This window comes from Macrotis lagotis, chromosome 1 (genome assembly GCF_037893015.1).
Source record: "Macrotis lagotis isolate mMagLag1 chromosome 1, bilby.v1.9.chrom.fasta, whole genome shotgun sequence".
NCBI lineage: Eukaryota > Metazoa > Chordata > Mammalia > Peramelemorphia > Peramelidae > Macrotis > Macrotis lagotis.
The window spans coordinates 191,202,274-191,274,362 of record NC_133658.1 but is presented as its reverse complement, the minus strand read 5'-3'; the positions used below and the strand labels follow the sequence as shown (position 1 = coordinate 191,274,362).

Here is a 72,089-nt window from a genome sequence, read left to right as displayed (position 1 = left end):
TTAAACCAAGTCTGATGAGAAGAAGATTCAGGTGTTTCTCATCTGCTACCTTCTTCCCCTCTATTACCAAAGGGTTTTTTGTACCTCTTAGTGTATGAGATTTACCCCATTCTCTCCCCTCCCTCCTCCAGTCTCTTTCCTGTCCCCCTTTTTAAGGAAGTAGTGTTTTTTAGACCATTCTAAGTCATAGAAAATTTTGAGTATCTGTCCCTTCTAATTCAGTGTATTCTATCGAATAGAGTCAAAATTCCTGACAGTTATTAGGGTCTTTCTCCCTAAATCCAGTTACATCTCTTTAGATAGCAGTCTCATAGAAAGGTCATGAATGTCCATCCTTTCTGGCTAGGTATAATCTCTCTGTTAGAGTTACAATGCTCAAGATTTATGAAAATCTTTATTCCCCCCATGCTGGGATATAGCCAATTTCAACTTACTGGATTGCATTTTTTTTTTTCCTTTTACCGCCACCATTTTTTTTACCTTTTCATGTGTCTCTTGAACCTCCTGTTTGATGTCCAAATTTTCTGTTTACCTTTGGTATTTTCATCAAAATTTTTTGGAATTCTTCCATTTTGTTAAATATCCATCCTTTTCCCTGGAAGAGAAGGCTCAGCTTTGCAGGAAAGTAGATTCTTGGCTGCATTCCAAGCTCCCTTGCTCCTCAAAATATCTCATTCCAGGCCCTTCAATCCCTTAATGTTGATGCAGGCAGGTCCTGAGTGATCCTTACTGTGTCTCCTTGATATTTGAATTGTTTCTTTCTGGCTGCTTGCAGAATTTTCTCTTTTATCTGATAGTTCTGGAGTTTGGCCACAACGTTCCTTGAAGTTTTCATTTTAGGAACTTTTTCTGGTGGGGATTGATGTACTCTTTCAATAACTACTTGACCCTCCAATTCCATGATATCAGGGTAGTTTTCCATTACTAGATCCTGTAATATTAAGTCCAGGTTTTTTTTTCTCTTCAATGTTTTCAGGAAGGCCTATAATTTTCAGGTTGCCCCTCCTCGATCTACTCTCGAGGTCAGTGGTTTTGTTGATGAGGTATTTTAAATGTGCTTCTATTTTTTTCTATTTTTTGATTTTGTTTAACTTACTCTTGCTGTCTCATGGAGTCATTCAGATTCATGGAAGCAGCTATGTGGCATAGAAAATAGAGCACCAGTTCTGGAATCAGGAATAACTGAATTCAAATCCAGCCTCAGTCACCTTACTAGATATCAGACCTTGAACAAGTCACTTAACTATGATTGACTTGCATCCAGGGCCTTCTCCAGTCTTTCTGATTCATATCTGGTCAATAGACTCAGATGACTCTAGAGAAAGTAAGGCTGCTTACCCAAATCCAATTTTTGTTCATATCATGGCATTGCTTCCCTGATGTCATGGTCTTCTTCAAGAACAGAGCATAAACACCATCATCATCACATTCATTCTGATGTAAGTACAATAGAAATTGCCCTTCTTACCTTCTTCACAAAATAGAGGACTACTCCCTAAATAATCTTTCATAAATGTGTTTCACAAAATGAATATAATACAATTGCCATTTGAAAGACTCTATTTCATCATTACCTTACTCATTTAAGACACATGCTATTGATACCAAAAATAGTAGTTATGACTTAGTTATACAGATCTAATTTTTGAATAGATTTATTTCCCCTTTTTTGCCAAGATGAATTTCATGGATTAGAACTATCTAAATATGAAATTATCTTAGTCACATTAGGATGAATTCTTGGTCATAAAAGTTGTTAAAGAGTGGGATCAGGGGTGGCTAGGTAGCACAGTGAATAGAGCACTGGCCTTGGAGTCAGGAGTACTTGGTTCAAATCCAACCTAAGACATTTAATAATTACCTAGCCGTGTGGCCTTGGGCAAGCCACTTAACGCCATTGCCTTGAAAAATCTAAAAAAAAAAAAAAGAGTGGGATCACAGATTGAATTCTGAAAGATGGCATAGAGATGGCATATTCTATTCCTCTCACTTTAAAAGATGAAAAAATTAAATCCAAATTAAGTGAAGTAGCTTGCCACCAAGATTGTAAGAATCAGAGTTTGGATTTGATCTCAGGTCTTCTTTCTCCAGTGCTTTCCACTCTACCAAGAAAATTATTATTGTCTCAGTGATCTTGTCTTAGGTAGGATGATAATCTCTATCATTCCTATGTTGCCTTCATGTTTGAAGGTTTTATGATATGAACAAATGATTAATCTAGTGTAAAAAACCCTAAATTTCCAGTTTCCTTTAGGCAAACGTAAATGAATAAGTAGGAGATATAAATGAGAGAGGATCAGACCTAGAATCAGAAAGACCAAAGTTCAAATATGGCCTCAAACACATATTAACTGTGTGAACCTGGGCAAAATTCATAACCTCTGTTTGCTTGCTTCAGTTTCTTTATCTAGAAAAAGAAAATAATACCACCTAACTCAGAGGATTATTGTGAAAATCAAATGAGATAAAAATTAAAAAACACTTATATCAGTGCCTAACACATAGCAGACACTATAGAAAGATTAGCTATTATTATAAAATTTTGACACCTTGAGGTGTCAGGACAAAGTTTAGAAGGGTTCCATCTTATTGGGAGGACAAGCATGGATAATTGATTACAGAGAATTTTCAAGCTGATGAAAAAAATAGATCCACTTGGGTGCATTTACATAGTGATTTCCTATAAAAAAATACTTTTTTTTCTCATTTCATTCTCACTCTTCTTGTTCATGACCTGTATGATCTTGAATAACTTACTTAACCTCTCAAAAATCATTTCACTCATGTGTAAAAATGAAGGGATGTAGACTACATCATCTCTAAAGTTCCTTCCACCTCTAACAACCTTTACCTCAATATAAATGATATGCGATGGGAACCTATTTGTTCCTTTTTTTCTCACAAGTATGGATAGAGACAACCTGCCTTGGAGTCAGGAAGACCTGGACTCATGTCCACAGTAATATCAAATGTATGTGAATTTAAATCATAAGTTCTTTAACTCTAAGTATGTAAACTCTATTTTAGGAATATTGAGATTTTAGATCATTGCAATGTTATCATGTATTGAGACCAAATTTAACTCGCTCTCCAAATATTCTTTCTCAACAACTCTTCTTTATCAGTTTTAAAGCTAGAAATATCCATTACTTTGGGTTCCATGAGAACAGGGAATGGGATGCTTATTTTTGCGTTGTTTGTGGATGGCATTGTCATTAACAGATCTCTCAGGGTTATCCTTGATCACTGAACTGCTGAGAGGAGGTTCATCCATCCAGTTGATCATCTCACAGTGTTGTCATTAATGTGATCAATGTTCTCTTGGTTAAGCTCATTTCACTCAGCATCAGTTCATGTTTCTGGTCACTTATAATTTCTTGTAGAAAAATAGTAGTCCATATCATTCATATTCCATAACCTGGTCAGTCATTCAACCCCACTTTCTTGATTGAATCAACTTTCAAGAGGACTATTATTTCAGGAAGGAATTAAGACATAAGTATGTCTTCACACATACACACACAACTATACTTATACACATATCTCTCAATTCACTCTCAAGATTTATTCACTGTCTTTCCAGATATCATGTCACTAGGCCATTCCCAACTTTTCATATCTCCTATTATGGATGACTTTCACACTTTAGAACATATGTTCCTTGAAGACTTAGTTATTTTCAATAATTTGTTTCTCTATCTCTTAATACATAGTAAAGCCATAAAGCCATAGTAAATAATCATGCATCTCTCTGTGTGTGCTTCTCTCTGTCTCTGTCTCTCTCTGTCTCTGTCTCTCTCTCTGTCTCTCTCTGTCTCTCTCTGTCTCTCTCTCTCTCTCTCTCTCTCTCTCTCTCACTATCTTTCTAAAACAATTGACAAAAAGGATTTATCAGCGTTGTGTTTTAGAACAAGCAGACAGACAAAAATGAGCAGAACTAGAGTTAGAACAATTTGTCATCAAGAAATTAGGGTTCTGTGGTACAGTTAGTAAGGACAACAAAGTTAGTTATTCTGCACACTAAAATGATTTTTATTCTTTTTGTGTTGGGATTCCTCAGTTCATCATTTAATGAAGCAATAAACATTTATTGGGTGATCATGCCAGGAACTAGATTTAGAAACTGGGAATGTTTTTAAAAAAAGTAAAAAAATTCTTGCCTGTAAGTATATAAATTGGTATAAATATGTAAGGTAACATAAAGAGTAAATGGAAGGTAATTAGCAACTGAAAGGACTAGGAAAGACCTCCTACTGAATTTAGCATTTAGGCTGAATTTTAAAGAAAGTCTGGTAGAAGACTAAAAAGTGGAAGAAGATAATGAAAGCATTTCTGGAGAGCAACCAGTGGAAAGGCACAGACTTAGGGTGGGGTGGATGGTGGGAAGCATTATGGGAAAAGAACAAGTAGTTGTTCCCTAGGGTGAAGTTAGGATTAGGATTAAAAAGACAGGAAGGGGTGGATTGTAATGATATTTAGATGCCAGAGGAAATAATATTTAACTTTATAGGTTATAAGGTATTATACTAAAGACAGGATGATATGGATAGGTTTCTGCTTTAGGAAAACAACTTTGGTAACCATATGGAAGATGGATTGGAGCAAAGAGAGATGGAGGAAAAAAGATATAATCTTGAGCTAAGCAAGGCTACTGTTCTAGAGCTGACAAAGTAGATGCAACAGAGGCAAAGCCAGTCACGTGAAATCTGTCCTTTAAGGATGTGCTAGAGAAGTGGGAGCAGTCCCATCCAGAAAGATTAGAGGAGGCCTTTGGAAATTGCTCAAAGCTACTTATTAAAGGACGCAGCAGAGATAATTAAAAGTAATTCTGCCAAACTCCAAAAGGCCATTGAACAAAACAGGAAGATAGAGCAGCAAATATGGTTCAGCTGTTCCAGAAACCCAGCCACGCACACATCTGTTTCAAACTAGCAAGGAAGTTATTTGCCTGAATGAGAGAGAAGTAGAAAATGAAAGAGAACTAACGTACTTAAATGGATAGTTAGACTCAAGGGTTTTAAAAATAAGACCCAAAATCCAGCCTTTGAGAATACGGTTTGCCAAATAGGAGGAAAGCATGTGTAATGAATGAGAATAAGCTCTGGAGAAAACTCTCTGGGCAGCTAGGAAGTGCAGTGGATAGAGCAGTGGGACAGAAATCAGTAAGACTCATCCTCCTGAGTTTAATTGTAGCCTCCGACACTTGTTAACTGTGTGATACTGGGCAGGTCATTTAACTCTATTTGCCTCAGTTTCTGGATATGTAAAATGAGCTGTAGAAGGAAATGTCAAAACACTCCAGTATCTTTGCTAAGAAAATCCCAAAGTGTCTCAAAGAGTCAGACAGGTTTTGAAAATGACTAAACAAGTTTGGATGGCACAAAGTTAATAAGAGTTTTAAAAGTAAATGGAGTTAGAATTGGAAGATATCTCAAAGACCATGTAGTTTGAATTCTTGATTTCTGGATATGAGGACCCTAAGGTCCAGGGAGATCAAGAAACATGTTCAAGTTCACATTTTAGATTTGAAAGATCCCTTTAGAAATCATCTATTCCAATTCCCTGATGTTAGAGAAAAGAAAAACTAAGATTCATAGAAGATAAATATCATTGCTAAATACACAAATACTAAATGTAGGAAGCAGTTGAGTCAGAATTTAGATGGGGCCCTCTAATGACAAAATATAATACTTATTCCATTATACTACAGTGTCTCCATTCTCCATGATTTTGTCAAGCATTCTTTGGAAAGAAAGTCTAGAAAATAAATGATGTATTAAGGTATTTGTTGGAAAAAAAGTGATAGAAATGATTTGAACTTTCTCATTACTGACTTAGTAAGTTCATGTAAACCCAGTTCCTCAGAAAAATTATGAAGTCAGAAAAATATGCCTTTCGGATTTCTGATTTCAGACTGGTAATTTCAGCTTCACTGCCTCATACCCTTTCTCCACACCCTCCATCTCTGTTAAGTCCCACTCTTTCTCCAGCCTTGTAAATAAATCTTTATGAGATATGTTAGAAAGACATCAGGTTTTGTTCTCTCAGATTTCTGCATCTTTTTCAAAACATTTCAAAGAAGCACAATATAACAATGTTTGTGAGCTTCTCTGTAATCAAAAAACAGAGTTCAAATTCCATTTCTAGTAAATTGACTGTGTGTCCCTGGTCAAGGGACTTAACTGCCCTGTACATATGGATGTTCTCTAAGAATATGTTTCAGAACAAATGCTGATATACATTGGTAGATGGAGCATCCTCATTGAAAGTTCTTTATACAACCCAAATCACACATCTGTACCAAAATTCACTTCAGTTCAAAAGTGTGGTCTTCAAAGTCCAAAGTAATAGATCTCTAGTGGTGAGCTTTTATGAATCTCAGTAGGCTATAGTCGGAAAAATGTTGTTTACTGGACATATATCAGAACTCTTTGAATCATCCAATTAAAATTACTATCCACTCCTATGAGTAGAAACAATAGTTTCATTAATTTCAGCAGGGGTAGATTACTATATGATCCTCATGCTGATCATACTCCTCTTTCTCATCATTCAATAGAGATTACGTAGAAAGGCTGTTTACTTCTACAAAGAAAAGTCCAATAATCAACAAATTCCTGACTTCAAGTTTCAAGATATTTAATTTGCTGCTATAAATTGGCCAGAAGTTCTTTTTAAAGAGCAAGCCTGACCATGTTACTCTATAATCAAAGATCTTCAACAGCTTATCTGTTGCCCCTGGGATACAATAAAAATTCCTCAGCTCATCATAGAAAGTTTTTTTTTTTTATAAAGTAACTCCAAACTGACCTTTCACAACTGAATTTTCATTACTTTCTTTCTTGCATTTTATGCTTTAATTAAATTTAGTTTCTCACTATTTTCCGAAGATCCACATTCCAACCATTTTCTACTTATATGCCTTTACACGAGTTATTATTCTTGGCTGAAATGCACCTTCTCTTTACCTCTAACTTGTAGAATCTTTAGCTTTCTTCAAGGTTCAATTTATTTGCTTCCTCCCTCTTAGAAGCAACCATTCCCAATACTCCTATCTGTTAGCACTCTCTTATTTTTTTATTATCTTTTATTTACTTCCTTTTTACGTTGCTCCCTTATATAAGTTCCTCTAGGGGAGATATATATTTTTTTTTATTTTTGTATTTCTAACCTAATACAAAATCAATGCCTTTAGCACCACAAAATCTCATTGCATGCTTATTGAATAGAAATATTTGTGTACATAAAATTTAACTGTTGTGAGGTGGGGACACATAGCAGGTAGTGTTCTAGAGTTCCTTTGTGCTGGAGTACAGGGATGCCAGGGATATGTATGACTCTGTATTGAAAGACTCATACTTTTAAATGAGAAAATAATTCCCTCAAAGTACAGTTACTTGCTTTTAATGTCTCAGATAGCATCATGTAAATCTGTGAGGGATGAGGGAGAGGTGTCCCACATTCCATTACATTTTCCTATGTGATAGCTACAATTTAGTCTCAATAAGTCAATCTTAGTATTTGGGTATTCTTCTTCATTGTGTCTTCAATTTAGATGTTAGGTGACCAACATTCAAACTCAAGATGTATATGTATGAAGAATTTCTTGAAAAATTCTGAAGTGCTCATGTCCTATACCCTCAATCAGTTTGGTTTATACATTGTAATACTCTTAATGAAATGACAACTAACCAGAATTTGATTCCAAGCAGTGACCTGAATTAACAATGACATAGATGTGAACTCCTTTGTACAGTACAATGTCAAGAAAAAACACAAAATAGATATTTAATATCATACTCTGATATCTAATTCTCAACATAGAGGCAGAGCATAACAATACCTTGATCACTAACTTATGTTTATCGTTTTCATTCTAATTGATTTTATGTATCAATAATGTGTTTTCTGTATCAGAAACAAATACTTGATTCATTTATCATTTACACTGTATAGTGTTGCTTTAATCTCATTTTGAGGGAGACCTTAGTCATGAATCATGTCTAAGTTTTAAATATCCTTCCCCTGTTATACTGAAATAATGTGTAGAAAACCCCCCCTTCCAAAAAATGTATCTTATTAGGACAAACTCCAAAACAAATTAATCCAGTAGGTAATTCTTGAGCTGAAAGACCCTTTAGTGGAGAGAGGAAATTTAAAGTGGGGCAGCCCTATTAACCTACTATTCATTCCATACGTTAGATTCATTTGACCTTTTGTTAGATTTATTAATCTTTCTAATCCTCAATTCTCTCATCTGTAAAATAGGAGTTATTAAACTCATACTATCACCCCATAGTGTTGTTTTGAGAATTCAAAAAAATAACAAAATGTAAATAGCTCCAATATAATTGCTTTTTTTCCTATGATGGTCCCCAATTGGAAGCAATTTCTCATTTACTGAATCTTATAGTCCTTCATACTCCTTTAAAACATTTGGATTCTAATTTGTGTTATACTTATTTTCCCTGTTGTTATTCAATTTTCTACTTTATTCAATGATGGGGATCTGACAAGATCATTTGTAATGTATAGATTCTGATTATATCTCCATTATCTAGATATCAATCTCCTTGAAGGCAAGGCTATCTTTCCTTTATCTGTGTATCTCTGTAGCAAACAGAGAGTTATCTCACAGATATAGATACTTAGCAAAAGTCTCCCCAGCTAATGAATGTCCTCAAGATTGTTTTGTAATCATAAAATGTCATGCTATTGAAAATTATGGCTATCACCTTAATGAATACTGGACTGTTCCCCATATGTCTTCCCCATCTTGATTTCCATATAGACTATCATCACTAAGATGATCAAAAACTACTTTCCTGCCAAATCCAAAGGATACTTGCATTCTTTTCCAACCTGAATTTTTCTTCTGCATTTGATACTTGAGCCCCCTACTGCATGCCCAGTGAACAATTTTCTATTATTTTAGTTTTTCTAAAGCACTGTAGCCTTTTTACATTTGTTTGACTGAAATGAAGAGCAAGTCTGGCAAAGACTGCACTCCTTAATATTCACTATAACTAGTATAGGTCATATAGAGTTGCTGTTTTTATATATGACCTTCCTATAATTTCATAGATGACTCCATATTAAAAATGTCTATTTAAAGTAGAGGGTTTTCTTGAGATTTTTTTGGTCTCTAAAATCCTCTATAGAGCAGAGAAAAGAGCTATGTTAAGGAAATAAAGTAAAAAGTCAGTAAGAATAAAAAGAGAAATGAGGTGTTAGAGGAAGAGGAAGAAGATAATTTCTCTGGCAGTTTGCACAGCACACAAGTTCAAGGTATTTGGTCTCATTGAGAATTCTGTACACTTAAAGTTTTCATTTACACATTTTTCTCTAGGAGGGTCAAAAATGTAAGCCTTCTAAAACCTTCATATGCCTCTCAGAATCATAGACTCAAGAAATCATTGAGTTGAAAAAAAAAGTTTAAAGATCATTTAACTTCTTATATAGTTACTGGAGGTCATTACAGTGAAAAAATCCTATTCTATTTTTACAACACTATGACAGAACTCAGAGAGAAATCTTAATGAACAATATCATCAAGTTACTTAGGGGGAAATAAAAACTAGATCATAGTTATCTTGATTCACAATAATGTTCTTTCCTCACCTTAGTCAAGAAACAGTCCAGACATCATTATATACTCCAGTCACTCCACAAGGAGAAGTTGACTCTCAGGGCTGAGATAAGGGAAGATCCTTAGATTTCTAGCTAATCTCTGGTCAAAGTTTCTGACTTTATGTGAGGTGAACAGTTTTCCATTATCCTACCCATGTCCAAAACTCTGCAGATTTTTAAATTTGATTACCTGGACCAAAGGGTAAGTTGTGGCAAAGAAGTACATTCCTCAACATCAACAGGGTTATCAAACAGCAGTTCTAAACAAAATCTATAGGAGAAAATATTTTTCATGGCTATAAATATCATGGAATGGATCTTGGATTACTCATTAGTCTTTTGGGGGCATCTTTCAAAGTAAAATAATAATGTCCTGAAATATTATTAAGAATGAAGGGCTTGGCGGAGCCAAGATGGCGACATGAAGGGATCGAGTCTTAGGAGCTCTCTGATAAAAACTCATAAACTAAGGACTCTAACTAAACTTTCGAGAGACAGAACCCACAAAGGGACCCCCAGTGAGGCAGTTCTCCTACTCAAGGTAACCTGGAAAAGAGCAGAAAGGCTCTGCTCCCCGGGGCCGGGGGCGGTCCGCCAGAGGGGTGGCCCACCAGAGTGAAAGAACTTCAGCCTCCCGGAGGCAGCCCCAGGGCGCTGGGAGCCTCAGCTCACAGCAGCGGGGGGAGTCTCCTGAGCTGCACCCCGGGGAGCACCGGCACAAAGTGGGGGAACAGCAGGGGACCTCTGCCAGAGTGAGCATGTGGAGCCCAGCCCTCAGGGCACACAGCCAGCAGCCTGGTCTTTCTGCAGCCTAGACCCAGAAACAGAAGCAGGCAGAGCCCCACAAGCAGGAGGCCCCAGGGCATGAGCCCATTGAGCTGAGGGAGGGGAGTGAAGAGAGACTGCAAAGCTCTGTCCTCTGCTCCTAGAACAGGACTCTGGGGCTCTGAACACATTCAGATCCTGATCACAGTCTAGGCCCCCCCATAGAACAGCAGGCGCCCCCCCCACCTCAGCCCTGTGGCAGAGGGGGGCACCTATGGTCATTCACAGACCAGGAGGGAGGACAGAGCCTCACATACTGAGACCCTTGTGGGAGTGTCCCAAAAGCTCAGGAAGCACCCCCCAAAAAACAGGCTTAGGCTGGGAAAATGAACAAAGAAACAAGAGGAAGACTATTGAGGAATATTTTGCAAATGAGCCCAAGAAGAATCAAAATACTCAGTCTGAAGATGAGGAAGCACAAGCTCCTGCAGCTAAAGACTCCAAGAAAAACAGAAATTGGGCTCAGGCTATGACAGAGCTCAAAAAAGACTTTGAAAATCAAGTGAGGGAGTTGGAATAAAAACTGGGAAAAGAAAGGAGAGAGATGCAGGAAAACCATGAAAATGAAGTCAGCAGCTTAGTCAAGGAAATCCAAAAAAATGATGAAGAAAATAGCATGCTAAAAAACAGCTTAAGTCAAATGGATAAAACAGTTCAAAAAGTTATTGAGGATAAGAATGCTTTAAAAAGCAAAATTGGCCAGATGGAAAAAGAGATAAGAAAACTCTCTGAGGAGAATAAATCCTTCAGACAAAGAATAGAATTCAGGGAGATTGATAAATTTACCAGAAATCAGGAATCAATACTTCAAAACAAAAAAATGAAAAATTAGAAGAAAATCTGAAATATCTCATTGAAAAAACAACTGAAATGGAAAACAGACTTAGGAAAGATAATTTGAAAATTGTTGGAATACCTGAAAGTCATGATCAGGAAAAGAGCCTTGACATCATTTTCAAAGAATTACTACAGGAAAATTGCCCTGATATTCTAGAAGCAGAGGGCAAAAGAGAAATGGAGAGAATTCACTGATCCCCCCGAGAAAGAGATCCCAAAAAAACAACCCCTAGGATTATTATAGCCAAGTTCCAGAACTCCCAAGTCAAAGAGAAAATATTACAAGCAGCCAGAAGGACACAGTTCAAATATCATGGAGCTGCAGTCAGGATTACACAGGACTTAGCAGCAGCTACATTAGAAGCTCGTAGGGCCTGGAATACAATATACCAGAAGGCAAAAGAGCTTAGAATGCAGCCAAGAATGAACTACCCAGCAAGGCTGAATATCCTCTTCCAGGGAAAAAGATGGATTTTCAATGAACCAGGGGAATTTCAAAGGTTCCTTTTGGAATGGCTAGAGCTGAACAGAAGGTTTGATCTTCAGATACAGGACTCAGGTGAAGCATGGAGATTGGAGGAGAGGGGGGAAATAGGAGGGATTTAATGAGGATGAACTGCATGTATAGAAAAATGATACTGATAATATTCATATGAACCATCTCAGTTAATAGAGCAGGTAGAGGGAGCTTTTATAGTGGAAGCACAGGAGAAAGCTGAATTCGAAGATAAAATATAGTATAAAAATGGAGTCAATAAGAAAAAATGGAAATGGAATGGGAGAAAGAAAAAGTAGAGGGGGAATAGTCCAAGCTATTTCACATAATAAGAATTTTTTTTATTACAATGAGCTATTGCAATGATATGGAAGGTGGGAGGCAAGGGGGAATGAGGGAACCTTTGCTCTCATCAGAGATGTCTAGGAGAGGAAACAGCAAATATACTCAATGGGGTATAGACAACTGGAGTAAGAAGGAGGGGGGAGCAGGGGGAATGGGTGGGGATGTGAATAAAGGAGGAGAGGATGGACCATGGGGGGACAGTGGTCAGATATAACACATTTTCTTTTTTTTACTTCTTGCAAGGGGCTGGGATTGGATGGCCTGCCCAGGACCATAGGGCCAGATGGATTCTGGGCCTAAGGGGTGGTATCGGGGCTCAGGGCTCCTTGGCCCCAGGACCAGGGATCTGTCTGCTGCCACTCAACGACCCTACAGCAGAGTCCGAGTGAAAGGAGAGAGAAAAAGTATAGTACATGGTAGTGGAGAAATAAGAAAGGAGGGAGTTGCGATCAGCAACGGCAACGTTGGAAAAATATGGAAGTAACTTTTGTGATGGACTTATCATAAAGAATGTGATCCACTGACGACAGAGTTGATGGTGTTGGAACAAAGACTGAAACACATTTTTTGTTATTATTTGGGGGAGGGTGCAGGGCAAGTGGGGCCGGGTGGCCTGCCTGGGGCCAAATAGCAGGGTGATCATTGGGTGTCTGGGGCCGGATTTGGACCCAGGTGCTCCTGGCTCAAGGGCCAATGCTCTGTCTGCCACCCCTACTATTATTACTATTTTATTTTATTTTGGGTCTTTTTTTTCTTTTTTTTTTCTTCTTTTTGGTTTTTGCAGGGAAGTGGGGATTGGGTGGCTTGCATGTCACATGGTTGGGCGATTATAGAGTTTACGAGGCTGGATATGGACTCGGGTGCTCGTGGCTCCAGGGCTGGTGCTTCATCCATTGCACCACCTGGCCATACCTACAATTATTACTATTATTTTTTTAATTTCAATTTTTTTCTCCCCCCTTTACTTTTTTAGCCCAAGCAAGTTTATCTATATTCAAGGGGGGAGGGGTATTTTGTTTACTTGTAAAAAAGTATATTTTATTAATGTAAAGAAAAACATTTGTACAAAATGAGAATAAAAAATAAATTTAAAAAAAAAAGAATGAAGGGCTTTTGCCTTGCTCATTTCACTCTCAGATCACTTCTCTCTTAAGACAACTTTATCTCCTCACCAGCAGCCTTGATACTTTTTGAATGCCCTTCCTCTTATAAGCTGCCCCATATCCTTTCCAAGTTACCTTATATTTTGGTTTCATCTGATCTAATATGTTAGTTGAGAGTAAAATCCATTCTGTTTCCTTCTAATGTGCCTGGCACATTATGAATGTTTTTTCCAATGTTTTACCTTTCTATCCTTCCATTTATCTCTATATCTTTATATATATATATATATATATATATATATGTATATGTATATGTATATGTATAATACATATATAGTTATTTGTAAAGTGTTGATCCAGCTACACTGCCATTAAATAAAATTTATTTTTATATAAATTTTATTTTTTCCAATTACATGCAAACATAATTTTCAACATTCATCCATTTGCAGGTTTATGAGTCCCATATATTTCTACCAACTTCCCTTCTGAGGCCCCCCCCATGGCAGTGAACAATATGTAGAAACAATATGTGTATAATTTTGTTGAACATATTTCCATATTACTCATGTTTTAAAAGAACTTAATTAATGGGAGAAAACATGAGAAAATAAGAAAAACCTCTAAAGACATTTTGAAAAAGTAAACATGGTATGTTTTGCCCTGCATTCAGACTCCATGGTGTTTTTCTTGCTTTGTTTTGTTTTTCTCTGGATGTTGATGACATTTTCCATAATAGGTCTCCCACTGTTGTCTTTGATCAGTGAACTACTGTTAAGAGGAACTGCATCCATCATAGTTGATCCATCTCACAGTGTTGACGTTAATGTGTGCAATATTCTCCTGGTTCTGTGCACTTCACTCAGTAACAGTTCATGCAAGTCTTTCCAGACTTTCCTAAAATTCAATCCCTCATGATTCTGTGTAGAAAAATAGTACTTCATAACATTAACATATCATAACTTGTTTAGCCACTCCATCATTGATGGGCAATTTCCTATTCTTTGCCACTACAAAGAGTTGCTATTTTTGTACATGAGACTTTTCCCATTTTTGTGATCAATTTAGAATATAGACCTTGCTGAATCAAAAGCTATGCAAAGAAAAAAAACAAATAGAAAAAAACAGCATCAATATGTAAATAGATTTTTTCTTAACACTTAAATAAAATTCAATTTTTTTAACTTATCATTCACAGTTTTCTATAGTTTGACCCTAGTAACCTTTCTAGTCTTATCTCCTACTTGTCCCTTTCAGAGCAAAATAAGATCTCATTCTATGCTCCAAGAATTTCATGCTTTTCAATCTCAATCTTTATTCAGTTTGTATTCCTGAATTGTAATATATTCAACTCTTTCATTTCACCTATTTATTTCTCAGTATACTTAAAATTCAAGTCCACTATCACTTGCTACTCTGTCATCCATACTCTTTTACTCCCTTCCAGTCAGATTCCTCTCCTTTGCTGAATCCCTACATTATGACCTTTATATGTTCATTATGTCATTTGAATTCAAGTTTTACTTCCCTTGCTGATCTAATCTCTATGAAAGCAAAGGCCAATTTTTATTCATATTCATATATTCCCATTACCAAACTCCAAATACAATAGGGTCTTGATAAATGTGTTATTTGTTAAATGAATGAATGTTTTTAAATTAAAACAGAAGCATTTATATCTATCAATGATGGGTTTTCTTGGTAAAAATACTAGAATGGTGTGCCATTTCCTGTTCCAACTCACTTTACAGATGTGGAAACTGAAATAAACAGGGTCAACTAACTTGCCCAGGGACACAAAAGAAGTGTCTAAAGTCAGATTTGAAATTAGGTCTTCCTGATTCCAGGTCCAGCACTCTACACACTACAACAGATTACTTTGGATCAAGGCTTTGTCCCTTGGTAAAGACCAGATACCACTGAGAAGGGTAATAGATTAAATGTTATCAATCATTGATACTTTAACATGAATTGCTCTATCAGTTCCTTTAAGATGGTTCTGTAGTGAAGAAGTGAGGACAAAGCATGAAAACAGATTAGCTGGTAAAGTGAAGGAAGGAAAGATACCTGAGGTAACCATGAACAGAAAAACAGAATATATCTGTTTCACATTTTCCCTATGATTGGTCCTATTCAAGACTACAGGCAGGGTTGGACAGTAGCCACAAAGAAATCAGAATTTCATTAAAAATTATTCATGTATTCATTAAAGCATTCAAATAATGTGCCTCTAGCACTATTTTTTAACTTCTTGTGTTTCTCTCAGGAATGAATAAAAGAACATTTATTAAAGGCTACCATTCGCAAACAACTAGAGATTCACATAGATAAACAAGCTATTCCCTGTGATCAAGTAGCTCATCTTCTTAATATGTGGAGTCAATACAAAGAAAAAACTTCAATAGTGAGTCAGCAAGATAGGTTCAGGGTTCAGTGGAAAGGTAGATGATAATGTATTTTCATTTCAATTGACTTCAGTAATATAATAGTTATTTCTGTGATGATATCAATTAACAATGTTGAGGACTTGTAATGAGAACTTTCTTTTTTTTTTCTTTTTTCTTTCTTTCTTCTTAAAATAGTATTTTATTTTTTCCCAAAAACATATCAAGACAAAACTTTTTGCATTCGGTTTGACAAGATTTTGAGTTTCAAATTTTTCTCCGTCCTTCCCTCTATGCTGCCTCTTTCAAAAACAAAGGGTAATTTAATGTTAGACACATGCTAGCATATAAAACATATTTCCATATTAGTCACAGTTGTGAAAGCAGAAATAGAACAAAAAGGAAAAAAATAACACGAAAGTGAAGGAAGTGGAAAAAATGTGGATGTGTATTCAAAGACCATCAGTTTTTTCTCTGAATTTGAACAGTGTATTCCTTTGAAACATCTTTTTTACTTGTCTTGGATACTCGTGTTGCTGAGGAGAGCTGAGTCACTCTTAGTTGATCATCACACAATGTTTCTAATCGTGTATACAATATTTGATTGGTTCTGCTCATTTCATTATGCAACAATTCATAGTCTTTCTGATATCATACAGGATTTTATGAAATCTTGCTTGTTTGTCATTTCTTATTTTACTATATTATTCCATTAGATTTATATACCACAGTTTGTTCAGTTGGTCCCTAATTTAAGGGTATATTTTCAATTATGAAAAGGACTGCTCAGAATATGTTTTATGTAAGTTTTATTTTCCCTTTTTATGAACTCTTTGGGAAAGAAATGTAGTAGAGGTACTGCTATATCAAAAGGTATGCAAAGTTTTTTTGTCCTTTAGGCTTCATTCCAAATTGCTCTCCAGATTGGTAGGATCAATTCACAACTCTACCAGCAGTATTACCGACCCAATTTTCCACCCTCTCCAAAATTTATCATTTTGATGTTTTGTCTTTTAGCTAATCTAATAGGTGAAAGGTACTTCAGGCTTATTAATTTGCATTTCTCTAATCAAAAGTAATTAATAGTACTTTATCATATGCCTACTTCTTCATCTGAAAACGGCTTATGCTTTGACCATTTATCATTTGGAAATTGACTTGTATTCTGATAAATATGCCACAATTTTCTATCTAGTTGAGAAATGAGAGACCTTTATCAGACACATTTGATTTAAGATTGTTTCCCACTTTTCTGTTTCCTTTCTAAAGTTTGTTACATTTTTTATGTTTGTACAAAAACATTTTAATATATTCAGAATTACCTATTTAATATTTCATATGCCCTCTATCTTTTATTTGGGTATTAATTCTTTCTTTTTTTTGTAGTTTTTGCAAGGCAAATGGGGTTAAGTGGCTTGCCCAAGGCCACACAGCTAGGTAATTATTAAGTGTCTGACACAGGATTTGAACCCAGGTACTCCTGACTCCAGGGCCGGTGCTTTATCCACTGCCCCACCTAGCCGCCCCTGAATTCTTTCTTTATTCTAGATCTAACACATAGACTGTTTCTTGCTCTTCTGCTTAGCTTAAGGTGTCACCCTTTTGTCTAAATCATATACCCATTTTGATCTTATCTTGCTATATATCCTGTGAGATGTTGGGCCTTATGGAAATGATCTCCTTAGCCTCAAGGATGGCCATGCCCCAAACCAAGTTTATATCTTGTTTTCTGGTTTTTCAGCAGGTTTTGTTAAATAGTGAGTTCTTATCCCAGAAGCTAGGTTCTTTGAGTTTATCAAACATTTAGTTACAATGATGTTTGACTTCTCTTGTTTACTAATCTATTCCACAAATCCACTTCTCTTTTATTAGTCAATATCAAATACTTTTGAGGATTACTGCTTTATAATATAGTTTAAGATCTGGTGTTACCAGGCCATCTTTTCTTTGTATTTTTTTCATTAATTCCCTTGATATTCTTGACCTTTTGTTCATCAACATTAATCTTGTTATTTTTCTAGCTCTGGCTAAGTTTGGATAAGCAGACAATTTTTAGGACACCATTTCTAGCCCCTTCCTCATACTCAGAAGTGAGGAGTAAAATATTTAAAAAGGCTGCTCAGTCTCCTGGGGGCTGCTAAATCCCTCTGCTGCTGTCAGTGTGGAAACGATACTCTGAGCTGAGCTACCTGTGTGCAGGTTTGCTCCTACAGCTCCCAGTTTATCTGTACCTACTGCTCTGTCATTGGCCATCCTGCCACAGGACTTTGATATAGAAAAGGTAAAAAGGTATGATGATGTCTTTTGATTCATGTGTAAATTGGATTTTAGTGAGACAGAGATGCATGGAGTCATCAGACGCATTCTCTCTCTTCTATAGTCATCATAATCCAGAAGCAAGGTAGTCAAGACAACTGGTGATGGCTTTAGATACAGGTGATGGCTTTTGTGTGTCTAACCAAGCTCTAAGTGCTCCACAGCACCTGCTTCAGCTGCCTTAAGGCTGTTGGAATGAAATTTTCACATCCTCCCATTCTACCAGTGGAAGACTACATGTGCTTGGGGTAGACAAACCCCCTTACCCAAACTCCCTGTCAAGTCACCAATGCGTTTAAAACTCCTTGGGTTATCCTCAACCAGGTTTAGCTTGCCTGCTGAAATAGTTTACCAGGGTATAGTTGCTGTGTATGCTTCAGTTTCTTTGAGCCATAGTTGAGAATGAGGTTGCTCAGGGGAACATCAAAGGTGGAAAGTATTGCCGAAAAGGGCTCAGCAACTCTCATTGCAGAGGTATTTCTCTTCCTTGAATACCCCTTATACCCCTTTGACTTTGTTCAGATAATAAATAACAAGTTGACATACTACTGAAGGAACTAAAGTGCATTGACATTCTCTAATTAAGTGAAATGAAACTGCAGAGAAGGGACACCTTAATGGAACATCTTTGATACTTCTTGGAGAGGCGATATAAAGCATGCATTGAGCTGGTTTATTAAAATTAAAGCATTTATGGGGTTGGATATTATTGTTATCTAAAACTTCATTCTTTGTGATACATAGAATACATCCTCTTTTCTGTGCTCATTATGAACATAAACCAAAAAGGTCACCATAAAATACAGATTCCTAATCTGTACACTAATTAACAAGAAGATAATAATGCAAATGTGACTGGGTTTGAGGATTTGGAATTCTCACAAATATCCCCTCAGCATTCAAGGAATAGCTGTGCCTGGAGGAAATAACTATATTGGAAACTGGAAATAAACTTGGCATATTTAAAAAAAAAACAAATTAAGGATCCTTCAAGAAGTCCATCAGAAAGTTGTGAGTTTCTTCCTGCTTTCTCCATGCTTGAATTCATATCTCCTTGAACAATCTCACCTACTCACCCTCTCTCTTTGCCTCTCTGTATATATATGCACACACAGATTATACATATATATATATATATAGTCTGTATCTCTATATATATTGTATTATATATATGTATATGCACATATAGGCACAAGTATACATGTGAAGGTCTGCTTACATAAACATATGTATATACATAAATGTGTTTATGTATGTATATCTGGATATACATATACAGATATACATCTATACTCATATATATCTGTGTATATACATATATGTAAATATATATATATATATATATACATATATATATATATATACATAGTCTAAAACTTTGATAAAATGAGTAAAGCAGTAGTCTTCTGGAGATCAAACTTGATATTGAGAGTTATTTGAGAGAGCAATTTGAGAACCTGTGCTATATTATTCAACAGAAAATTACCAGTTATTTACATGATTAACATCTTTGAATTCATTGTGATTACATAGTCAGATGATTTACTAGATAGAATAACATCTAAAATCGATACCCAATTCAAATAAGTATGAAGATGAAAATACACCAGTAATGAGCAATCCATATGCTTTATTTCTATATTTTACATTTTATGATAATTCTTATACCTATAAAGATTATTCTTTATTAATATAAAATAAATAGATAATAAGCTGTTTTAGATGTCTTTCTCAGTTTTAAAAAAAATTTATTTATTTAAGGAGTTTGAGTAACTTGCCCATGGTCACACAGCTAGGCAATTATTAATTATCTGAGGTCAAATTTTAACTCAAGACCTCTTAACTCCAGGGCTGGTTCTCTATCCACTCTGCCACCTAGCTGCCATTTTAGATGCCATTTTGGCGAGGACTTCATAACCTCCTTACTGTCATATGACTGAACCATATAGAGGACACATGATCCTACTGTGTTCATTACTTTTTGGTTAAAAAAAAACTATATAAATTAATTTACCAAAATTTGGTTATAAAAACTTTTCTTCAATAACATATCTTGTATGCATCTGTGAAAATCAAACAATATTTATTAAATCTTGATGGAAAGAGTTTTTGTGATAAAGTCACAAACAAAAAATTTGTTATTTGAAAAGCCTTTCAAGATCATCAAGCACTATTTATACATAAAACAAAATTCTGTATTTCAGCATACCAATAAATTTTCACCCTTTCTCTGCCTTAAGCTTTCTAAAGAAGGCTATATCATATCCTGGAAAAGTCTATTACTATTTTTAAAATGTCTCATTTACAAGAAGCAATGTTCATCCAATTAAACTTTCTAAAATATTTATTAAATAATAAAACAGATTCATATTAACCAAAAGAGAACTCCCAAGGAAAATATTCTGTCCAAGCACAAATAGAAAAGAATAATTATCATTTAGGGTGTCATGGGATCATAATTCTAGAACTAGAAGAATTACTCCTTGAATATTCCAAGCTTCTTTATTTTTAGATCAAGGAAACTGAGGTTCAGAGACACAAAGTTACTTGCTAACAAAAAAAAAAAAATAGTGAGTGTAAGAGTTAATTTCAATCCATATTTTCTGAGTTCAAAGCTAGTGTTCCTTCCACTCTACCAGCTTTCTCCACCATCCAACTTGATCCAATTCAACTAGCATTTATTAATCAATTTAATGATGTGCCCTCTGGACTACAGGGGACCACACTGGGCACAGTATCTACCACTGGTTTGAGGTGGGGCTTACTGCTGACATAACACTATGCTTCCTGTCCTGAACTATGATTCCTTTTACCTGAGTTTCTTGAGCTTAAAGATTGTTTCATGCCTCCTTTCTGTTGGTCCTACTCTTCCAGGATTTGTTTAAGGGTGCTTTGTTATGGTTGTTTGGAGATGAATATGAAAGGGTTATGGCAGTTTATTGTTTATCTGACATCTTGGCCCTAAGAACTTTCTTTTTGGACCTCCAGTAGCTGGGACTGTTGAGAAAACACAGCTTCAATCCCTGCCAAAGCTGTTGTTATGACAATGGCTTATGGAGCAAGACTGGAAACATGACCAGACAGTGGAGGAGGGAGCTTTGCTATACAGATGCTATGCTCTGGGGTTTGCCTGCCAATAAAATAGTGCTGCAGGAATGTCTCAAGGACAACTATGAATGAAGTCAAATGACAAGAAGCCTAGATTAGGAGTCAGGAAGTATGGTCCCAGTCCTGCCTTTGTTACTAACTAGATAGCAGGCCCTGGAAAACATTACTTCCTGAATAATTGAATGAGATGAAATGACCTCTAATGTGCCTCCCTTCTAATCCAAGAATTTTATGGATCTTTGTATAACTACTGCAGCTAAAGCAGCATCCCAGTGCTAATCATGTAAAGTAAAGAAAGTAAACATTTAAAACTTAAGAGATGGTTCAAACTCCCTCCACACAAATGAGATTTCCAACCTGACTATATTCCTACCCATATGTGAATAGCACCTGTTCTTGCTGGTTATATTCCATCTGTTGCAGTGAAGAACAATTCTCATAATAGGTAACTAACCAAACAAGAGCTCATAATAAAAAGGGAGTTTTCTTACTGCATCAAAAGTTGTGTTATGTGTGTGTGTGTGTGTGTGTGTGTGTGTGTGTGTGTGTGTGTTTAGAGCTAAAGAGATTTTAAATTAAAAAAAATAGGGGAAAAACTCTCAAGAAAAAACTAATGCAGTTCAAACAACTTTATCTCTCATTACTGCTCTCAAAATTCATTTCCATTTAACATATTCTTACTAAGAAGCTACATTGTGTTAATGCAACATCCCTTGACCTCAAGGAGTTTACAATCTCTATATAAACTTGTAACTAGAAATCAGTTTATCTGAACTCAGAATGTACTTAACAAATGTATATTAAATAAATAAAACAAGTAAACATTTATAATACACATATCATGTGAAAGATCATTTGAACTAAATTGAAAGCAGTCCTTCCTTTCAAAATAATAATTCACACATTCATATAGAACATCCTTCAAATATTAGTAGAAAAATATTTTCACCTATAAATAAGAGAATTTTGTAGGAAACCAAAAGTATATTCCATGGGCATGAAACATAATTACCAAAGGTTAAGTAACCATGTCATTATAGATGTTTTCCCTTTCTTTCCTAATTCATGAAGACCCAAAAAGTTTTAAGACTGTAAATAACCATTTCAACTAATTCTCCAGATGCCAGACTTGAGTGAGGGGGAAAAGGGGGGAAGGGAATGTTTCTTTTAATGTAATTTGGCTTTCCTAGCTGCTAGCATAGCCAACCAGCCTTGTCGGTGTCAGCTGCTGCCAACCCGTAATCACCAGAGACTTTTCCCCCACAGCCAAAGTTATAGACCAAGGCTCTTGTTTAAAAGTTAGTATAGATTCTGAAATAGAATGCCAAGGCAGGGGATGAATGTAATACTTAAAACAAATTACATAATATTAGTGTCTTATATACTAAAAATTCTTGAAAATAATTAATTTGTTCAAACATAAGTATACACACACACAAACACACACACACACACACACACACACACACACACATATATATATATATATATATATATACATATATATATATATATATATATGTATACACATATATATACATTTCCACCTAAAATTTTCCCTTTACAGGAAAATGTAATTTAAATTCCTTCAAATAATGGTTTAGCTTGTTAATTTAAGAAGTGACTCCATAATATATTTGGGTACATGCATTTATACATATACATACACACATAAATGCACTTATACACACATACTTAAACACACATAATTGAACACATATATACACACATACACACATAAATGCATTTATACAAACACACATACATAAAATTATGTATCTTTCCTAAATTAATCTATTGAAATTTGTTTTGTTAATAAAGTCTGAAGGACTTTTGTGAAGGACTTTAAGCACAAGAGTGAAAAGCTTGCATTTTATCCTTGAAGCATTAAGAAGACAAAAATGAGACAACTAATAAATGGAGACAGAAATGGAGAAATAGAGAGGAGATACAAGAGTCAGTTGCATAGTGGATTATGAATTTTAGAGAATCATATACTCTAAAATATCCTAGATCTGAATATTTACAAATTAGAGGGATATTTCTCTCTCCCTCCTTCTTCTCTCTATCATTTTTCTTCTTTTTCTCTGTCTCTCTATCTCTCTCCTATTATCTCCCCCTTACACAAACACACACACACACACACACACACACACACACACACACGTGAGCTTTGATTTTATTAACTTAGGAAGCACCCAATAGTAAAATTATCAGTGACTAATCTATAAATTACTGTTTATTATATAAGCATATACATGTGAGCATATTTGTTTGCATTAGTATAGGGTTACTCCCAGTAAGGACTCAACTTCTACTCTTGAAAAAACAGAATCCTATCTAAAACATAGTCATACATAGATTCCAGAGTGGAGGGGGAGAAGCACTGAGAGCTTAAGTGACCTGGCAGAATCATAGTCACTATGCATCATGGGGATGACTAGAGAAGAGATCTTCCTTATTTCAAAACCAGCTCTTTATTCAATATAGTATATTTTCAGGTATACCTTTATTCAAGTGACATGTTAGTGTATTCATACTCTAAGCTGCCAAGTGATAAATAACCTACATTGGCAGGGGGAGTTTTCTCAAGAGCAATTTGGTATAACAATAAAATTACAATTAAGATTGTATATGTATGTTTAATTGTATGTATAGAAATACCTCTAATATTATATGAAGACATTTATAGCTCTCTCTACATAAATATGTGTGTTTACATGTATATGTTTAGATATGGATGATCTGGTTCAGTGTAGGGAATTTCCATTTGCAAAAGTTTGGATGACATAAATTGATAAAAGTATGTATGCAAATATGTCTATCACATAACTTGTATTGGTAGAGGGAATTTCCTTAAGTTTCCTATATAATTGTGAATAGATATAGATTTAGATATAGATCTGTATGTAGATATATGTGTAACCATAAGGTAGAGATGATCTGCCAAGGTGCATTCATTGTGAAAGTTTTCATATTGGGAGATTTTTACACAGAATAAAATCATTTCTATAGGTGTGTTTATGTGTCTATATGTGTGATTGTGAGCGTATTCTCTAGAACTTTGCCAGTTTAGTATTTTTAAGGTCCCTCATAATTTGATTCCAAACTAATTTTCCAGCCTGTTTCATATTATATCTGTTTATCTACTTTTGTCTTCCAACAAAACAACCAATTATTCCTTATTTCATCATTCTATATTCTAACTTGGTGTATTTGAATTGACTCTAGCTACACCTCCAATGCACACCCCTGTCATATCCCTTTATTAAAAAAAAAAACCTTGACTTCCAATTGAGTCAAACTTCTAATTCTCAGAAAATTATTTTCTGATCTGCCATAACCATCAAACATTGAAAATGCTATCTTCATGTTGCTTTTGTTTCCGAGCAGAATGAGAATATTTTGAGAAAGAAAACTTTCTTTTTTCCTCCTTTACATGAAGCTTTGTTTTGCATGGAAGTTGGCATGTTGTACACTACTCGCTTAAGAAATGCTTAAATGAATATATTTCCTCAACAAACTGTTCCTAAAGGTATATTAATTTTTCAACATTGATGGGCTGCTTAAAATTGGTAAGCACAGAGTTGAAGTTGAGGGTAGAGATTTAGGATGTGAAGTCATCTGATTAGCTGCAAAATGTCAGAACTTTTTAGGCCCTTACTCAACAGCCTTATTTTTAACATGAAGATCATGAGGTCCAGAGAAGGGAAGGAACTTTTGCTATATCAGAATAGCTAAGCTCTGAGCTCTGCCTTCAAAGGATAACCTCTCTAGGGTCTTAAATAATAGTTTAGGTAAAATATTCCAACAATTGTCTTTTGTTAAATGATGAATAAATGAATGAGTACTGTCAGTTAAATCTACTTCCAGATTAAATGAATGATCACTTGCATAACATGAAAACCCTATATACCACAAACTCCTGCCTACTAGATTGCCTTGAATACCTTAAATAATCCTTTATGCCAAAACAGTCTTCCTGCATGGAAGTCCATTAAAAAAAAAACAAATATAGTACTCAACACTTAGCAACAACCTTGGAAAGAGACCTTGCACCTCGTGGCCTGTAGATTCATAAAGAATCATAAAAATTTAGTAGAAGAATCAACTGGTCATTTCTTTTTGTAGAATTTTTTAACAACTGGAATGACCATCAGTGGCTATCTAGTCCAAATAATAACTGAAAAATAATCCCCTTCATTTAAATTATCCAAATGGCCATAAAACCTGAGTTTTAATACTTACAATAAAGATGAGTCCATTAGCCCCTTGAGACCACCTATTCTACTCTTGTGACAGTTCTGAATATTGGGAGAGTTTTTCCCTAATGTCAGGTTTCATTTTTTTTCTTTTTTTTTCTTATTCCTCTTAGCATAAACCTTAATTTTGTAGATGAAGAAACTGAAACCTATAGAAATGAAATAACTTGCCCAAGATCATATACTTGGTTAGTGAAGGAGTCAATCCTCAAAGCTAAATGCAATGCTGTTTCACTTCAGAAAGGTTAGTAATCTTACCAATCTCAAGGAGAAAAACTGAAGACAAATGAAACTAGTACTTTCACTGCCTACCACTAAAATCACCTCTGTATCCCAGGGAAAACCATGGATAGGATTTGTGGCTATTCCAAATTTGACAATTGATGCTATATGATTCTCACCAAAACAAGGCAGAAATTTGTGGAGTTGGCTTTAAGGACTAGCATGAAAAACAGTCATATTTTTGTCAAGATATTTTTATGCATGCACTATAATCTATAGAGAAAACTTCCAAGTTGTTATCCTTGTTATTTAGAAACTACCCACAAATGATCACACACACACACACACACACACACACACACACACACACAAACAATTGACTTAGGCATAACAATATCATGAATAAATATCTTAAATCAGTAATGAGGTAGCTGCATCAATCAGTATCTAATGGGCTTTTCAACAGAGGAGAGAAAAATATTCCGATAAAAATTTACTTAAACTGGAAAATCAGCTATGTTTATTTTTAAAATTTAGCTATGGTGTAGTTTAGTTATTTACACAGACCTTGGGATCATAATATGGATGAATGACACTTTGCAAACAAAATTGGAGTTGGATAAGTATTTGCTTTGTTAAATTTAAATGAAACTAAAAATAAAAAGGAATTGAAGATGAAAAAATATCATGAGATATTAAGAATTGTGTGACCTAGTGAAGGAAAGTAAGAGGTCTCTGAAGCCTTCTCCATGGCTGCCACTTGGCAGAACTATTGAATTCAATCTTCCAAAGTGAATACTCTTGTTATCTCTTCATTGTATTCTTCTTTCCCTATTAAATATCTAGTTCAGTGCAGAAGGCAACTGAAATTTAGAATTATTTCTATTGTTTTTAATAGTATTACAAAAGATCAGTGTCCTTAGACTCTGGGTTAAGCAGAGAAACAGTGGTCTATACACCTGAAATTTCAACTTGCTATTTCTTTTGTTTGCAGTTGGCATAATAGATGTCAGAAAGAGGTATTCAAATCCAGATTTTAACATACACTTGTCATGTGACTCTGAGTTCCCCCAGGTATTATAAGTTACAGAATAATCACTGATATATACAACAAATGGAACTTGTAAAAAAGGAGATTACTGACCCAAATGATCTGAGGTTGAGATAGAAAAATAAAGTTCAATATAAACATTTTAATTTTTATAATGTCTATTGTATATTTGTATGATGTATATTTATAATACTAAAGGAATGCATGATCTTATTTTGTTGTGGGAATTTCTTACTTGGGTAGAGATCACAATTTATTTGACCCTCTCATCCTGTCATATGTCTAAACATATTATATATATATGTATAAATAAAAGGTTTCATTATTTGCAAAAATATATGTGAGATATGTATTATATTTCAGTTATATTTCAGAAAGATTCTTGATGGAAGAGACTATTTTAATAACAACACTAATAAAATGCATTATAAAGCACTTTAAGATCTGCAAATTTTATATGCTATTTGCTCCTCAAAATGATCTAGGAAGATTGATAGTATCATTATCTCCATGAAGTGCCTTTAAAGAAGTTAGTCAGTAAGGTTCTGAGGTAGGATTTGAACTCAGCTCTTCCTAACCCCAAGTCCTGTGTACCACCTAACTATATCATTTTGGTTTTGTATATTCATATTCTAGAATAATATTTTAATTATATATTTAATACATAATAAATTCCTGTTCATTTAATATGCAATTATGTAAAAGATACATACAATAAAAATGGTCAGAACATTCAGGGGGGAAGAGGAGGAAGAGGATGAACAGGAGAAAGAAAAAAGAAGACAACAAAGATGAAGGGGAAAAAGAAGACAAAGACAAGAGAGGAATACAGAAGAAGAAAAAAGAGAAGAGGAGGAGGAAGAGAAGAAGAAGGAGGAGGAGTAGAGATTAAAAGATAAACAACCTGGGGAGCTCCCTAGAGGCTTGCCATTATGTTATTATGGCAGTTCCATTGAATTCCACCTTTCAAAATAAATAATCATGTTATAACTATGGAGGAATAATGGAAGGATATATACATGAAACACAAAAGATTAGAAGGCAGAGATTAATTTTGTGCTGTGTTAGTAAACAAAATGCTCATACCAAGTGCACCATGGATTCATCAAAGCAAACAGTCCCAAAAATGGGTTATAAAATACACAGCACTTTATACATATGTTAAAATAAGCACATTATATTTTATTCTAACAGCAAACAATTATCAGGGAGTTTTACAACAGAAATTTACAGCCCCCTAGAGTATTCACTGTTGAAAGTAATTCACTCTGCACTAATAATTTTTATGTTGTTATTGTTATGTATCATTGACACAAACTGTGACTAAATCGATTTATTCCATTAACTTGAATTGAGAACCATGGTATTTTGTCTGCTGTTTTGTTGTTTCCTCTCTCAAGAAATATGTGTGTGCATATTTTAAAACTATTAAATACCAAATAGCAAAGGAGCATGAAGAACAATTTGGAACCTCTAACCAGCTGTAAACATATCAGAAAGAACATTTGAAGGCCTAGCTTTGTATATACTACATCACTTGGTGAAGAAGGAAATATATAAAGACTAGCATGACTAATGCATAAAAAGAAATTCACCTTTCCAGATGATTTCAAATGTTCAATCTATACAAAATTAAATTGAGAAAATTCTTCAGGCATTAAATGTTTCACACACAAAGACATTGAAGTATGTACAAATTAGAAATTTAATCCTTAAGAGAAGGCTTTCTGTGGGCGGAAGGAACCAGACACATGGCAGAAGTGAGATTTGAACCTTTCCTTTTATTCCAGAACAAATATTTTTTGAATGGTACCAGTGTGGTCAGAAGATGCAATCCAAGCACAAAAGGATGTATCACTCAGTTCTTTGAAATTCATATTTTTATCCCTTCATTCCTTTCCTAACTTGTTAAATTGTCCATTTTCTTAAAGGTTTAGGCTTCAATTATCATATGTTCTTTAGAATCTACTCCCTTTTGAAATCTGACTTACTCCAATATCGTTTTTAATTGAAATTTTATTTTACTTTTCCATTTACAGGTTATAAAAGTTTTTCCTCATTAGTCCACTTGCAAAGTTAATTTACACCTACCCTTTCCTTCAGAAGCAGCAGTCTAGCAAAAATTATACATGCACTTTTGTGCTTAACATATTAGGCCTAAGGGGAAAAAAAGAAAACCATGGGATAGCTAACTGAATATCTTACCAACATCTCATCCTCAATATACATCAAAGTGAACTTATAGTATGATACACTAATTCCATCTGACTTTATTATTTGCATCAGAGGCATCATCCTTCACCCTTGATGATACTTCTTATAACCAATAAATTACAAAACCTTGATTATATATATATATATATATATAGGTTTGAAAAATACTTTACAAATATTATATCATTTGTAACTCACAACAACCCTGAAAGGCAAGTTATATTATTATCACCAATTTATAGAGGGAAATGAGCCAGAGGATGAATGATTTTTTAGAGTCACATGGCCTGGAAATTAATTCATATCTTCCTTATTCCAGTCTCCTCGCTTCCTCAGTAATTAAGCTCTGTAGTATTAGGTGAATGTACTTCTTTCTAATATATTTTCTCTGTCATCATCCCAATAAAAGCCAGTACTAAAAATGCTCTTTCTATGTATACTATCTTATTCCAATCAAACCTTCACAAATATTGTTAGAATCATTTTCTTATACCTACATCAAACCACAAAATCTCAGAATTAGATGGTATAACAGAAGGCAACTATTTCATCCCATGCCTGACCAATTATCCTTTATAACATATCTGACTAATCCAGCCTTACTTTAAAGACCTCTGGTGAGTAGGATTCCATAATCTACAAAGTTAGACCATTCTGCTTTCAAATGGCTTTCCTTAGATGAAGTTGAAGTTTTCTCTTGTCTATCCCATTCATTATCCCTGATCCTGTCTTCTGAGATTAATGAGAAAGATTCTTATCCTTATACCATATACTATACCTTCAAATATTTTAAGGTTAATATCATATCCTTTCTTTTTAAGATTACACATGCCCAGTTCATACATCTAAACCTTGGATGGAATATCTTGAGGCCATTAATTACATGGATATCTTTTTCTAAACATGCTCTGAATTATCACTGTTCTAAAAATATGACTCAAAATTGAATACAATAATACAAATGATGTTTAGCCAAAGGATTATTCACTCATCAAAGACTTTATTTCTCTCTTAATACAGTCTAAAATCACATTAGGAATCTTTAATATCACCAAGTTGATTCATGATGAGTTTTCAGTCCATAAAATTTCAAACTGTTTTTCATGTGAACTGCTATGTATTTATATCTTCCACTCTTCTTGTACTTATGACGTTAAGTTTTTGAACCCACATAAGCTTTCACACTTATCCCTGTTAAATTTTATTTTATTAGATTCACCTCAATGTTCTAGCCATTAGATGCCTTTTGGAATTCTGACTTCCATCATGCATGATAGCTGACATTTCTAGTTTTTGTACATGTGAAAAAATTTAATAAAATGCCATCTATGCCTTTATTCAAGTCATTGTTATAAATGTTCAACAGTGAAAGACCAAGCTCAGATTCAGTACAATGCCAACCTGCAAACAATTAGCAGATATCTATTATGAATTATATAGTGTGGAAAATAAAGTTAGAAAATATGCTTCATCCCACTATTTCTATCATATCATTCCTTTTACTGGGGGGCGGGGATAATGGTTGTCAGAGGTGGATTGAACATGTATACAAATACATAGTCAATATAATTTAAGGGGAAAAGTATTAATAAATAGAATTAATAGTTCTTAACAATTTCTGTATTTTGGATTCCTTTGGCAGTCTGGAAAGCTTAAAGACTCTGGTAGAATAATGTTTTGGTAATATAAAATTAAATAAATAGGATTGCAATAGGAAGTCAATTTTATTAGCATGTGGCTATAAAAATATTCTAAAATTTCATGAAACCCAAGTTAAGAATCTCTGAGCTAGAAGGATAGGGAAGGTTTTAAAATGAAAGATTAGCTAAATCAAGAAGGAAGGTAAGGATTCAGAAAGACAGAGAAGAAATAAGGGTATATTTTAAGTAATAGGGGAAAAGTTAGAACAAATATATGATAGTACTAAATATGTTGTAGGATTCATGAAACAAGTGCAGTTTTGCTAGAATATATAAAAGAAAAATAAAAGTAAATTTGCCACTTGCATATTAATGACTATTCTTTTGACATAGCCATTCAATGAAATATAATACCTTTCATTATATTTTTGTCAAGTGCAACATAATGTACTATATTTTTATGACTCTTTCATATAAAGTTATTTAGTTCTGAAAGGGACAGGAAAAATATTTTACATAAATTAAAAATGTAAATTTAATATCAAAATATGAAAGATATTGATGCTTATGTTTGTTAATATTTTGCTGTGTAAAAGGATTAGTAGAATAACTTTGATATAATTAAAAACTGCTAAGACATGAATGAAGAAATAGCTTTTAGGTAGGAATTACACAATTTGGTACAGGAAATGAACTGGAAAATAAATTTTAAAAAATCTAAAATGAGACTTCCAGCCAAGGTTGCAGAGAGAAGACAGACACTGTGCTAAGGTCTCCTGGTTTGCTCTCAGAAATAATATGAAAGAAACCTCTTTAACAGAAATTAGATCAACAAAATTGAGAAGGAGAAACTAAGAGAAGAACATCTGCCAACAAGGTCTGTCTCAGGGGACAGTGAGGAACTGGGAGCAGATAGCAAAGGGCCAACCAGGGCGCAGAGGCGGGGTGAAACCAGAGGACTGGTGTTAGTCACAGTGGCTTTGGCAGTGGGAGCATTGGATGCTAAAACCAACCTTAACTGTGGAACCTTTGGTGGCAGAGCAATGGTCTGGGGAGCCCCAGTGGAGCTGGAGGGCAAGTTCCAGCACAAAAAATTTCAGAGTGTGGCAGAACATCAATCTACTCAGCTCTGGGCCATGAGCACCACACTTTTAACTGAGCCCTCTTCCCAGAAAAGAACACAGTAACAGCCCATCCATCCCCAAACAGACACACACACATACACACACAAACACACACACACACACACACACACACACACACACACACATACACACACACTGACAGCAAGCTCAGACAGGGGCAACAGAGCTCCCTCAGCTGAATACAGAAATTAAGATTCTCACCCCAGGGCCCAGGCCATATTGTTCGAGGATATATCAGACACTGTTGCTTGCCCCACCCCCTCCAGGCCTAGGGAGAGGGCCTCAAACCAAGGCCACAGAAACTCCAGAGAAAGTAAACAGCACCCCACTATTGACCAGCCCACTTGGAGTTACTAAACCAAGTGAAAAAATCCTCCTGAGTTTTCCAAACCAAACTTTTGTTATCCTATCTCTTCCCCAACACAAGATCCTAGGAAAATGAAAAAAGGCCATTGAAAGGGAACCTACTGAAAACTACTTTGAAAAAACAGATCATAACCCAGAGAGATATAGAACTTCTGAGAAAAATATGAATTGGCCACCAGCTCTGAAAAACTTCTTAGAAGAAATCAGGAAGGAATTTAAAAATAAATTGGAAAACTTGGGAAAAGAAACTCAAGAGAAAATTAACACCTTGAAAGAGAAAATTAACATCTCACAACAAGAAAACAAATCTTTCAAAAAATATAATTAGACAAATATAAAAAGAAAATAATTCTCTCAAATCCTCAACTGAGCAAAGGCAAAAGTAAAATAATTGTCTGAAAACTACAATTAGGCAAATGGAAAACTCCTTCAAAAACACAATTGACCTTAAGGAAGAAACATAAAGTATAAGAGATAATAAGAATAGGCAATAAGTAATAAGTTTTGTTTATAAATTAAAGGAAATAGTGCTTGTACTTTGTTCAAACTCCACAGTTCTATATCTGGATACAGATGGTATTCTCCAGTGCATACAGGCACAAATTGTCCCTGATTGTTACATTCATGAAATGAGCATCCATCAAGGTAGATCACCCAAATGTTGCTGTTATGGTGTACAGTGTTTTCTGATTCTGTTCATTTCACTCAGAATTAGTTCATGCAAGTCCCACCAGGCTTCTGTGAATTCTCATCCCTTCTGGTTTCTAATAGAACTATAGTGTTCTCTGACATACATATACCACAGTTTGCTAAGCTATTCCCCAATTGAAGGACATTTACTTGATTTCCAATTCTTTGCCACCACAAACAGGGCTGCTATGAATATTTTTGTACAAGTGGTGCTTTTACCCTTTTTAGTCATCTCTTCAGGGTATAGAAAGTAATGGTATTACTAGATCAAACAGGATGCACAATTTTGTTGCCCTTTGGGCATAGTTCCAAATTTCTCTCCAGAAAGGTTGGATGAGTTCACAGTTCCACCAACAATGAAATAGTGTACCAGATTTCTCACAACACTTCCAATGATGACCATTATTCTTACTGGTCATATTGACCAGTCTGAGAGGTGTGAGGTAATACCTCAGAGAAGCTTTGCATTTCTCCAATAAGTAATGATTAAGAGCAATTTTTTCATATGACTATGGATTGCTTGGATCTCCTCATTTGTAAATTGCCTTTGCAGATCCTTTGACCATTTGTTAATTGGGGAATGGCTTATTTATAAAAAAAAATATGACTCACTTCTCTGTATATTTTAGAAATGAGTCCTTTGTCAGAAATATTAGTTGTAAAGATTGTTTGCCAGTTTACTAAATTTCTTTTGATCTTGGTTACACTGCTTTTATTTGTGCAAAAGCTTTTTAATTTAATGTAATTGAAATCATCTAGTTTGTTTTTAGTGATGTTCTCCATCACTTACTTAGTCATAAACTGCTTCCCTTTCCATAGATTTGACAGGTAAACTAGTTCTTGATCTTCTAATTTGCTATTAGTATTGCTTTTTTATGTCTAAATCCTACATCCATTTGGATCTTATCTTAGCATAGGGTGTGAGGTTTTGGTCTAATCTAAGTTTCTTCCATACAAATATCCCAGTAGATTTATCAAAGAGAGAGTTTTTATCACAATAGTTGGGCTCTTTGAGTTTATCAAATAGCAGGTTACTATAGTTGTTTCCTGCTATTGCACCTAGTCTATTCCACTGGTCCACTACTCTATTTCTTAGCCAATGCCAGACAATTTTGATGACTGATGCTTTATACTATTATTTTAGAATGGGTAGGGCTAAGCCCCCTCCTTTTGCAGTTTTTTTCCATTAAATCCCTGGAAATTCTTGACTTTTTATTTCTCCTTTTGAATTTACTTACAACCTTTTCTAACTCATTAAATTATTTTTTTGGAATTTTGATTGGTAGGACACTAAACAGGTAGTTTAGTTTTGATAGAATTGTCATTTTTATTATCTTAGCTCTACCTATTCATGAGCAGTTGATATTCGCCCAGTGATTTAAATCTGATTTAATCTGTGAGAGAAATGTTGTATAATTGTTTTCAAAAAGTTTCTGACAATGCATTGGCAAATAAACTACCAGGTATTTTATATTGTATGAGGTTACATTGAATGGATTTCTCTTTCTAGCTCCTCCTCCTGTATCTTGCTAGTCATATATAGAAATTTATATCATACAACTTTGCTAAAATTGCTAATTATTTCCAGTAGTTTTTTGGATGATTTCTTGGTATTCTCTAGATACACCATCATGTCACCTGCAAAGAGTGAGAGTTTTGTCTCTTCCTTCCCAGTTTTCTCCCCTTCCCTCTCTCTGTCCTCCCCTCCCCTGATCCCCTTTTAAGACTTCAGATTTTAGATTGTTTTTTAAGTTAACCTAGTATATGTGTGTAAACTAACTTTAAGCCAAGTCTGATTAGAAGAAGATTCAGGTATGGGGGAAAAAGTGGAACACAATTGAGAAATATTTTGCATATGAGCGCAAGAAGGATCAAAATACTCAGTCTGAAGATGAGGAAGCACAAGCTCCTGCATCTAAAGACCCCAAGAAAAACAGAAATTGGTCTCAGGCTATGACAGAGCTCAAAAAAGACTTTGAAAATCAAATGAGGGAGTTAGAAGAATAACTGGGAAAAGAAAGGAGAGAGATGCAGGAAAACATGCAAATGAAGTCAGCCACATAGTCAAGGAAATCCAAAAAAATCCTGAGGAAAATAGCATGCTAAAAACCAGCTTAGGTCAAATGGATAAAACAGTTCAAAACGTTATGGAGGAGAAGAATGCTTTAAAAAAGCAAAATTGGAAAGATGGAAAAAGAGATAAGAAAACTCTGAGGAGAACAAATCCTTCAGACAAAGAATAGAATTCAGGGAGATTGATGAATTTACCAGAAATCAGGAATCAATACTTCAAAACCAAAAAGTGAAAAATTAGAAGGAAATGTGAATTATCTCATTGAAAAAACAACTGATATGGAAAACAGACTTAGGAAAGATAATTTAAAAATTATTGGAATACCTGAAAGTCATGATCAAAAAAAGAGCCTTGACATAATTTTCAAAGAATTACTCCAGGAAAATTGCCCTGATATTCTAGAAGCAGAGGGCAAAATAAAAATGGAGAGAATATACCGATCTCCCCAAGAAAGAGATCCCAAAAAAACAACCCCTAGGAATATTATAGCCAAGTTCCAGAACTCCCAAGTCAAAGAGAAAATATTACAAGCAGCCAGAAGGACACAGTTCAAATATCATGGAGCTGCAGTCAGGATCACACAGGACATAGCAGCAAATACACTGGAAGCTCTTAGGGCTTGGAATATAATATACCAGAAGGCAAAAGAGTTTAGAATGCAGCCAAGAATCATCTACCCAGCCAGGCTGAATGTCCTCTTCCAGGGAAAAAGATGGACTTTCAATGAACCAGGGGAATTTCAAATGTTCCTGTTGGAATGGCCAGAGCTGAACAGAAGGTTTGATCTTCAGATACAGGACTCAGGTAAATCATAGAGATTTGAGGAGAGGGGGAAAATATGAGGGACTTGATGCTGCATGTATTCCTGCATAGAAAAATGACACTGATAATACTCATATGAACCTTCTCAGCTAATAGAGCAGGTAGAGGGAGCTTTTATAGTTGAAACACAAGAGAAAACTGAATTTGAAGATAAAATATGGTGTAAAAATGGAGTCAATAAGAAAAAAGGGAAATGTAATGGGAGAAAGAAAAAGGAGAGGGGGAATAGGCCAAGATATTTCGTATAATAAGATTTTTCTTTATTCCAATGAGCTATTGCAATGATATGGAATGGGGGAAGGCAAGGGTGAATGAGGGAATCTTCACTCTCATCAGAGGTAGTTAGGAGAGGAAACAGCATATATATACTCAAAGGGGTATAGGCATCTGGAGTAAGAAGGAGAAGTGGGGGACAGTGGGAAGGGAGGGATGTGAGTGATGGAGGAGAGGATGGACCATGGTGGGACGAGTGGTCAGATATAACACATTTTCTTTTTTACTTCTTGCAAGGGGCTGGTATTGGATGACCTGCCTGGGACCATAGTGCCAGGCGCATGCTGGGCCTAAGGGGTGGTATGGGTGCTCTGGGCCTCTTGGCCCCAGGACCAGGGATCTGTCTGCTGCACCACTTAGCTACTGTACAGCAGAGTCAGAGTGAAAGGAGAGAGAAAATATAGTACGTGGTAGTGGATAAATATGAAAGGAGAGAGTTGTGATCAGCAATGGCAATGGTGGAAAAATATGGAAGTAACTTTTGCCATGGACTTATCATAAAGAATGTGATCTACCCACGACATAGTTGTTGGTGTTGGAACAAAGACTCAAGCACATTTTTTATTATTATTATTTTGGGGGGGTGCAGGCAAATGGGGCTGGGTGGCCTGCCTGGAGCAACATGGAAGGGTGATCTTTGGGTGTCTGAGGCTGGATTTGGGCCCGGGTGCTCCTGGCTCAACGGCCAGTGCTCTGTCTGCCACCCAGCCACCCCTACTATTATTACTATTTTATTTTATTTTGGGTCTTTTTTTTGTTTTTGTTTTTTTTAGTGTTTGCAGGGCAGTGGGGTTCAAGTGGTTTGCATGTCACACGGCTGGGTGATTGTTGGGTGTACGGGGCCAGATGTGGGCATGGGTGCTCATAGCTCCAGGGCTGGTGCTCCGTCCATTGTACCACCTGGCCATACCTACAATTATTACTATTATTTCTTTTAATTTTAATGTTTTTTCTCTCCCCTTTACTTTATTGCTCAAGCAAGTCTATATTTATGGGGGAGGGGTATTTCGATTACTCTTAAACAAGAATATTTTATTAATGTAAAAAAAATTATCTGTACAAAATGACAATAGATATTAAATAAAAAAATAAAAAGTAAAAATAAAAAGCTAAAAAATAAAACCAAAAGAGCTTTCCATTTGACAAAACGAATTTTTGAGAGAATTATTTTCTTTTTGTATTCGTCCAATTGAGGATCTGAGAGAATTATTCTCATTTTGTTTCTGTCCAATTGTATTTTCCAATGATTTTTTTCTTGTTGTAAGTTTATTGACTCTCCCAAATTTTCCAATTGATTTTAAACACCTTCCTTATTTATACAAGGAATTCTTTCTGTGCTGGAGACCACATCATATTCCTCTCAGAGGTTCTAGGTCTCTCTGAGTTAGGGTCTTTTCCTTCTAAGAATTTTTCTATGCATCCACATTTCTGCTGACCATTCTTCGGTTTGCTAAGACCTTGAGTTTAGGAGGGGCTGGTACACAAATGTGTTGGTGTTGGGAACACTAGAGGCTTTACTCACTGAGTGCAAGATCTCCAGCTGACCAGTAGGGGTTGCTACAGGATTTGCTCACTGAGTGCAATTTCTCTGGCTGGCCAGTAGGAGGTGCTGGTTGCTTTTTCTGAAGTTTCTGTGACCTTGATTGAATTGAGGCCTTCCCCCTTAGCCTGGAGGGAGTGATTGAAAGCTGTTAAATACTTTTGCCTTCAATCAATGGTGGGCTCTACCCGGGGGTGAGGCCATCTTTCTCCCTATTGTCAGTTGGGGTGGTAAACTGATGCTCACACACCTGTGCCTGGGGCAGAAGTAGTCTGTAATTTTGTTTGTTCTGGGAAGGGACTTCAGTAGCAATGGAGACATGGACTCAGAGTTCCTCAGACCCAAGGAGCCTATGGATGATGTCCGCAGCTCTCCTGCACCAGAACTCTCCCCACCGCCCTGTCAGCAAGCTGCAGAGGGTCAGCGCCAACACCAATGCATCTGCTCCCTAGTTGACCCAAGCACCTGCAGTCCACCAGGCTCTAGCCCCACTGATCAAGCAGGTCTGGCTCTCAGGCCCTCAGGCTCCTAGGGCTCCAACCCCACTGCTAATCCTGCTGATCCCGACCTGATCAGCCCTCTGTACCTGGACTCACCCAGGACCATGTAAAACAAATCCAGAGAAAGATGTTCTTTGTCCTGGATTTTCATTCTGGGTTTTGTGGATAGGACTTCTGCTAAGAGGTTTATTTCATATCATAGATGGGTAAAGATCCAGAGATTTTAGAACTCTGCCAGTCTTCTCTCTTCTCTCTGCCAGTTTGGCCAGATATGATTTCTCTATCATCACACTCAATTTGTATCAATGTACAACATGGAAACAATGTAAAGACTGACAAATTGCTCTCTGTGGGGGGGGGGAGGGAAGTAAGATTAGGGGAAGAATTGTAAAACTCAATATAAATAAAATCTTTAATAAAAGAAATTTTAAAAAGATACCCAAAGCATAGCTTCATATATCTATCTCTATCTCTATCTCTATATCTCTATATCTAATTGACCAATTAGAAAAGGAGTTGCAAAAGGTAAATGAAGAAATTTCTTCACTTAAAAAAAGAATGGAAGGGGCAGCTAGGTGGCACAATGGATAGAGCACTGGCTCTGGAGTCAGGAGTACCTGAGTTCAAATCCGGGCCTCAGATACTTAATAATTACCCAGCTGTGTGGCCTTGGGCAAGCCACTTAACTCCATTTGCCTTGCAAAAGCAAAAAAAAAAAAAAATGGAATCTGTGGAAAATAATGACTACATGAGACAACAGGAATCTGTTAAACAAAACAAAAAAATCTAAAAAAATAGATGAAAATGTTAAATATCTCATGGGCAAAACCACTGACCATGAAAATAGAACCAGAAGAGACAACATAAGAATCACTGGGTTTCTTGAAAACACTGAAGAGAAAAAATGCCTGGACTTAATGTCACAGGATTTAGTGATAGAAAACTGCCCTAACATCATGGAAACAGAAGGCAATATACTTATTGAAAGAATTGAAAGAATACAGCAAATGCCTTCTAAAATGGATCCTAAAATGAAAACACCAAGGAATATTGTGACCAAATTCCAGAGAAAATCCTGCAAGCAGCCAGAAAGTAACAATTTAGATAGAAAGGAGCCACAATAAGGATTAGACAGGACCTGCCTGCATCAAAATTAAGGAATTAAAGGGCCTGCAACACAATATTACAAAGAGCAAGGGAGCTTGGAATGCAGCCAAGAATTCACTCAAATGTTTTCACAAGAACAATTCCTTCAATGAAGCTAGCTATATCAAAAGAAGATTTTTCTCATAGAATGGATGGGAATCACAGTAGAGTTTGGTGCACCTGCTGTGACAACTGTGGTGACAACTGGGATGGTTGAGACTGAAGGTGAAAGTTTAACTGTAGAATTAATTGGAGATAGACTGGTAGTATATTCCACCAAACTATTACTTGAGTTGTTAACAGTAGTACAATTTGGAGTTGTTGTATTTTCTGAACAGTATCCACTAGCACCATTACAAATTGTCCAATAGCATGTAAATTTTTACTTTCCACACAAGGAGTGCAGTTAGTGTGTACTTCACAGCTTTCTAGTGCTGGAGTAAGAGTCGTGATGTGCTTGGTTGTGGGCTGGAGAGTGGAATTCATTGTGACTTCAGGAGTGGAATTTCTCATGGCGCTAGAGTGGACATGAGGGTCAGCTGCATTGATGATGAGTCTCTGAAGTTGGCTGTAGGTTTAGGGGGTTGGTTCATGATTAGCACGCATGGCAAGCAATAGCAGCTAAAAGGAGTGGCCAGCAGGTCCTCTGCATCCTATTCATGGTGCTGGTGCTCAGGCAGTGGACTGTCACTGAGGAAGAAGCTCAGTCCCCCTGTAGCACTGCCTCAGAAACTGTACTTTCCAACTCAACAGCAGCCCCCATCAAAAAATCTATGCTAATTTTTGCCCCTGATTGATGAAATATATCTCTTCACCATAATATTATAGGGAGTCCTTCAACTATGAAAGGAGTAACAGTCCTTACTTTATCTTCTTTTCTCCATTTCAAGGGTTAACAAGAAATTTGTTTCCTGTCAACCCCCAATGCCTACTAGATTAGTATAGGCAGCTTGTTTAGGCCAAGTTTGTGACCAGTGCTATATGGGGAAAACTGTCCAATCTGCCCCAGTGTGTCAGTCAAACCTAGGAAGCAATTCCTTCTACTTGGATAACACAAAGAGGTTTTTCTGAAGAAATTGCAGTAGGAAATATAATTTCATTGTTGTTTCCTCAGTTTTGGCTCCTTCATCAGCTCCTTTAATTTCCAATTTATACCCGATCCTGAGAAAATACATAACTGAGCTATATATTAGTTATCATTTATGTAACTATCATCATCATTAGCATTCATTATTGCAATACAGAAAATTTCCCCAGTTACTTGCTTTACTAAAGGTATGTTGTGAGTATATTCTGGATTTGGTGGAGCCAAAATGATTTCAAACTCCTTATCTATTAATTGTAAAGCATGAATAGGCACTTCAATAGAAGCATGTGGAGGTACCCTAAACTTCCCAGCAATTTTGACCATCAATAGTCTAATATGGGTTGGCTTACTGACAAAACTGCATACTGGTTTTTCCATTCCATCTCCTGCTGGTACTGAACTATCATACCCCATGATTGTTTTAGATTTCCCCTTTTAAATTTCCTTGTCTACATTTTGATGTCCAGTGTCCTACCTTTTTATACTTCAGGCACGGAGTTTTAGGAAGATGCACCCTGAGTTTAGCTCCTTGGGCACTCCAACAATCGTTTTCAAATGTCCAGGATTTGCACAAACAAAGCCAAGTCCATTTCTCTTTATTTTCCATGTGCATATTAGCAAATGCCTCTGTCATTAATTCTGTATGATATGCCTGAGAACCTTCTCTGTCACATCTTTGAATCATTTCCTCAATGGTGGCATCCTTTATTAAGCCAATCATTGCTTTCTTTCTGACAATTAGCATTTTCATTAGCCCTTGATAATTGTTTTATTAATACATCTTATTCCTGCTACATCACCTAAAGTTCTTCCCACTGTCTCCTGCAATTGGGCAAAGAAATCTACAAAAATCTCATCATTTCTGTCTGATGAATGCAAATGGTTCTTTCTTTTTATTTTGAATTGGAATGCATCCCCTAGCATTCTTTACACAGGTAGCAATTCTTCCATATGTTTCTAACCCACAATATTTTTGGAGAGCATTGTTGAGAAATTGACCTGTGCCACTTAATTGTTCATACTATTTGGTGGCATTGGGACATTGTGCATGCCTCAAAACCATCTCTCTATATCATTCTATAAACTCCATCATCCAAAAAACAGATTGTCCAGGTGACAAATATGCTCTAACTATCTTTTTTCCAGTCATTAGGTATTAAAACAGAGTATGCAAGAATATCCTATTGTAGCCAGACAAAAGGTGATCTTGCCCTGTATTCCTCCACCACCTTCTTTAAATCTCTGACTGCTTTAATATTTACTGGCTCATGTCTTTGCCTAAGGTTTCCTGGATTAAAAAGATCTGGCTCATCAATAACAGGATATGACTGAAACTCAGCTCCTAAATCCCCCCAAATTTCTCCCTTCTCTTTTACCCTTTTGATAGCCTTTTGTAATGCTGAAGTTTCTTCACTAGGAGCTGTAAGGCGAATCCTAGGCTTTTCTTGATAATACTTATTTATTTCTTCTGTCTCAGGCCATGGAGGAAAATACACTTTCTCTTTACCTTCAATTTCCTCCACACTTCCTTATTTCAAATTCCTTTCATATGTCTTTAAATATCTGACCCATGGAAAGAAATAACTTGTTACCTCTCCAAAGTCTTTTGTTCCATGCCATTGCCTGAAAGCTTTTTTTCCTTGCTTGTATGACAGCCCAAAAGTCTCAGTACCTTGATGCATGTTTCTGCTTAGTCTTTATCCCAGACTCTAATCAGATGGCTCTGAAATCAGCTTTTTCCTTGCCTTTGTGCCCGATGCTTGGGTGTCATATGTGTATGCCTATCGGCAAGGCTAGTTTTTATTCATAAGCTATGATTTGACTCAGTCCAGCTGTAGTCAAGTTCTCAGGTGAATGTTGAAGAGGAAGGAGACAAAGATAATAGGTTCTCCATTTATTAAACCAAGTACAAGTACATAAATGTCCCCCTAGTCCCTGTTTTACTCCCAATTCAAGTGGTGTTCAAGGAGAGAAGGCCAGCACTCCCACATAACAGTGTTGACCAAGCAGAATTTATAACAGGAATGCAGGATTGATTCAGTATTAGGAAAACTTGGTTTAATTAACTATATCAATAACAAACATATCAGAAATTATATGATTATATCAATAGATGCTGAAAAAGCCTTTGACAAAATACAGTACCCATTCCTACTAAAAACACTAGAGAGCATAGGAATAAATGGATTGTTCCTTAGAATGGATAAGCAGTATCCATCTGAAACCCTCAACAAGCATTAGATGTAATGTGGATAAGCTAGAGGTATTCCAGTAAGATCCTGGGTGAAACAAGGAAGCCCATTATAATCACTACTATTCAATATTGTGTTAGAAATGTTAGCTTCTGCAATAAGAAAATAAAAAGAAATTGAAGGAATTAGAATTGGGAAGGAAGAAACAAAACTCTCACTCTTTGCAGATGACATGATGGTATACCTAGAGAATCATAAAAAATCTTAAAAACTATTAGAATCAATTAGTAACTTTAGAAAAGTCACATGATATAAAATAAACCCTCATAAATCCTCAGCATTGCTATCTATCTATCTATCTATATATCTATATCTATATATCTATATATATATATAGATAGATATTATTTTAATGTGTTAGAAAAAGTGTCAGTAAATATATATGGAGAAATAAAAAGTCAAGACATTCCAGAAAATCAATGAAAAAATATGCAAAGGAAGGTGGCTTAGCCCTACCAGATCTAAAATTATATTATAAAGCATCAGTCATCAAAACTGTCGGTTATTGTCTAAGAAATAGAATGGTGAATCAGTGGAATAGACTAGGTACAAAAAAAGATAGCAGAAAATGATTATAGTAATCTGCCATTTGACAGACTCAAAGAGTCCTGCTTCTGAGACAAAAACTCTTCAATAAAAAAAATTGTTGGGAAAATTGGAAGTTAGTATGGCAGAAACTTGGATTAGAGCAACATCTTCCATCCTAAATCAGGATAAGATAAAAATGGATATAGGATTTAGACATAAAAGACAATATTATAAGCAAATTAGGAGATACAGGAAGAGTTTACCTGTCAGATCTATAGAAAGGGAAGCAGTTTATGACCAAGGAAGAGTTGGAGAACATCATTATAAACAAACTTGATAATTTTGATTATATTAAATTAAAAAACTTTTGCACAGTCAAAACCACTGTAACCAAGATGTAAAGAAGTATAGTAAATGGGGAAATAATTTTTACAACTAGTATTTCTGACAAATGACTCATTTCTAAAATATATAAAGAACTGTGTCTAGTTTATAACAAAAAAACCAAGCCATTCCTCAATTGACAAAGCCAAAGTATCTGCTGAGATAATTTACAGCTGAGAAAATCAAAGCAATCCACAGTCATATGAAAAATTGTTCTTAAATCATTACTGATTAGAGAAAAGAAAATTAAAACATCTCTGGGGTACCACTTCATACCTCTCAGACTGGCCAATAAGACGAGAAAGGACAATGATCAATGTTGGAATGGATGTGGGAAATCTGGGACACTAATGCATTGTTGGCGGAGCTGTGAACTCATCCAGTCTTTCTGGAGAGCAATTAGGAATTAGGCTCAAATGGCAATAAAAATGTGCATACCCTTTGATCCCACAATACCACTACTGGGTCCATTACCCGAAGAGATCATGAAAAAGGATAAAAACATCACGTGTACAAAAATATTCATAACAACGCTGTTGTGGTGGCAAAAAAATGGAAATTGAATGAATGTCCATCAATTGGGGAATGGCTGAACAAACTGTGGTATATGTATGTTATGGAACACTATTGTTCTATTAGAAACCAAGAGGCATGGGAATTCAGAGAAGCCTGGAAGGATTTGCATGAACTGATACTGAGTGAGATGAGCAGAACCAGAAGAACAATTCACTCCTAACAGCTACATAGACATGATCATCAACCTTAATTGACTTGCTCATTTCATCAGCACACGAGGAACAATTTCAGGGTATCTGCAATGGAGAATGCCATTTATATCAAAAGAAAGAATTGTGTAGTTTAAACAAAGACCAAATACTATTATCTTATGTAACTTTGTATATCTCATATATATACATACACACGTACACATATATGTATGTATGTATATTTCCTTCAGGAGATGATTTTTCTTTCTTAACACATTCAATTTTGAGCAATGCATATCATGGAAACATTGAAAAGACTATCAGACTGCTTTCTGTGGGGGTGGGGGAGGGAAGTGAGATGGGGAAAACTAAAAAATTCAAAAAACAGTACAAAAGTTTGAAATCAACTTATTAAAGGAGTAGGATGTGAATAGCTTTGCAGTTTTAATATTCTGAAAAAATTAATTTTATCATCAAAACTTGCAAAATGAGAAATTGAAGGAATATAATTTTAAGAAAAAAATATGAGATGTTGGACTATTTGAAGAACTAGAGGGTTTTTATTACTTTGTACATTATGTTTCTTCTTTTCTTTGGTTACATTTTGAATTCTGAATTGTCTGCTCTCTCTTGTCCAACCCTGCATTAGAGAAAGCCAACTTTTGACATATATATATATATATATATATATACATATATATATATATATATATGTATATATATACACACACACACACACACACACACGTAAACATATGTAAAAGAGAACATCATACAATGAAAGCATGTATCAATTCCTTTTCTGAAGTTAAAATTTCCTTAGATCTCCATTGTTAATTTGAAGGATTATATAATTCAGAGTAGATCCCTCATTCATAGCTACTCTTCAAACAACATTGTTGTTACTGTACACTGTATGATAATATTGTATATCATATATATGTAACATTTCATATATCATATTGTGTACAGAGTTCTCCTGGTTCTGCTTTAATTACTATATTATTTTATACAATTCTTTCTTCTCAACTAGTCTGCTCATCATTCCTTATGGCACACTAATATTCCATCACAGTTATATACCACATTTTCACCAATTTCTAATTTATGGGATATCATTTCCCTTTATATTTCTTTGCTACCACAAATATTTTAAATATTTTAGAATACTTTAAATATTTTAGAATATATAATTGTTTCCTTTATCATTGGTTACATTGGAAAACAAATCTAAAAGTTTTATTTCTAGGTTAAAGGGTATACAGTTTTGCAACTCTTCAGGTATAATTCCAAGAATTATTTCCAGAATGGTTGTTTTCAATTCAGAATCCTACCAGCAATGTATTAGAATCCCAAATTTTCCACATCCCAACCAACATTTACCATTTCCCCTCTTCTACAATTTTCACCAATCTATTTTTGTTCATTTTCTCTCAATAATGATTCAGAACATTTTATATGACTATAGATAGCTTTGATTTTTTCATTTCATAAAGTCATATTTTTCTTTTATTTTTCAAATTACCATCTTTAAGCTTGTGGACAATATCCTTTAATTTCAGAGACTGGTACCTTTCAGGAAATGTATTGATCTTAAAGCACAACTTCTGTCATAATTTCCTGCTGTGGTTTTATGAAAGAAAAAGTAAAACTCCCTCTGTAAAAATATTAACATGGTTTTTAAGAGAAAGTCATCTTCTTAGCACTTAAAAGCCTACTTTTACTTTTGTTCTTTCCAATATGCTCAGCACATTACAATACAGTCTAGAGAGAATTTTATTAATGTAACAATTACTAGGTATATACTTTTTTCAGTTTCTAAAACTACTTTATTTTATCCTAATAACAACTTGGAGAAACAGCAGTAAAAGAAGGAGGAGGTGGAGGAATAGTAGCAGTAGTAGTAGTAGTAGCAGCAGCAGCAGCAGCAGCAGCAGCACTAGTAATAGTTTGGTACTTAAGTGATGCAATGGATAGAGCTCTGTCCTTCAAGTCCAGAGGAGCTGAGTTCAAATATGACCTCAGACACTTAATAGTTGTGCTATTCTAGTCAAGTCACTTAACCCCAATTGCTTCCAAAAAAAAAAAAAAAAGAATTAGCAGCAATAGTAGCAACAGTAGTAGAAGCATCATCAGGAGGAGGATTAGTAGCAGCAGTAGAAGTAGGAAGTAAATGTAGCAGCAGCATCAACAGAAGCAACACTAATAGTAACAAAACAACAATTATTATTACTACTACAGCTTTGAGCCAGGTATCATTGCCCAACGAAGAGTTGTTCGATGACCACAATCTATGCCAGAATTCTTACCAGCTATCTGCCTTAACATGTGGATTTTTTGCCCAAACTTAATCCCAATAATCAGAAAAATGTCTCAATGGACTTGTCCTGTTTTCTATGGACCAATAGGGTGATCAGGGACATGATGAGTTATAATGGTTAAAGCAACCTAAGAGTCCCTCCCCTGATGCTCAGTAGTTGTATGACCACTGATAAATAAGACATTGATAAGTATTCTGAGTCTTAAGTTCCATATCTGCAAAATGAGTATAATATTCATTGTATTTTGCAGGGTTATTGAGAAGATATTTGTATAATTGGTGCAATAAATTGGTTTATCTGCAAAGACTTCTTAAATATATCTCCAGGAAATGCAACATTCTCTGTATTACTTTATTTGACTCAGTATCCACTCTTTTGGGATCCCCAAAAGGCTGCTATTTTTCCTTTCTCCTGCTTTCATTGTCATTGGCATAATAAGAGCTTGTATTAATAAAGTTTTAAGGTTAAAAAATTAATAGTTGACATTTACATGACCCCCCCAGAAATACCAAATGCTTTACTATTTTGCTGATTCATTTCATCTTCTCAATAACCCTATAGTTGATCAGATATGGCACAGTAGATTCAGCATGTTTGTATTTCTCTTCCTGGGCCTGAGAGGGAGACCCCTTCCCCTGTTTGTAAGAGGAAGTGTTTTGATTTCTCATTTCCCTGGTTCAGGTTGGTTTTCATCTTACATCATACTAAATTTATAAGTATACAGAATCATAATTTGGAGTTATAAGGTATACAGAAGTCATCTGGACCAATTTTCACATTTTTTTTTCATTTGAGGAAGCTAAGATTCACAGAGTCTGTAACTTAAGCAATGCAATACAGGCTGATAATTAGCTGTAAGACAGAACTCAAATCTAGGTAATGAGCTTAATGAATGCAGATTTCTCGTTGCCTTACTGTTGCCTTATTCTCTCACCTTAACATTAGACCTCTAGAACATATCTAAGCCAAAACCTTTTGGACCTTTTCCTGAGCATCACCACCCCATCATTACTGCTTCTATTATTTATATGGTATAAAATGTCGATCAGAACTGAGATAAGAGAAATTTACAGAAAATATGGAAAAGAGGTAGAAAAGTGGTTAAAATGTCAAAGAATATGAATTTTTCAAAAGAATAAAGGCAAATTATTAACAATAATATAAAAATTGTTCCAAATCTCTAAAAAATTAGAAAAAACGCAGATTGAACTCATTTGTGTTTTACCTCACACTTAGCAAAGATGACAAAAACAGAAATAATTCATGTCCTAAGGGATATGATTTCTTACTTTTAAAATTGCCTATTCGTGTACTTTTCCCATTTAGCAACTGGGGAATGAATTGTACTTCTTATAATTTTGACTTGGCTCTCTCTGTATATGAGGCTTTTATCTAAAAAACTGATAGAAAGATTTTTTTCCTCAGTTTTCTATTTTCCTTTAAAGATTTTTTTCCTCAGTTTTCTATTTTCCTTTAATCTTGGCCACACTGATTTTATTTATATAAAACCTTATCATTTGAATGTAATAAAATTATTCATTTTTCATCCCACAGTGCTAATTCTTCTTTATTCATAAATTCTTATCTATAAATCTGATAATTTATTGCATGCTCTTCTAATTTATTTATATCTTCTTTTATGTCTTTATTATGCATATAGTGACCTTGCTATTATAAACTGTAAGATATTGGTCTGTATAGTCTGCTTTTCATTTTTCTCAGAAATTTTTGCCATATACTGAGTTCTTATCCCCAAATTTAAGATCTTTGCATTCATCAAACATAAGGTCACTATAATCATATATGACTATAGTATACCTATTCTATTCTACTGATCTAAATTTCTATATCTTAACCAGTATCAGATAGCCCGTATCAAATAGTTAGTTCCTGACAATTGCCACCTTATAATAAAATTTAAAATCTGGCATTGCTAGAACTCCTTCCTTGATAATTTTTCATCAATTTCTTTTCTATTCATGGCCTTTTCTTCTTACCAAATGCATTTTGTAATTTTTTCTAGCTCAAAATACATTTGGTAATTTAATTGGGATGGCACTGAATTAGTAGATTAAGTAGAATTGTCATTTTTATTATATTGACTTGACCAATCCATGAAAAATTAATATTTCTATAATTATTTAAAAATTATATTCATATATTATGAATTTAATTATGTTCATCTAGTTCTTCAGTTTGTTTTGGCAGGTATACTACAGGTATTTTATACTGTCTAGAATTATTTAAAATGAAATATCTCTTTCTAATTTTTCCTCCAGGATTTTAATTGTGAAATATAGAAATGCTGTTAGTTTATATGGGTTTGTTTTGAATCCTGTTTCTTTTCTAAAATTACTAATTGTTTCAACTAAATTTTCAATCAAAGAAGATAAAACTAACAATAAAAATTCAAGTAGAAATATAAAGATGAAGATGTTATTTTATTTTGTTTTTGGTTTTTGAAAGGCAATGGAGTTAAGTGACTTGCCTAAGGGGCCACACAGCTAGGTATTTATTAAGTGTCTGAGGTCAGATGAAGATGTTATTTTAAATGAACATTCAATATATTAAGATTATAACTGGTAAATTCTTACCTTTTAATCCACAGAAGAGTCACGTGATGGCCAGACGCATGTGACTTAACCCATTTTACACACACACACACACACACACACACACACACACACACACACTAACTACATAGTGCAAAGCAGACCAGGGTTAAGATTGACATAATGAAGATAAGGAAGAACCTAACAAAAGAAGAAATAAACAAATGGGCAACTAAAGAAGCTTTTTCACAGCTCTCTGAAGAGGGAAATAGAAAGACAGCAGAAAGATTTGGCTGATAGTTACAAATTAAGTGAATAAAAAGTATAGCTCCAATTTACCTAATTTGAGTGCAGTTTCTCAGAAATTCAAGTTGATTTTTTTTCTAATCCTTTTTGGTTCAAGAGGGAAAGCACAAAGCAGGAAATATATTTTCTGCATTAAGACTAACTAGGCAAATTATCCATTCTCAAAGAGTCAACCAGAACTGTTGACTGTTGGTTCCAGGTTTTCATTGAATGATGCATCATTGTGGTGAGGATATAAATAACTGGTTTGCATTGTTTAGGGATTATGAGTGTTGTTAACTTTACCATTCTCTCATAACTAACTGTTCACAGTATATAAATTACTTTCCCTCTTAAACTGTAAAATGAGGATAATGTCAATACCTACTTGTGTTATTGTGAGGATAAAATGAAATGATATTCATGAAATATTTAGAAAAGTATCTGAAAAGTAATAGATGGCTATTTTTCTTTAAAGATGAATATATATGGGAAGAGATTTTAAATATGATAAAAAACTACTTGTCAAAATAGGTGAGTATTTGCCTACCTGGAGAAAACAAACAAATATACATTTAGCAAAGAAGCAGTTTTATGGATGTAGCAATGACATTAAAACCCACAGTCCAGCATTGTGAATTACCCAAACGCATAAATTTTCTTCTATTATATGTTTCCCTATCATATTTCTGTAAGTGAATGCCTTCTCTTCCCAAAATGTACTAACTGTATTGGAAGAACACTATGACTGAGGTTTATGTGAGGATTGTGTCAACATTTTCTCTTCTTCCTGTACATTTTTATGTGAATATCTATTATATCATCATTACTTTTACTTTATTTCTAAATTAGTGGTTATGTGTAAATGTATATATTCTGTTACTGTAAGTGAATGACTTATATGAATAGGAATTAATCAATGAGGGCTCAAAAATGGTAAGTGTTTTTAATTTGCCCTCAATAGAATTAGTTCCAGAGTCCTAAAACAATTAGATTGTAGCTGCATGGGGGAGGTCTATCTCTTGGGAAGATAATACTACAAAAAGGATGGATTAAACAATCAACATGAATAAAGTGTGTTTCTACACATTGTAAGCAATCATAACATTCCTTAATCTTTCCCAAGAAGGTAATATGAGACTTTGCAAAATTCTCCATGTGTAAAACTTCTTTCTTGTTCAGATCTCCCTGACCACTTCGCTTTCTAGTCAGTTTTATAGTTTATAAGTAGACAGGACAAAATAGGAAATAAGATTGTAAAAGGAAAATGTAAAATCATGTACAAACTGACCGAAAGATTGGAGGACCATTATTTACCAATTGTATTTTATTTTAACTAAAATCCACATCCTTGAAATAGATACTGAAGCAAGGGGAACCATCTGGGTGCTTTTTGTCCCTTATGCCTTCCTTTCTTCACTATTACATTCCTTATCTTCCTTCCATCTGCCTTTGTCACACTTTTTGCTGATTTCCTCTGCCTAATTAAAGTGTGACTCACTTTATTTGCCACTACCAGCTCTGCTTTTTCTGTGACTTCCCAAAGAACCAGACATGCCTTTTCCGATTTCATAATTTTACAAATTAATTAACTTTTCAGTATATTAATTATCTATTATCAATTAAGTATATTTACCTGTACTAAAATTTAGGCAAATTAAAAATACATCAATAGCATTTTCAGGATTTGACAGCTTTATAATCCTGTTCAAACAAAAGGAAAGGAGGTTAATCTGGAATGATTTGTGACTCCAATTCCAGTTCTAGATGTCATCATTGACCATCTCTTCATCTGACAATACAGATATTTTTTTACAACATTGAAAATCTAATTTACTGGCCTACAGGTTTAAGGTTTTTTTCTATTTATCTTTCTTATATTTTCCCAGGCCTGTGCATTTTTGCTTGATCTTTATGAGATCTTTGACATTGTGTCACCATCTTAGTAGCCATGTTCAATAATTCATTAAGAAGTCATCCATTATTGTAGTTCATTTGGGCTTATTGATTTGAACTCATCCAAAGTAGCAGTGTCCTCTTTATTGTCTTTTTCATCTTGGTTTCCAACTCCTTGTTAGCCATTTTTGCCTTTTGCTTTACACTTCAATAAGATCACATTCTTTTGCAGAAAAATAAAAGCCAAATGAAGTTGACTCTACTCCAGTTTGATTATTCCATCCAACTCAGGTAGTGGTCCCATACCATCTTTGATCCTACTCTTTCCTTCAATATAACTTCATCTACTTTTATGCTTTTTTTTTTTGCAATCTCCCACTTATTCTGAGTTGTAGCAAAGCTGACAAAATTATTACAGGGCTGTTCCATCTTTCTTACATATTCTTCTGATATACTTCCATCTGTTTCCATACTTTGACAGTGGACAGGTAGAGAGATATTCTTGGTGGAGTCAAGATGGCAGTGTGAAGTTAATATGCTCAAGGAGCTTTTATTTACCAAAGATAAATGAAACCTCTAATTTGACATTCAAGCTAAAGATCCCACCAAGAAAGAGAGAAGATTCAAATGACAGACATCATGGAAGATTTTTGCTGAATGTCTGCTTCTTTGGGGGGGAAGGAGAAGAAAAACTTAGGAAACAGGAGAGTGGGGAAAGCCAGCAGGAGGCCCTTAACCTGCAGCAATGCAGGTCCTGACAACTTGGCAATGCTAGAAATCCAGGCTGCAAGACAGCAAGTCATCAAAGAGGATTCCAACCCCAAACAAAATCTGAATCCTGGGAACAACAGTGTAAAAGAGAGGAATGGGTCAGGAACAAACCACTGACCTAAAGAAGGAAACAAACCTCTGCAAAGGCATGGCCTGTACTGCATAGGCAACATCTTGGACAAAAACAAACCAGGGATCAGATCCCTGCCCCAGATTTGGACAATTTTGCCTTATAATTTCCTGCATGTTGTTTTTCAGGTTCTTTTTTTGATCTAGCCTTTCGGATAGTCCAATGATTCATAGATTGTCTTTCCTGGATCTATTTTCCAGGATATTTGCTTTCCTTAAAAGGTACTTTAGATTTTCTTTAATTCTTTCAGACTTTTACCTTTTGTTTGATGGAAACTTGTAAATTCCTTTGTTCAATTCTAATTTTTAGGGTTTTATTTTGTTCAATTACCTTTTGTGTTTCCTTTTTTAAAGTGTTAAATTCTCTGGAAATTAAGTTAATGTCCTTCAATTGGGGAATGACTTAACAAACTGTGGTGTATATATGTCATGGAACATTATTGTTCTGTTAGACACCAAGAGGGATGGGAATTCAGGGAATAATGGAAGTATTGCATGAACTGATGCTAAGCGAGATAAGCATAACCAGAAAAACATTGTACACCCTAACAGCAATGTGGGGGTGATGATCAACGTTGATGGACTTGCTCATTCCATTAGGGAAAATTTTGGACTATCTGTGATGGCAAATACCATCCATATCCAGAGAAAGAATTGTGGAGTTTAAACACAGACCAAAGGTTATTACCTTCAATTTAGGGGAGTGGGGAATGTTATCTTATTATGTAATTTTGCTCTCTTATAATTTTTTTTTTCTACAATGATATGATTTCTTTCTCATCACATTCAACTTATATCAAGGTATACCATGGAAACAATGTAAAGAATAACAGACTGCCTTCTGTAGCAGGGTGTGGGGAAGGAAACAAGAATGGGGGAGGGGGGAATTGTAAAACTCAAAATAAAATAAAATCTTTCTTCTAAAGTGCTAAATTCTCTGGTCAATTTTTCATAATTTTCCTAGATGATTCTCATTTCTTAATTCCATTTTTCTTTTTCCTCTCATCTATGGTTTTTAAATTATTTTTAAGCTCTTCAATGAACTTTTGTATTTGAGTCCAGGTTACAGACTGTTTTGATACTTTCCCTGTGAGTGATTTTTCCACTGATTTCTTCTTCAAACATGGCATTGTTATTATCTTTGTCTGTAAAGTAATTTTCTATATTGGGCATGCTTTTAGCTTTTCTACTCATCTTTGTGGTTTTAGTTCTGCTCCTGGGAGCAAATCCAATATACTTGGAAAGCCTAGATCTGAAAAAGAACCTGGAAAGCATCATGAAGGAAAATATAAGGTAAAATCGACCAAATTTACCAGAATAAGAAAACAATATAACCACTGAAAAACTCCACAGAACACTTCCAAAAAGGGAACCCACAATAAAATCTCCAAGGCCTGGTATAGCCAAATTCTGCAACTGTCAAATAAAGGAGAGAATATTGCAAGCAGCAAAAAGTAAACAATTCAAATACAAAGGAAACAAAATTAGACTTACACAGGACCTATAAGCCTCAATATTGAAGGATCAGAAGTCCTAGAATACCATATATTGGAGAGCAAAGTACCTGAGATTACAACCCAAAATGTACTACCCTACATATGCTGTCAGGGAAAAAGATGAATGTTCAAGAAAACAGAGGACTTCCAGAATTTCCTAACACAAAGTCCAGACCAGAACAGAGAATTCAATCCCCAAATACAGGATTCAAGAATTGCAGAAAAAGATAAACAAAAAGAGGAAGATAAAAACAAAACCATCAAATTATATATAACCTTAAAAATGAAGACATAATACTTCTAATTCTTTTTTCAATATTTAATGATCAATCTTGATGGACTGGCTCATTCCATCAGCACAACAATCAGGGACAATTTTGGACTATCTACAATGGGTAGACTATAGACTATAGACCATCCATCTCTATATCCAGAGAAAGAATTGTCGAGTTTGAACCAAGACCTAAGACTATTACCTTCAATTTAGGAGAAAAAAAATCCTTATATTATTATTTAATTTTGATATCTTTTAGACTTTATTTTTCTTCCTTAAGGATATGATTTCTCTCTCATTACATTCAACTAGATCAATGTACACCATGGAAACAATGTAAAGACTAACAGACTGCCTTCTGTGGGGGATGGGGGAGGGAAACAAGAATAGGGGAAAAAATTGTAAAACTCAGAATACTTCTAATTCTTTAGAACTTTACTTCTCTTAGGACAATAAAAAGTTCAAATATAATTGAAGAGATTGGTCTTAAAGGATATGGGTATAGTTGAGTCTTGCACTACATTGAAGAAATCCTAGATGACACCTCTATGTTTGAGACAAAAAGTCATGATGAAAAGCAGGGGTGATAACTTTAAACTGAAGTATCTCATTATCCTTTGATCCACTTTAATTCTGCTGTGCTGACAAAAGCTTAGCAGCTTGTCTAGTGAAGGAATCATAAACTGGAGTCTTAAATCAGTGTCTGCCTAACTCACAATCATTGTAAAGTTCTCAGGTGAGATCTCCAGAGCCTCCCAGTACTTCCTAGCTCTTAAAGGTTCTTGTAATTAATTACAACAGGATTTGACTTAATCCATACACCACTTAACAAGTGGTTAAAGTTACCCTGGGTGGGAAGGGGAGGGTAAAGTATGAAAGAAAATAGGCACTGCTTCACTTAACAAGGGATTAAGCAGGGATGGTGTAAAGGGTGAGAGAAAATAGGCCTGTGGGGAAGGGCACAAATAGTTCAAGAAAGGATTAGGCTTTGGATGATACCTTGACTCATAAGCAGGATTGTGTGACCTTGGAGGACATTTGAAAAGGGGGTAAGGTAAAAATATTTATAAGTATAATTTGAGGCAATTTGAGTCAATGCTGTTTATCATGCAATCGAGCAATCAATCTATGATGATATTTTGATATTTTGATAACACTGAGTTTATTAAGCAATCAAATAATCAAACTGTGATTGATAATACCTGATTATAGAGTAATAGAGCCATAAATAACACCAGGTAAAGAGCCACAAAGATTTATAACTTTAAAGGGAAGGAAGGGTATGAAGTCTGTGTAAATTCTATTCAATACATTTGGCCCTGAAAAAAGATACATTCCTACTTGCTTTTAAAAATTTATCCTGGGGCAGCTAGGTGGCATAGTGGATAAAGCACCTGCTTTGGAGTCAGGAGTACCTGGGTTCAAATCAGGTCTCAGATACTTAATAATTACCTAGCTGTGTGGCCTTGGGCAAGCCACTTAACCCCATTTGCCTTGCAAAAACATAAAAAAAAAATCCTAATCTACAAGGAAGGGGAGGGGCACTGGGAAAGGGAAAGATAAGGGAAGAAAGGACTGATTACAGTGAAGGTGAAATATGGGGAAATAAACTGGAATTTAAATTTTAAAAGAAAAGTCAAAGGGGAAAGGGGGAAAATTGTGGAGAGAGAGAGGAGGAAGAGGAAAGAAAAGAGAAGGATATAAATGGAGAAAGATAGCACAGAAGAAATAAAGAATTAGCAATCTGAACTGTAAATATGAATGGAATGAGCTGTCTCATAAAATAGAAGGGCATAGCAGAATGGATTAAAAGCTATTATCCTACAAAATGTTGTTTGCAAGAAACATTTGAGTTAGAGAGATGTACACAGGTTGGAGCAAAATATATTAACCCTCAGTTGAGGTTAAAAAAAAAAATCAGGGGTAGAAATGCTGATTTCAGATTAAGTGAAAGCAAAAACTGATTTCATTAAAAGGGATAAGGAAGGAAACTAGATCTTTTTTAAAAGGTATCATTGGTTTTGAGGCTATAACATAACTAAACATAAATGCACCAGTAGTATAGCATCCAAATTCCTAAAGTAAAAGCTGAGTGAATTACAAAAAGCCATAAACAGCAAAACTTTATTAATAGGGTAAATCAATCTCCCGCACTCAGAACTAGATAAATCTAAGAATAGAATGAACAAGGAGGAGATTAAGAAGGTGAATGAAAAGTTAGGAAACTTAAATATGATAGACCTCTGGAAAAAATTTAATGGGGCTAGAAAAGAATATACCTTTTTCTCTGCAGTACATGGCACCTATACCAAAATTGACCATATACTAGAGCACAAAAATCTTTTAGTCAAATGCAGAAAGGCAGAAATAATAAATACACACTTCTCAGATCATAATGCAAAAAAATCATGTGATAAAGGGACAAGGAAAGATAAACCAAAAACTAATTAGAAATTAATGACTTCATCTTAAACAATGGGTAGATCAAACAGAAAATAAGAGAGATAATCAATAATCATATCCAAGAGAATGATACTAATGAAGCATCATACCAAACTTCATGGGATGCAGCCAAGGCAGTTTTGAGGGGAAACTTTATTTCCCTAAATGCCTACATGAACAAAATAGAGAAAAAGGAGATCAGTGAATTTGGTATATAACTAAAAAAGCTAGAAAAAGAACAAATTATAGAAGCCCAATTAAATACCAAATTAGAAATTCTAAAAATCAATGGAGAGATTAATACAACTGAAATCAAGATAACCATTGATCTCATAAATAATAAAACTAAGAGTTGGTTTTATGAAAAACCAATAAAATAGATAAAACTTTGGTTAGTCTAATTTTAAAAAAGAAGATAAACAAATTACCAGCATCAAAAATGAAAATTAAACTAAACACCAATGAGGAAGAAATTATAGAGATAATTCTCAGCTACTTTTCCAAACTGTATGCCAATAAATTGGATAATGAGTGATATGGATGAATATTTACAAAAATGCAAATTGCTGAGATTAACAGAAGAGGAAATACATTACTTGAAAAACACCATTTCAGGAAAAGAAATTGAAGAAACCATTAATAAATTCCTTATGAAAAAAAGTCCCTAGATAGAGATGGATTTACAAGAGAATTCTACCAAATATTTAAGAAACAATTTCTATTGTGAAAACTGAAAAATATTATGGCAAAATCTAGGCATAGATCTATATCTCATTTCCTATACCAAAACAGGATCAAGATAGGTACAGGATTTAGACATAAAAAGCAATACCATAGATAAATTAATATATCAAGAAATTATCTATCAGATCTATTGCAAGGGGATAAATTTATGACCAAACAAGAATTAGAGCACATTATAAATTTCAAAATGAATGATTTTGGCATATTAAATTAAAAAGCTTTTGCACTAATAAAACCAATGCTGCCAACATTAGAAGGAAAGTAGAAAGTCGGGAAACAATCTTTGCAACTAGGAATTACTCAAAAGGTCTCATTTCTAAAATATATACAGATAATTGCAACAAATTTATAAGGTCAGAAATCATTCCCCAATTGATAAATTGTCAAAGGATATGAATAGTTTTCAAATAAAAAATTTAAACTATATATAATTATATAGAAAAATGCTCCAAGTCATTATTGATTGAAGAAATGAAAATTAAAACAATGATGTAACAACTCACACCTATCAGACTGCCAAGATGAGAAAAAGGGAAAATGATGAATATGGGAGAGGTTATAGGAGGGTTGGGACTGTGATGCATTGCTGGTGGAGCTGTGAATAGATAGGACATTTAATGAAATACATGACTTGCTGACTTTCCTGTTGAACTGAACAGAGCTGAGAAGAAACTCTGATCTTCAAGTACAGGACTCAGGTGTAGCATAGATAGGGTGGACTGGAAGGGTAAATTATGAAGGATTCAATGAAATTGAATTGTTTGTAATCTTACATGGGAAGATTTTACCTATAACTCTTATGACCTTTCTCATCTATTGGGGCAGTTAGAGGGAGCATATATAGATAAGGCACAGGAGGGAGCTTAATATGATGGTAAAATATATTATAAAGATGGAGTTAATGGGTGAGAAAGGAAAATGCTGGGAGAAAGGGAAAGGAGGGATAAAATGAGCTAATTAATTTCCCAGGAAAGAGAACAGGAAATAATAGTTTTTATAATGGAGTCAAAGGGGGGGAAGGTGAGGGGCAATGAATGAACCTTTACCCCCATCAGAAGTGGCTCGAGAAGAAATAACATACACAATCAAATGAGTTTAAAAATCTGTCTTATCCTAGAAAAAAATAGGAGAAAGGGGATGGGGGGAAGGGAGGAGAGAGAAGGTTCAGTTGAGAGTTGATAGGGAAGATGATGGGGGAGGGTAGTCAGATACAACACACTTTTGAGAAGGGTCACAGTGCCAAAAAAAAGTAAAGAGGAAAGACAAATCAGAAAATATTCAATAGGTTAAAGTATTTACAATCCTACATGGAAAGATGAGTCATATAACTTTGAATATCCTTATTATTGTGCTTTAAATTACACATGACAATTAGGAATATACCTAGAGAGAGCACAAGTATGAGTTGACTCATAGAATTGCAGCTCCCCCAAAAAAATTAACATTAAGGGATGAAAAAGAGGAATGAACTGATAGAATGGGACAAAATATATCACATAAAAGAAGCCCCCAAAATGCTTTAGTGATTGTGGAGTAGGATAGTGTGGTGAAGAATGCTAAAACATTACCTGTTCAGGAATGACTCAAAGAGGGAATAAAATGCATATTGATTTTCATATAAAAAATTATTTTGCCCTGCAGGAAGTTGAAGTAGATAGGGATAAGAGAAAGAAGGACTAATAGAAGGAAGAAGATTTAGGGAGTCAAAGACAAAACACTTATTTTTTTAGTTCTTTTTTTTTCAAGGAAATGTGGCTAAGTGGCTTGCCTAAGACCAAACAGCAAGGTAATTATTAAACATCTGAGGCCGGATTTGAACTCAGGTACTCCTGACTCCGGGGCTGGTACTGTATCCACTGCACCACCTAGTCACCTAGAAAGATGGTGAAAGGAAAAAAAGAGAGAAGGAAAAACAAGGGAAAAGTAGGTAGAGAAAAATTATTAATTATAATTGCAAATGTGGATGGTATGAACTCACCCATAAAAACAGAGAACAAAGTAGGTTAAATGATTTATAAATTAAGGGTGATACCGTGAGTAAATCAGGAGCATATGGAATAGTTTACATGTCAGTTCTACAGATAGTGGAAGAATTTCTGACAAAACTACATAGAGATATAACAATATAAAATGGATAATTTTGTTTACATAATATTTTAAATGTTTTACAAAAAATAAAATCAATACAGCCAAGATTAGAAAGAAAGCAAAAACCTGAGGGAAATTTTTACAATAAGCTTCAACAATAAATGCCTAATTTCTCAAACATATAGAAATATGAATATGAATTAATTTTGTAAAAATACATGTCATGTCCCAATTGAAAAATCATCAAAGGAAATAAGTAGGCAATTTTCAGATGATTTAATCAAGTAGATTAGAGAATTGTAAATTAAAGCAATTTTCAGATACTACCTCACATCTATCTGATTGATTGATACGACAGAAAATGAAAATTATCTAATGTTGGAGGGTGAAGGAAAATTGAGATACTAATGCACCATCAGTAGATTTTTCAAAGTGCACCAATCATTCTGGAAAAGGCTACAAAGCTTTGCATAACTTTTTACTTAGAAATATCACTTTTAAGGTCTATATCTCAAAAATATTTTTAAAAGTAAAAGGATACATTTGTGCAAAAAAAAAATTGGAAAATAAAAGCAGGCCCATTAATTAGGAAATAGTTGAATATATTGTAGATGAGTGAGATGGCAAACTACTTAGCTATAAGAAATGACAGTTTTTCTCTCAACAAAACTTAGAAAGACTTACATCAACTGATGCAGAGTAAAGTGAATAGAACAAAGAAATTATTTTTACACAGTAACACCAGTATTTTAGATGATAAACTGGGAATGATTTGTGTATTTTGAGCACCACAATGATCTAAGACAATTCTGAAGTGAAAAATGAGTGTGAAAGCAGATCAAAGCAGGCTTTAATTTTATTTTTCTTGGTATTTTTGTCTGTTTTCTTTCAAAACATGGAAAATATGGAATATCTTTTCATGACTTTACATGTATAATCTTTTTAATAACTCTACATGTATAACAAATTATTTGACTTCTCAATGAGGCATGAAGAGAGCTGGGGGGGATTTCATGCTGAAAATAATAAAGCAAAAAATTATTTTAGATAGAATTGGAAAAAATAAAGTATTAAATATTAAAGCATGTTGATTTTCATTTTTAATCCATTCTGTTATCTTCTTCCATTTCATGAGTGAGTTCATCTCAATCATATTCACAGTTATGATTAACAGCTTTACAATAAAATATCTTATTTTCTTCTCTTTATTCTTTGATCTTTATACCCTATCCCTTCTCTAAAATTTATTTTGCTTCTGACTCCTGACTACATCCTCCCTCCCTTTTATCATCATTCTTTGACTTAATCCCTACCCTTCCTACTTCTCTTTTGGGTAAGAATGATTTGTATTAATATTGAGTTTGTACATATCTATGGTTTGGTATATATATATATACATATATATATATGTATATATATACATATATATATATATGTTAGGTAGATAGATATTCTAAATACATGTATATATATATAGAAAATACATTTATAGATATATATATATGTAGATAGATAGATAGATAGATAAAATATATATTTCCCTTAGAACAAATTTAGATGTGAGTGAAGGTTCATGTATTGCCTATCCCAGAAGATTTTCTTCTCCACTGTAAAAGTTCTTCTTTGCACATCTTTTTATGTGAAATAATTTTCTTCATTCTTCTACCTTTCCCCTTCTTCCAGGGCATCCCTCTTTCTTCCCTATCCACTTTTTACATCATTATAATTTAATTGACTCACTCCTGCACCTTTTTTCTACAGAGAATCTTCCTGCCCAAATGAAAGAAAAGTTCTTCATAGTTACATGTATTTTTCCCCTAGAGAAATGTAAAGATTTTGACTCAATGAGTCCTTTCTGACTTCTCTTTCATGTTTACCTTATTATTCTTCTCTTGAATCTTGTATTTCACAGCCAAATTTTCTATTCATCTCTGGTATTTTCATATCTATCTATCTATATACACAGAGATAGAGATAGAGATAAAGATATATATAAAATTATATATCATAATTAGTATTCAAATCTTTTATAAAAAACTTATCCTTCCTTAGTGCACAGAATTAATCTTACATATACATGCATTTGGTTTTTGAGTGAGCATATCATGTTTATATGCACATGTATTGGTTAGTTATTTAAAGAATGACAAATGTTGTCTGAGCAGATTTCATTCCATTGACTGAATTGAAGTTCCATTTTTTGACACACATAGGCATTTTTATTGCCTGTGATTTATATTTAGGAAAATAAAGGATAGTTGAAATATTTTTTAGAATATAAAGAGGGCCTCAGAACACCTCAATCTTAGGCCCTGCAGGAAGAATTTTGTTGATGAACTTTTCTCTCTGGGATTATATAATATAACAGAAAATCCATTTGCTTCATTTTTTGAAATGAGCAGAAAGAAAGATTTTCATTTTCAGATGAAACAGTCATTTATTTTCTTCATCTGTATCCCAGATGTATAAGAACAATTCACATAAAGAATTCTCCCTCACTCTATGTTGTGCAACCTCACAAAACAATTTGGAAATGCAGCAAAAAACAAACTAGAGCAAAACTTTTTCTTCCACAAAAACTTTTCATTAATAAGAGAAATAACAAGATCACCACATCACTGGGAATCTACTAAGGCAAACATTCCCACATAGAGATCCCTTCTTTAAGATCCCACAGAAGAATTAAAATAACACGCAGAAACTAAATAATGTCACTAAGCTCACTTTCTGCTTTTGAAATTGGCATGTCAACCTAGAGAGAAAAGTAAAGATGTTACATATTTTAAATATTTAAATAGCCTCTCTGAAATCTACAGTCCTAAAACTAGAGGAATTTGAAATTTCCTAGAGAATAAAAAGTATACAAGCAAATTAATGGTGCAAAATATTTATATCATTTATATAGATAGATAGATACATATAGATTAAATTCTATAATATATTATAATTTGACTGATTACAGATAAGTTCAAATTCATGATTTCATTGCTCATGATCTATTGGGATAGATATCTCCCAAAGGAAAATTTTTCTTCTAAGGTAGATATACAAGTGTTTTGATTTTGTTTTTTCCTAAAATAAAGATCAAATCACATTGCAACTACTCAGTTACATTCCAATAACTCACCATTATTTCTAGGACCAAAAGTAAGCACTTGTGTCTTAAAAATATTCTCAACCAGTTCACATTACATAATAATATACTAATCCCATTCCAACAATCAAGAGTCCAGTAAAACTGCTTATCATGATTGCTTTGCCTTCTCACCATCATTTTTTATAATGGTTAATTATTTCTTTCAAAACTGTGCTCAAACATTCCCAAGGATCATTAGGAATTTACATAATATACCAGTGATCATGTTAGTTCCACCTGCCTGAGAATCAAAATTGTTACTTTTCATCCCTCCCCATAGGCTATTCACCGCCCTTAAGGGGTAGGGGCATCTATTCTGCCATTGTCTCTGGCCATTGTGAATTTTATGTTTTATGGAATCTTGTATACCTCATTTTTCTTTAACATCTTAACAATCAAATTTGGGATAGTTTCTTCAAAGATAAAGAAGAAAAAATATGCAAACATGCCTCCACCAAAAAAGATTCAGAGATAAAGACCCCACCTGTACTACTTCAGTCCCTAAGGAAGGGAAAGAGATTGGGGTCACAGTTTAGCTCCTATATTGCATAATCTCACCAAGTTTCATATCCAAATTTCAATATGGGTTTAAGTCCCAGACAATCTGGCTTCTCAGGGCTTCTTTGATGGTCTGGCAGCAATACCTAGTCTGGAATCCTGACTCCAAAACTACAGTGGATTTTGTCTAGGCCTATTAAGGATTCCACCATGTGTGGCTAGGTTTGTAAAACACAAACAAAATTTCTCAGAACAAAAACTCATGTCTTGTTCTTGAGTCTATGGAGTGTAAAAAAGAAAAGAATGGGAAATTATCTCCCTCATTTGGTTCAAGTCATAGCTGCCATGTTGTGGCTAAATAGGAGTTCCCTGACCTCTAAATGCAGTGGAAAGAGAGAGTGTTGTAGTATGTTCATTTAAAAAATGCAGCCTGAATTTTCAGAAGAAATTAAAACTAATGCTCTTCCACCATTTGAAAATGTAAATTAAAACAACTCTGGGTTACTACCTCATAGCTATCAGACTGGCTAAGATGACAGAAAAGGCAAATGATTGGAGGGAATGCAAGCAAACCAGGACACTAACACAATATTGTTGAAGTTGTGAACTGCTCCAACATTTGGAAGAGCAATTTGAAATTACACTCAAAGGTCAATAAAACTGTTCACCTTTGATCTAGAAATGATTGGTTGGTTCTTGTGCTTCATTATCAAAGAAGACTAAAATTTAATCTCGCTATGTTTGAGAAAGATTACAGTGTGTCCTACTGTGGTTGATCAGACCAATGCCAACCTTAGAATGCTCTACCACAGGTTGGGCACAAATAGTCCATGTAAACATCTGGGGTGGGTAATCTAAATTTATTCATGTCATGTTTCCTTTTCAGCTGATTAAATTCTGCCTTCCTCATAGAGTACAGCACTCTCACTGATGAGGTCATAGCACACTAGGCAGTCATGTGCCAGTGTCTCCCATGTTATACAATCAATTCTAAAATTCTTCAATGGGACATTCCAGGTGTCTCAGTATCACTTCTTTTGACCCTCTTGTGAGTGCTTGCCCTGCATGAGTTCTCCATAAAATGTTTTTTTTTTTTTTGCAAGCATACATCTGGCATTCTAATAATGTGGCCAGCCCATCATGATTGTATTCTCTGTCATAATGTTGGAATGCTAGGTGATTTAGTTCAAGAAAGGACTGGACCGTAGTATCTAGTATTCTCCTGCCAGATAATCTTCAAAATCTTCCTAAGGCAATTTAAATGGAAATGGCTGAGTTTCCTGACATGGTGCTGGTAGACTATCCAGGTTTCATAGGCATATAATGATGAGGTCAGCACAAGAGTTCAGTAGATCCTCACGTGGTAGTCAGTCTAATACCTCCTTTCTCCCTCATTTTCTTCTGTAATCTCCCAAGAACTGAACTAACTGGCAACGTGTGTGTCAACCTCATTGCCAAAGTGTACCTCCTTGGAAAGGACACTACCAAGACTATGTGAACTAGCCCATAGTACTCAACGTCTCCATTTGCTGTAATCAATACTTCCACGTGTGAATGTTGTGGTGCTGGATGATGGAGCACCTGTGTGTTCTTGGTGTAAACTGTTAGACCAAATTAGCACAAGCAGCAGATAATCAATCCATACTTTTTTTTGCATCGCAGTTTTAGAAGCTATCTTGAGTGTACAATCATCTGCAAAAAGATCATGCACCAATATTCCCTTTCTACTGTAGTCTTTGCTTATAGTCTTTTCAAGTTGAAGAATTTTCCATCAGTACGGTAGCTGACCTTGAAACTATGTTCATCCTCAGTGAATCCATTAGATAACATGGCTGAAAACATCACGTTAAAAAGTATGAGAGCAAGGGAACAATCTTGTTTCACTCCATTGGCCCCGGGAAATCATGAGAGCATCATCTAATATCCAGAACCTGGGCATGCATGCCATCATGAAATTAATGTGTAATACTGATGAACTTCACCAGGTAAGAAAATTTTGACATTATTTTCCATAGACACTAATGACTGACAGTATCAAAAGGCTTGGTCAGATCTACATGTTGTATACAAACCTCTGTTCTCTTCCTGGCATTTTTCCTGGAATTGTCAGGCAGCATACACTATATGGACTGTTGCTCCACCCTTTCTAAACCCACACTGGCTCTCAGGGAGGTGACCATCTTCCAGAAGAAGGATTCAGTCACTGAGAAGGATGCTATCAAGAATCTTACCAGGAATAAATAAAAGGGAAATATCCCTGTGATTGTCTCAGGACAAACTATTTGTTTTACCTTTATAGAGATAGACAATGGAGGCATCCCAGAATTCTTCGGGGTATAACCATTTCATGCCATATAAAGAGGAAATTTTCAGTCAGATTTTGAATAAGCAATGGACCCCCCACTTTTTAGATTTCAGCTGAAATAGAATCAGCACCAGGTGCTTTGCCACTTGAAAGGAGCCTAAGGGCAATCAAAGCCTCTTCTACAGTTGGAACTTTAGTTAGAACACTAATGAATTGTTGGTAGAGTTGTGAACAGATCCAACATTCTGGAGAGTAATTTGAAACTATGTTCAAAGGTAAATAAAATGTTTATACTCTTTCATCTAGAAGTATCACTACTAGGTCTATATCCCCAAGAGATTACAAAAAAAATGGGAAAAAATACCTAAAGGTACAAAAATATTCATAGCAGCTCTTCCTGTAGGGGAAAAGAATTCAATGACTATCAATTGGGAAATGGATGAACAAACTGTGGTATATAAATATAATGGATTATTACTATTCTATAAGAAACAATAAACATACTTCTGAAATCCTAGAAAGACAGAGAAATAGAAGAAAATGTAAGACATCTTATGAGGGGGAAATAGACCTAGAACACAGATTCCATAGAGAGAACTTATAAAGCATTGAAACACCTAGAAGCCTTGACAAAAACTAGTGCTTTAACATCACAAGACTGCTTAGATCTCTTGGAACCAGAGATCAAAGTGGAAAAAGAAACAATCTACTGGTCACTTATTGAAAGAAACTCCAAAATGAAAACTCCCAAGAACTTTATAAAGAAAATCCAGAGATTCCAGATCAAAGAAGAATTTTTTTATATAAATATTTTGTTTTCCAATTATATACAATAGTAGTTTTAACCTATCATTTCCCAACATGTGATTGATAGTTCAAAAAATAAGTAATTATTTTTGGTCTTTTGGGGGGGTTGTTTATATTATCGTTGTAAAAGGAAACATAAACCCCCCTTCCTCCCCCCCAAAAAAGAACAGTGAGGGAGAGAAAAAAGTGTACTTCAGTCTGTGTTCATGTTCCAATGGCTCTGTCTCTCAGGTGAATTGCCTTCTTTATCATGAATCCACCAAAGAAGTTGCTTCAATATTTTTTTCCCACAGTAGCTATTACTAACTGTATTTCTCTCTGCTCTATTCCTTCCACTCTCATTTATTCTAATTCTCTTTCCTTCCCCTTTCACCCTGTCCCTGTTCAAAAGTCTGTTGTATCTGAGTACCCTCTCCCATGATCTTCCCTCTCTTCTATCATCTATTCTCCCATTCCCTTCTCCCATTCTGCCTTATCCCATCCATTTCCTCTCATTTTTCTCTAGGGTAAGTTAGATTTCTATACTCTATTAAGTATATATCTTATTTCCTCATTGAGCCATTTCTAATGAGAATGAAGCCTCACTCATTCCCCCTTGCTTCCCCCCCTTTCCACACCATTGAAATAGCTTTTTCTTGACTTTTATTTGAAATATCTTAGCCCCTTCTTGCTCTCCTTTTTCTTCCTCTCAGTGCTTTCCTTTATCACCCACTAACTCCTAACTATATTACACCATTATATTCAGCTCATTCCTGAGCCCTGTCTATATATGCTCCTTCTAACTGCTCTTATAAAGGATAAAGTTCATGAGTTATCAGTATCTTCTTCCCATGCATATCAACATCATTAGGTTCCTCATAATTAGTCCTTCTTGTCTGCCCTCTCTATGGTTGATATGCGTCCTGTACTATTCAGATCTGGTTGTTTCAATAGAAAAGTTTTAAAGTTCCCTGTTTCATTGAAAGTCCACCTTTTTCCCTGAGAGAGAATGTTCAATTGTGCTGGGTAGTTGATTCTTGGTTGCAAACTATGATCTTTTGCCTTCTGGAATATCATATTCCAAGCACATGTGCCTTTAATGTAGATGCTGTCAGGTTCTGTCTAATTCTGACTATAGAGCCACAGTAGTTGAATTGTTTGTTTCTGGCAGCTTTTAGTATTTTCTCTTTGACTTGGGAGTTTTGAAATTTGGCTAAAATATTCCTGGAAGTTTTTCTTTTGGAATCTCAGGAGGTGATTAGTGAATTCCCTCAATTCCTGTTTTACCCTCTGCTTGTAGGATCTCAGGGCTATTTTGCTGTATTATTTCTTGAAAAATAAAGTCTAGGATCTTTTCTTGACTGGCTTTCAGATAGCCCAATAATTTCTAAATTATCTCTTCTGGATCACTTTTTGAGGTCGATTGTTTTTCTAGTGTGATATTTCATATTTTCTTCTAATTTTTGTTTTTCTTTTTGAAATAGTTTTATTTCTTCCTGATTTCTCACAAAGTCATTGTCTTAATTTATTTCCATTCTGCATTTGAAGGAGCTAATTTCTCAGAGAGATTTTTATCTCCTTTTCTAACTGGTCAGTTCTGCTTTTTAAGGCGTTCTTCTCCTCGTTTGCCTTTTGTGTTGCTTTTTCCATTTGGCCTAAACTGGTTTTTAAGAAATTATTTTTGTCAGTATATTTTTTGTATTTCTTTCAACAAGTTGTTGATTTGGGTTTCATGATTTTTATCTGCATCATTCTCGTTTCAACTCCCAATTTTTGTTCTACCTCATTTTTCTTAAGTTCCTCCATAGTCTGAACCCATTTTCTGCTTCTCTTGGAGGTTTTATGTACAGAAGCTTTGACTTTATCATCTTCTGAATCTTCCACGGGACCAAAATAATTTTCTATGGTCAGATTCTTCTTTTTCTTTTGTTTTCTCATTTCTTCAGCCTATGACTGATTTACGAGACTTCCAAGGTTTGGGTTTTTTTTTTGGGGGGGGGGGGCAACCCATAGGGACTTTAATTCCTCCAAGATCTCATGAGAGGCTTTGACTGTTCTTTTGCCTGTGCTCTGGCATATGGATGATCGCAGGCCCTCCCCTTTTCCCTGGAGCTGTAAAGAGAATCGCTGTTTGATATGGTGATACAGGAGCTCTAACTGCAAACTGGATTTAGGTATCAGCAAAGAGATGAGTCCTGCACCAGGGAGAGCCTTTAATAAAGAGAGAGTATTTATCCCAGAAGCTGGACTTTTGGGTTTATCAAACAGGATAGTATAATATTCATTTCCTGCTGTCTCTTTTGAACGTAATCTATTCCATTGATCTACCACTCTATTTATTAGCCAGTACCATAAAGTTTTAATGACTGATGCTTTATAATAAAATTTTAGATCTGGTAAGGCTAAGACACCTACTTTTCCAATTTTTTCATTAAATTCCTTGACATTCACTTTCTGTTTCTCCATATGAATTTATTTTTTCTAGCTCATAAAACAATTTTTTGAAAGTTTGACTGGTATTGCATTAAATAAGGTAGTTTAATAAGGTTTGATTTAGTCAGTATTGTCATTTTTATTATATTAGTCAGCCTATTCATGAGCAGTTCATATTTGCCCAATTACTTAGATCTGATTTTATTTGTGTGAAAAATGTTTTATAGTCTTTTCATAGTGTTTCTGAGTCTTCCTTGGCAGATAGATTCCCAAGTATTTTATATTGCTTTAAGTTATTTTAAATGGGATTTCACTTTCTAGCTCTTGCTGCTGTATCTTGCTAGTAATATATATATAGAAATGTTGAGGACTTATTAGGTTTATTTTATATCCTGTAATTTTGCTAAACTTGCTAATTGTTTCTAATAGTTTTAAAAATATTTTTAGGGTTCCCTGAGTATACCATCATGTGATCTACAAGGAATGAGAGTTTTGTTTCTTCCTTGCCAATTTTAATTCCTGCAATTTATTTTTCTTCTCTTATTGCTGAAGCTACCATTTCTAATACAATATTGAATAGTAATGGTGATAATGGGCATCCTTGTTTCACCCAAAATATTACTGGGAATGGTCTCTGGTTTATCCCCAATACATAAAATACTTGTTGATTCTAAGGAATCTTATGTTCTCTGATGTTTTTAGTAGGGATGGGTGCTGTATTTTGGCAAAAGCTTTTTCAGCATCTATTGAGATAAACAAATGATTTCTGTTAGGCTTGTTATTGACATAATCAATTATACTGACAGTTTTGCTAATGTTGAACCAACCTTGCATTTCTGGGATAAATCCTCCATGGTCATAGTGTATTATCCTAGTGAAACCTTGCTGTAAATGTTTTGCTATAATTTTATTTAAGATTTTTGCCTCCATATTCTTTAGGGAAATTGGTCTACACTTTTCTTTTTTGGTTTCAACTCTTCCTGGTTGAGGTATCAGCACCATATGGGATTCATAGAAGGAATTAGGCAGAGTTCTTTCTTCACCTGTTTTTGCAAACATTTTGTATAGAATTGGAATCGATTGTTATTTAAATGTTTGAAAGAAATCATTTGTGAATCCATCTGGCCCTGGGAATTTTTCTTAAAGAGTTGAATAATGGCTTGTGAATTTTTTCTGAAATAGGGTTATTTATGTATTGATTTCCTCTTCATTTAACCTGGGCAACCTATAGTTTTGTAAATATTCATTTATTTCACTTAGATTATCAAACTTATGGGCACACAGTTCTGAATTATTACTTTAATTCCCTCCTCATTGGTGGTGAGTTCACCTTTTTCATTTTTGATAATAGTAATTTGGATTTCTTTTTTTTAATCGAATTAACTAAAGGTTTATCTATTTTTTTTCATGAAACCAACTTTTGGTTTTATTTATTAGTTGAATAGTTTTCTTGCTTTCAATTTTATTAATTTCACCTTTAATTTCTAGAATTTCCAATGTGATATTTAATTGGGGACATTGTCATTTGCTCTCTCTCTCTAATTTTTTTATTAGCATGTTTAGTTCATTGATTTCCTCTTTCTCTATTTTCTTCATTTAAGCATTTAGAGATATAATATATTCCCTAATAAATACTTTTCTTGTATCCCCTAAGTTTTGGTATGTTGCCTCATTACTGTCATTGTCTAGGATGAAATCATTAATTCTATCTATAATTTGTTATTTGATCCACTCCTTCTTTAAAAGGAGGTTATTTAGTTTCCAAATAAGTTTAGAGCTATCTTTCCATGGCCCATCACTGCACAGGATTTTTATTGCATTCTGGTCTGAAATAAAAGTATTCACATTTCCTGTCTTTCTGCATTTGGTTATGAGGTTTTTATGTTCTAGTACATGGTCAATTTTATATAGAATCCATGCACCAGAGAAAAAATAGGTATGTTCCTTTATATCCCCAGTAAATTTTATCCAAAGTTCTATCATGTCTAGGCTTTCTAACATTCTATTTTCCTCCTTACCTTTCATCTTGTTTAGTTTATGGTTAAATTTATCTAATTCTGAGAGAGGGAGGTTGAGGTTTCCCACCAGTAGTTTTGCTGTCTATGTCTTCCTGTAACTAATTCAGTTTCTTGGTGATGCTATATCACTTGGTGCATACATATTAAGTACTGAAATTGCTTCGTTGTCTACAGTAACTTTTAGGAGGATATAGTTTCTTTCCTGCTCTCTTTTAATGAAATCTATTTTTGCAGGTGCTTTGTCTGAGATGAAGATTGCTACTCCTGCCTTTTTCACTTCAGCTAAAGCATAATATATTCTGCTCCAACCTATTAACTTTACTCTGCATGTATCTCCCTGCTTCAAATGAGTTTCTTGCAAGCAGCATATTATAGGATTCTGGTTTTTAATCCACTCTGCTTTTATGGGAGAGTTCATTCCATTCAAATTCAAAGTTATAATAACTAGCTCCTTATTGCCCTCCATGCTATCTTCTCTCTCTTTGTATTTTTACCCTTTTTTCATGTTACCCCTATTTTCCAATATTTTACTTCTAAATACCATTTCCATTAATGTGTTTGCCCCTTTATATCCAACCCCCTCACTTTTATTTCTCCTTTCCCTTTGCCCTTTCTTCCTTCCCTTCCTTCCATTAGTTGCTTCTCCCCCTTTCCCCTCTTAATACTTGAAAGGTAAGATAAGTTTCTAAACTGAACTGACTGTGTGTGTGTGTGTGTGTGTGTGTGTGTGTGTGTGTCTGTTTATTCTTCTTTGAGCCAAATCTGATTAGAGTAAGATTCAAGTAATTCTCATCTTCTCCCTTCTTCCCCTCTATTTCCATGGGTCCTTTTTACCTCTTCATATGATATAATGTACTCCATTCAATCTCTTCCATCATCCTGTCTCTTTACTGACCCACCTTAAGGCAATATAATTTTTAAATAATTCTCTCAGAGTCATGGACAAATCATCAGTGTCCATTACTTCTGACTGAATGTATTCTCTCTAATAGAGTTACAGTTATCAATAGTTATGAGAATCTTTATCCCAGATAGGGATATAGTCAGTTTCATCTTATTGGATAACATTTTTTTTTCCTTTTCCCTTTTTCACATTTTCATGTCTCTTGAGACTCCTGTTTGAATTCCAGATTTTTCTATTTAATTCTGATCTTTTCATCAGCAAAAGGTGGAAGTCTACTATTTCATTATATGTCCATCTTTTCTCCCCCTGGAAGAGAAGGCCTAGTTTTCCCAGATGGTGATTTATTGGCTGCATTCAAAATTTCATATTATAGGCCCTTGATCCTTTATTGTTGATGCAGCCAAGTCCTATGTAATCTTTACTATGGCTCCTTGATATTTAAATTTTCTTTCTGGCTGCTTACAGAATTTTTCTGTTTCATCTGATAGTTCTTGAGTTTGGCCACAATATTTCCTGGTGTGTTCATTTTGGGATCTCTTTCAGGAGAGTATCAATGTATTCTTTCAATAACTATTTTGCCCTCTCTTTCACTATATCCTGAAGTATGGAATCCATTTTTTTTCCTCAATGCTTTCAAAAAGCCCAGTGATTCTTAAATTGTCTCTTCTAAAACTATTCTCCAGGTCAATTGTTTTGCCAATGAGGTATTTTATATTTTCTTCTATTTTTTTCTTTGTTTTTAGGTTTTGTTCAATAGAATCTTGTCTCATGAAGTCATTAGTTTCCACCAATTCAAATCTTTTTTAGAGAAGAATTTTCTTCATTTACCTTTTTTCAACTCCTTTTGCAATTTTTCAATTCAGTTTTTGAAGGAGTTTTTCATTTCCCCAATTGTGGTTTTGTGAGAATTATTTTCTTTTTGCACTTATCCATTTTTATTTTCATTTTCTTGTTGCAAGATGATAATTTTGTCCAGCAAAGTGTTCATTTTCTCTTGTGTCTCTTTTCCCAATTTTTCCAGTTGATTTTTATAAACTGCTAGACTGAAAACAAATTCATATTTT

General features: G+C 34.7%; 1 pseudogene; it reads right to left on the bottom strand.

Moving 5' to 3' along the window:
• Nucleotides 1–39,064: 39,064 nt before the first annotated feature.
• On the bottom strand, nt 39,065–39,582 carry LOC141520638 (sialomucin core protein 24-like; annotated as a pseudogene).
• Between the last annotated feature and the right edge of the window lie 32,507 nt (nt 39,583–72,089).